The 56,918-nt window shown below is 42.3% G+C and overlaps 1 protein-coding gene across 2 annotated transcripts; it reads right to left on the reverse strand.

Annotated features, from left to right (window-relative positions):
* Positions 1 to 2,671: 2,671 nt before the first annotated feature.
* On the reverse strand, positions 2,672 to 48,412 carry cbfa2t2 (CBFA2/RUNX1 partner transcriptional co-repressor 2). Of its 2 annotated transcripts, none has more exons than XM_042505422.2 (11): positions 48,145 to 48,412; positions 15,474 to 15,632; positions 14,290 to 14,531; positions 14,095 to 14,184; positions 10,869 to 11,053; positions 10,528 to 10,781; positions 8,732 to 8,817; positions 8,252 to 8,444; positions 5,844 to 5,912; positions 5,490 to 5,680; positions 2,672 to 4,538 (listed from the first exon to the last, which is right to left on the reverse strand). In XM_042505422.2, exons 1-11 carry the CDS (start codon positions 48,170 to 48,172, stop codon positions 4,182 to 4,184), a joined length of 1,854 nt encoding a protein of 617 aa, XP_042361356.1. In that variant the 5' UTR covers positions 48,173 to 48,412; the 3' UTR covers positions 2,672 to 4,181. The 2 variants fall into 2 exon arrangements, with proteins under 2 accessions (XP_042361356.1, XP_042361363.1); XM_042505429.2 differs by lacking the exon at positions 48,145 to 48,412 and adding an exon at positions 30,117 to 30,546.
* Positions 48,413 to 56,918: the final 8,506 nt, after the last annotated feature.

Raw genomic sequence — 56,918 nt, forward strand, 5'->3', positions numbered from 1 at the left:
CAGAGTTTTTTATTGCTACAGGTAGTCGCCCTCCCTCTTTGTGAGACAAAAAGCTCTTAAGACTAAAACAAAGTCATGATTTTGGATTCTTCTGTAAAGATTTTATATAAATATTTCACATATGAGAAATTGTGAACTGTGATCTGAGTTACAATGATCACCTACTGCTTTTCATCATTTCTGCAACAGGTCACTCAAATATAGGATTTTATGACTCTGATGGGAGAGGCAAAGCAATGACGCTTCACCTCTTAAAACATATCTTATACTGCCACCTCGTGGTTATACACAATACTACAAATTTCCACTTGCCGTTGGCTCCTGTTTGAGTTAAAATTTAGCTTCTTTGGTGTAAAACACAATGATGACTGAAGTAACTGCTGAAGTGTATCATCTCCTGCTACCACTGTTCCTTTTAATACAGACCTTCAGAATGAAGTGACTTAAATATTAATTAACTTCAGAGGTTGAAAACAGTATACATTATACATGACAGAATTTCCACCCACCTCCAGAATAATTCAGTCTCAAGAAGAGCCTCCTCATTATTTCATACCTGAATTCAAAGATGCCTCTTGCATATTTCATCAGAAGTCACTGAATGATTCACAACATTAGGGAGACAAAGAGGATGCAAAAATAAGAAACTTGTGTGGCTTCCAAGTACCAGATTTGTGCAGGAAAACAAGTTTATTGAAGAAGTAGCTGTCTGTAATTTGATTTAATGTAAGGCATTTAAAGCATGCTTAATGAATTTATGTAGTGTAATATATTCATGATAAGAGATATCAGTGACTGCTTTTGACAAAAACTGATGTCAAGCTCTGTTATTCACTTCTTTTGGAGCAACCATATAGCGCTGGTGTGCAATAAAAAAGTGATTTCTTTTCTGCTCTGAACTCATTAAATCCAACAAAAGCCAAACCAAATATCTGAAATAAAGCATACAATGAAAGCAATGGTGCTCTTTATCTTGCAGGTGTCACAGTCTGTGTGCTGAGAACACTGGTCTTGTTTATGTTTCCTTTATTAGTAAGTCTTTGTCTTGTTTTCACTTGGTCAGATTATTATCGATATGAATTCCTTTTTCTTGGTTTTTGTGTTTCAGTTTTCTGTGTTTTTCCCCCCTATGTTCCTGTGCTGCCTTTTCCTCATTTACCCAGCTACACACCTATCCTGAATCAGCCTTGTTAGTCCTTCAGCTCCCTGCCTGTTATTCTGCCTCATTACTTTATTCCCCTCAGCTGAGCTTCTCTGCCCCTTTTTGCCACCTGCACCTCATCCCCTCATCAGTCTAGTTTGAATTTAAGTCCTGGTTTTCTGTTCATTCTTGTTTGGTCCTTGTTTTGGTTGTGTGATATTCATTTGCTGTTTGTCTGCATTAAAAAGTGATCTTTTTGAGTTCCTTTTGCCTATAATCTCCAGCTTTTAGTCCCACCTCCTTTGCATTACATAAAAGCAGGGTGTAATTAGGATATTCTCAGCTACGAAACTATATAGCCCCAACATGTTCTAACTAAACAACCATATGGCCCAGACCCACCAAACTCAGTTGTGGAGACAAAGCTGACTGATGTTGCTTCATATTGCCAATGTCTCAGCCAAAAAGTTGCACATCAGCACACCACAAAAACTGCAACAACAGCTAACAAGCATGTGTGTTCTGTGCCTGCGTGAGGGGAAGTAACACTTCATACCAGCAGACGGCGGTAGTCTGCTATTGTCATCCAAGAGGCGAAATCAGAAGAGCACACATTAACAACACAATCCAGTGTTTAAAAAAAATGACCGTTCACCAGTGAACACTGAGACAGTCATGAAATGCTTCTGCTAAAGAGCTTAATGTCTAATAAAAAACAAACTTCCCTTATTTAACAAGTTTGTTTCAATCTCACTCCCTCTCAACTTAAGCTCTTTGTTTTTCTTCTGTTTGACTGAACTGCCAATCAGTGATTTCATTCACAGATGGGCTCAACTTGGCTCTCGGAAGCCAATTTTACAAGCTGAATCAGCCAAAAAAAGTCAATGAGGGCCAGTGTTGCAGGATACACTGCAACGGCTACAGCAACAGATACCATCAGGTTGGTGTGTCAGGGCCTCTGCATCAGTGATGCTCGAACCGATGGCCTGCCAATCATTTTCCAATTCATGATAAAAATAAAATGATACACACTGGGATTTTTTTTGTACTTTGAATGCCAGTAATGTGACAGAGTGCCGAAAAAAAGCATCAAAATATGGTGTATATTAAAAAAAGAGGGGCCACCTGACCTGACCTTTGCGTGGCTGCTATGACTAGCTGCTGCATTTACATATTTAATTTATCAATCAGTAAATCAATTTACTTATTTGTCACGTGAACTCATAACATACAATTCCAGTGCTCTAAATTTATGGTTCTGTATTATTAAGTATATTTCATTTGTAAACTGATAAAAAGCCATATCAAGATTTTAGAGTTTGATACACTGACTATAAAAACAGATTATATTTTTGATCAACATTGATCAGGTACAGTTAGTTCTGAGATCTACAGACCTTTTGCAGTATATCAGACATTTTAATTTTGTGTCAGAGATGTTTTAATCTGACGCTGATTGATAATTGCAGAGTTGACCTTTATTTAATCAAATTTCCCAGTGAGGGGTCAGTCAGAGAAAAGAAAATATGATTTGAAGTAACTCTATTTCTTTATTTCATACTTCATGTCAAGATATCTTTTTTCCATATGAAGTTATGCCTCATAACAAAAGAATGTGTTAAAAGAACGAAGAAAAGCGTGGCTCACAAAATAAAGGCATTCTCTCATAATATTCTTTACAAAGTCTTACAACAAACAAAAAACCCCCAAAAAAACAAGAACAATGTCTCAGTTGTAACAGCAGAGTACGATGAATCAAAGTTTCTTGCTACAAACTTTTGACTTGAACCTAACTGTGACAAAAGGGAAAAAATGAACAGAATGATCTGTACATACAAATACAGTTTAGCTCCTGAGATTCTCTGTGGGACAGAGTCGCTGCTCGAAACCTGCACCGCGGCAACGTAAGCACCAGAGGGAATTTTCTCCCTTTTTATAATTTCAGAATGGATTTGTCATCCTTTATCTCCCTTTTTGTTAAAAACTACACTTGAAAAGCTGTATTACAAACCCCTGATGCAAATATTGCAATGGTAGAAGATTTGGAGCAACATCTGACCCCGCCATACACAACTGGTGACAACAAGTGCCAAAATGAAACTGCAACCAGAATAAAGCCCAGACTTCAAACTGCGCCAACACCTTTCTCTCTGTTCTTTTGATGATCAGAAATTAAAAATAGTGACCGGAGTTATAAAAGTAGATATGATGTGGAGGGTTAGTGTATAATTATCTCTTGTTCACAAGGACATTTACAAGCAATGACAACCACTCTCTCTTTAGCGACTGGAAACTTTGGTGATGCACAAACGGCTTGAGATACCTGAACACTTCACTTTAATATTGCTTTGACAGAAGTTATCATATGCTGTACAATATTCACTGACGGCACGACCGTTTGACACATTCACACATATGAAAACCTGACAAGAAGATGGCGAGCAAATATTTATGTATACAGGAGGAGCTGCAGAGACGACTCGTACGTGCTCTACTGTCAGATTTTTCCTACAGGACAAAGAGAGATGCTTTATGGCTGGTACTATTACACTGTTTACATTTTCCACCACCACCTCCCTATCTGAAATCTACACACAACAAAGTGAGAAAATTGGTTCGAGGGGGAGGCATCTTTATATCTCACTGCTTTTAATCTCCTCCGTCGTTTCTCATATGCCTCCCTTTCATGACTTCCTCCCTGCGGCCAGAGATAAACCGAGATCAATCGTCAGTTTTTTCCGACCCTCGCAGATCCAAGATTTGGGGTTTTTGGACGAAGAAAAACACGTTTCCATCTGTTAGGGAGATCTGTTCATCCAATAGATGCATTCGAGACGAGTCCTTCTGTTCATGCCAAAGCCAAAGTCCCAGTTGACATATCACTCAAACAGTCATCCATAATCTGTCCTTTTTTATCTGCCAAAGAGTATGATGAAAAATCTGTTATCCTAACTTAACCCACAAATAGTTCCCTCTTGCTGCTGATTCAATTCGTCCCCAGTAAGGAAGAGGAGAGGTGCCACGTTCACCATTTATGTCCTTAGTGTCCGTTGGTCTCAGGGGCCGAGGCGGGGGTGGAAGGGGTGGAGGAGCGAGAGGCAACCGAAGCCTTCTCTCCACCAGGACTTGAGACTGAAGGAACACTGTCAGGGGCCTTGACCCCGGCCAGACCGACAGGAGACACCCCGGCTGCTGCTGCTGCCGCCGCCGCTGTGGCCACGGCTGCTGCCCTGCTCGCAGTGAGGGCAGACACTGGTTTGGGTTGAGCCTGAAGTCCTGGGCTGCAGATGAGATGATGCCGCTCCCAGTCTTTGTGCTGGCAGAAGGAGCCGCAGTAACGAGCAGCGTTGCAGCCGCTGCACGTCTCGCTGGCTTTCCGGCCACAATTCCAGCAACACTGAGGAAGAAAAGAGACAACTAAGTTTTTACAGGAATGTGAGGGCAAAGAAGACTTGTCTCACATGCACATTTGTGTCTTTACATAGGCAAGCCTCTCCTAAAATAAAAGCAGAAACTAAACACTGACCCAGTTGATCATGTTCCTGGCTGCATGAAGTCCAGTATTTACTCTCCTTTGAGCTCTGTTCTGCTTTTTTCTGACTCCTGATGATAATATCTGGCTTTTAGCTGATAAATACTACACTATGTCTTTATCTGTCTGCGGTTTGATGCTGGACAAACAGCAGACAGTGGAGTTTTAAAGCTATTTTCACTGAAAGGAGCTGTCTGCATCACAACCAGAAAACAGACATACTTGATCTGAAATACTGGTTCCCGGGGGGAAATCAGGAATAATAAGAGTGAAGAGAGAGCAATGACAATGAACAAGAGGTTTTCATAGGTCTATGTAGACCTGTGGGCCTGAGACCTGATCCAGGACCCAACCCGGGACCCCCACATTTTCTTATGATCATAGTCCAAGTTGGCTACTATCTATCACTGCAGGTCCCGGGTATGTTTATCGTTATGTGTCATACTTGAGTGGATCCGTAAAGACCTCTTATTAGCGCTCATCACAAGAGAAAGCACTGTGGTTGTGACTTGCATGATAATTAGCCAGACTCAGGATCAGATAACAAGAGTGAAGGTAAAAAATAAAAATAAAAGCTGAGCCATAACTCCAGCAAATGGAGCGAAGGAAAGTTGGCTAATGAGCCCGACAGTATTCACAACTTGGATTTTATGTAAAACCATTATGAATTGTTTGATCTAATGTGGATATAAAAAAAATGTTGATTATAGCAGCTTTAAGAGACTGTGTTCATCTAATAATCTTAGATGCGTGTATGCAGAATCACTCTTTTTACTGCAGGACTTTGAAGAATCTCCACAGTATCTCTCCACTCACCTCACTGGAGTCCTCCTGTTCATTGATGACCATGATGGCGTCCTCTTGAGCCTTCCTCTTTGCATCAGCCAGAGTCTTTTCCATCTTAGCTCTCTCTGAAGCAATCATTTCAAACGCCTTCTGCTCAGCCTCTGCCACTGCCTTCTGCACCTCATCCATGGCCTGACGCTTCACCTCATTCACCGCTTCTTCTACAGGACAGACACATGCTTTAAGTTTAACTTCTGCACAACTGCCTCAGTAAAAACAGGCATTCATGTCATCAATTTCATCATTTTCCTCTGTAATTTTCATTTTTTTCAGTTGTATCTATCACATCTATGATTTAAATCTCAAATGTGATGGTGTTCTTACCAGCTTTCCTCCAGATCTCATCTGTAACGTATGCTGAGCCTGGCCGCGGAGCAAAGTCGCGCTGGGAGTCTGCGGGAAAGCAGAGACAGAAGGGATTAGCACCTGCCAGGGCTTATAAGGATATTAAGATGATTAATTGTTGAAATAATGGCTGACTTTGTGACTGACAGCTCAATCAAGGTAACAGGTGCTTACAAAGAAAAGGCCACAGAGGCAGGCAGCGATATTGTCTTTTATTTTATCCTCGACGCAAACAAGTCAGCATATCTAGGCCACACAACCGACGTAATTGTTGTTTATCAGAGTCTTGGACTGATCTGAGATCTGACAGCTTTAGAAAGGAATGTGTTTGGCTTGGAGGGAATTGCGGACCAACAAGCTGTGTCAACATTCTGTCTGTTCCCTCCAATCTCTCTCTTCCTGCATCTCAATTTATTTCTGTGTCGCTACTGGGCTCTGCCTCTCCAACACTGCCACCTGGCTCATCTCCTCTTTCCCCATCTCTTATATCCTCTGTTTTTCTCTCTTTTCCTTCACTTACATCGTCTCTCTTCAACCAAGGCTGCATACACCCTCCCTGCCACCATTTCCACCCCCACTAAAGTCTTCCTCAGCCCGAGCCCAGGCAGGCAGGCAGGCAGGCAGGCAGGCAGGCTTCCCGGCTGGGGGCCCAGATGGTGCTCAGGCAAGTCAGCCAGCTCTGGGTCTCTGAGCCTGCAGGACGGCAGGATGGCCCTTCTGTGGCCGATATGGCCGAGGCCGGTCCTGGCACCTGTCTGTGACTATGGACCAGCAGGGGGAAGGCAAGGCTGGCACTCAGAGAGAACCGTGCCAGTACACAGCAGACTGGGGGACTAACTGTGGAGGGACTCACTCACACACTGACATGTGACTGAGCTGCAGCTCTATTATTGACCACCAGGCGGTGTAAAGAGTATAAAATAGAAGAGCGGCTGTCTTGGCTGGTGTTTAGACATTTCAATATCATCTCCAGTATGCAACCTCAGGATGTTCAAGTCATTATATCTAATTATTAAGTATACACCTGGGCTCAGGTTGTGGAACAGACTTTAGACTTAATGTACCTCTGTATCCCTGAGTGAAGTGCCAATAGTTACACTTTCCTGGCAAAACACATCTTTTCTTCCAGGACCTGAGACTGATACTCATGTGTGATACTCATTCATATTTAACATTAAAGAATCAGTTCACTCAAATTAGCATCCAAATCACTGTTCAGCACACAAACAGTGCTGGACGTAGCACATTTGGCACTCTAGGCAAGCTTCCCCTGGTATTCTTTAACGTTCTACAGTAACAGCACTGTGCATTTTTCTATAATAGGGCTGCCCCTGAAAGTCAGAGATTCGAATCATCAGTCTGAGACCCTCAGTTGACTGAGACTGCTTCAAGTCCAGCTGCTGTTTTTTTGTGTGTGCACAAAAAAAACAGCACTGTACTTCTGGGGACGTTTGGGTTTGCAGATTTTGCTACAGAGTGAGCGCTCTTGACTTTCAAGCTAATGTTTGGTACAAGCAGTTGCGGGCATGCTGCAGTAGCAAAGAGGGTTGGTGAGGAGTGGTGCATTTTCAGCTCACAGCACCTTCATCTGACACAGTCTCTGGCTTTTGTTTGATATCTAGTGTCGGCAAACATTGCACATTTACAACTGGCTGTTAGCGCTGTTTACTATCTGATGTGAATGCCACTGTCACATTGGTCGTCCCATGAATTCCATTCAAACGTTTAAACTTTATATGGAAAACAAAACAAATCATTAAATATTTGTGTTGAACAGCCAAATTCAATTCCACTAGCTTAATTCTGAGTTGGGTACAGCCCTAATTTATAACAAACAAAAACAATAGCTTGTGATAAATCAACACAATTAAACAATTTGGCAAATAAACTGTGAGAATAAATAATAAAGAATAGGAGCAAACTAGAAAATATATATATATATTTTTTTTTACTGCAGATGGCTTTTGCTTTCTCATTCTCTCTTTCTACGAAGCTCTTCAATCATACCCATCAGTTCTCTAGCACAGAAGTTCCCAAGATTTTTCAAGTCAAGGACCCCTAAAGTGATACATTTTAGGAAATGGACCTCTCTCTAAACTCTAATAGTTGGGCACACTTTTAAATTCTCTTCACCACAATGCTTCTGTGTGGCAAAAGCTCTCAGAACAGAGAATAAAACTCTCAGCATGATAGATAGTTCCATCAGGTTCAATCATTTTCGTGTTTTTTGGATGAACTTATCCCTTAAGCAGAAAAACTAACTGGTTTCCTTAAGTTTGCCTTCATGAAGCAATCTTCCCTTGTGGAAAACAAAAGGCCCCAATCACAGAATTGACATCAGAATTACTGGTTTCTGTGGCATACCAACGTAATTGAATTGTACCCACCCGACTCTGTAGAGTGGGGACTGTGTGTTTTGGAGAAGGGAGCGGAGCCTGAGCCTCCTTTGCGCGGGTCTTCCTGCTCACTGGAACGCCGTCTCCAGTAGTTGAGCTCCTCGCGATCAGACTCCTGGCATCGTCTGAGCACGCTCACTGACCTCCGTGTCTTCTCCACCATGTCGACAATGCAGTTCAACACCTGGAGGACAAAGAAGGACGGACACAATTTATAATTAACTTACATTTGCTTTTAGCTTTTTATGAAATAAGTATATCCAAATTTTATGTACAGGGGTTATTATTTCAATTAGCAACAAACATGAATTCCTGGCTTAAATGTTTAGCATCTACATGTGCTGTAGATTGCTTTCATGCTGTGAAAAGTCAAAAACTCTTTGGCATAGGACCCCAGTAAAACAAATTACACTTTACATTCTTTCTGTATCACAAGTCATTAGCAGTAGTGGTGCCTGTCTGCAGACTTACATGGTCCAGATGTCTCCATTCATCAGCCCACTCTCTGTCTGTCAGTCTGTGGTCCACCGGTTCCTCGCGGTAGCCCCCGTTAGTGCCTGATTAAAACACACACAAGACAGACCACAGGCCAATGTGATTAACATTCTTTATAATATAAGAGAAGCCGCAAGCGACAGTAAGTGAGTGAAAGGTGCAGGTATGCCTGTGGCTAATCTGTGCTTTGTTAACATGACAAAAAAACACTTAATTTTACTTTCAGTTTTGAGATACGGTAGCTTTATTTCATCACAGGATAAAATAGGAATATTTTACCCACATAGCAGTAAAAAGGGCCTTTTTACATTCAATTAAGAGCAACAGCAATGAGGTGAAGTAAATAAGAAATGAAGAAATAAGAAACAAAGATGCAAGACGGACCGCTGAGATTGTGAGTGAGAAAGGTGGGGTGAAAGAGAAAAGGAGAAGGCTGTGATGCAAAACAGACTTCCACAACCCAGAGCCTGCACACATCTGGAAGTCAGCTGTCAACCGCGCGCGCACACACACACACACAAAACGGCACACACTCCCCAAATGTCTCCCTTAGCACCTCCCCTCCTGGAGCTCACAGCATTCCAGTAGGGAGACACTCAGGCTGAGTGGAGTGGCTCCACTTCTAAACACAACCAGCCGTTCTGACACTCACTGTGGACCATTACAACCATGAAAACACACACACACACACACACACACGCACGCACGCACGCACACACGCACACACACACACACACACACACACACACACACACACACACACACACACACACACACACACACAATAATTTACTCAACTATCTGCTTCCAATTCAGTCGTTACAAAACACTGTGACTTAAGCAATATTTAATTGAACATTTAACTGTAATAACAGTTTGCAAACACAAGCTTGTGCTCATGCAAAGCCCCAAAATGTCTTGATACATGTCCATACACAGAGACACACAGTGACTACAAAGGAAACCACTATCTCTTCAAATTGAGTAACAAACAGCCAACAAGAGGCCACATGCACATTGGGCCTGCTGAAAAGAATAATGATTCCCTCATGCACACACACACACACACACACACACCCGGTTGCTAGCCTTCCCCTCGACCTCTCCTCCACTCCTGGTTCTCATCAGTGTTCATCAGTTCAAAGTCACGAGTGTGTGGACTGATGTGTTTATGTGTGTGTGTGCCTCTGAGTTAAGTGGCGGCAGGCGGGCGGGAGGCTGTCAGACAAGGGACTAAGGCCTCGTAAACACAGCACCTCCACCATGAGCATATCAAGGTGTGTTTCTGTACGTGTGTGTGTGTGTCTGTGAGCTACTGCTGTTTCCACTGTGTGCTGACAAGCCCCAAATGGAGGGCAGATATACACCAGAGTAGATCTGACCCTCCATGCCTGGACAGTATGGCTCTGTTTATACACACATGTAGACTGCAGAGATATATACGGGGACGGCTATACAAACACACAGACCACCCGTTATGGCTCACAGGATATATATGTGTCCATGCAAGTGTGTGCATTTCTAAATTAATCAGCCAATAACATTAAATCTGCTGAGAAGAATCAGGATAAGGTAAAGGATTTGGGGGTTTAAGAGATCTGCATGAATGTGCTACCACAGAATCAGAGGAAAAACAGATAAAAGTCAGGTGTTTGTTTTAACTAACAGAACTTTTCCGCTACCAGCAGCCATGGCAGAAATAAAATGTTGGTGCTCACAAACTTGAAAAAATTGAGTCTGGCTGAAACAATAGTTTAATTAATATCCTGTACCGGGGAGTCTGGGCCTGTCTTTGAGCTCGCGGATCTCCAACATGCGCTGGCTGTGCTCGCGGTGGAGGATGTGCGGTGCTGCGATGTCATCCAGGGCGTAGTGCTGCAAGGGCGGAGGGGTCGGGTGAAGCTGGGCGCTGAGGGGCAGCGGGTGGGCGGGGCTGTGTCTGGGAGCAGGGCTGATGGTGCAGATTCGTTTTGCAGCGGGCTCCATGGCTGCAGGTGGACGCTCGTGGAAACCGTTTTCTTTAGCTCTGATGAAAAGAGCGCAGTGAGTAGTTGAGAAAAAGAAAAATGGTAGGAAGATGGAGGCTGTTTACATCCACTAACTTTTATCTAACCTGTTGGGGCTGTGCCTCTTGGTCACAGCTTCTGGAGGCTCCATCAGCAGCTCAGACGAGTCTGGAGAGGAGGCCATGGTGGTGCTTAGCAGGAGATGCTCATGCTGGGACAGGTACTGGGCCGGGGTCTGCTTGGCTGCTCGTGCACAGTGGAGTAGCTCCCTCTGCAGAAGGGGAAGGTTGGCCTGACAAGAGAGAAATAAATTAGTGAGGTTTCATTCTAATTTGCAGAAGAGTCTAACATTTGGATAGAGAAAAAACAAGAAATCTTCTGAGAAATCTTATATTGAGCGTTGTTGCAGCAGGTTGGAAAAATCTAATATCACTGTTGCTATTGTTATATATATATTGTTATATATATATATATATATATATATATATATATATGACAAAAATCAACCCAGTATATACAGTATATTCTATTAGTTTGCCATCACTTTTATGTTATTTCAATTTCTGTTTGTTAACATTTGTGTTTCATATACCACTGTGAAATTTTAGCCCCTTTTGGGTTAATAGTTCAAAAATAAAAAATCTAAAATCTAATCCTGCAGAGACAGCTATAAACCCCCTTAAACCTCCCATAAGGCATTATACACTACACTGCCGCTCCCCTTAAACCTCCCTAAGAAGAGCCCTTTTAGCTTCTGGATGTTCAAATACTCAGCTGTATGTGCATGCTTGTGCTAGTATTATTTTTTTTTAACAAATGATTATAACATTTGATCGAACACAATTGACTAAATGCATTTTTGTAGAGGCATGAGGAGTCTAGGATCACCACTGGTTGACTACCGATCAAATGTTAAATCACATGCAAGTCATACCAAAGAGGCAACCTCTCAAAAAAATCCATCGCAAAGTGCTAAAAACTGCAGCTCCTGAAAAGGCCAATTGAAGTTGGCTCCAAAAGCAAGTCAGTCCCCATAGACCCTGATGTTAAAATGCCCAACTTAAAAGCAGAAATAAACAAAACAGCCCGGTACAAAAAAGGTTTTGGTCTCTATAGATAATTTTGACATTCATTACAGCTTAACTGGGGTGAATTTATACTCACCTGTTTACATTTTATTAAAGCTTAAAGTTACACATATTTAAGGGTAAGGCTGCTTGACTGACAGGCTGTCTGCAAGGTGTCCCTGCAGTCTGAGTTATATCCATCTTCTCTTGCAAACATACTTTTGACTCCAAAAAAAAAAACAAGATGGTGATGGCCAAACTTGAGTCCACAAACCAATGGATGCTGTCACAATAGTTATGATCAGTACTTACAGTATAAGTCATGCCTCACATTTAAAGGCAGTTTGAGACTGGCAGAAAAAGAGACGCATCAATCAGCTTATCATTAAGTTAGTGGAGATCTAAAGCAAGTGGACCAGAACTGTCTCAAACAGACCACCAGCACACTGTTTCAGAGCTAAGAGACACAGTGTACATATTCCTCCCGAGGAAGACGCCGTAGTGCGAGTAATGGGGTATAAAGGAGGGGGGTAGTGACTCCTTGAGGTCTAGCTGTAAAGCTCAATTTGGGTCTGGTGTTGTTTTGTGGCTGCCTCCATGGTGGCTGTGGCTCAAACAAAAATGGCTGAGCTTTCTAAGCCGCTGCTGAAGCTGGTAACTAAGGTCACAGCATAGAAATGCACAATGATGAGGAGGCTTATAAACTCAGAAACATTTCAAACAAATGATACACAGACTCCACTTCACCCCTCATTCCTTACTTCTTTTTTTCACATATTTATCGGTGACTGTCTCCGTCCTATCTTTCCATCTCGCTTTTGTTCCCTGCATTTCCCTAATTAGGAACAGACTGTGGTGTGTTTGCAATTACACTGCTTCCTCACTCCCTCATTCTCCCTCTTCTTGGGCAACAAAATAAATAACCATATCGTTCTCATTTCGTGACCTCCTCTTTCACGTAGCACTTTGAGCCATAATCGGGCAGATTCTGTAAACCTAGACTCCTTCCTCCACTAATCTTTTCTGCTCCATCTGCGCTCGAGAATACTCCCAGCATCTCTCCCTGTTGGTGTGCCATCTTCACAAAGATGCTGATACCTCTCCGCTTTATGGTCTACTCTCCCCCAGTGCTCTCTTTTGACTCTTTCTCCCATGCTCCTCTGCCTCCCTTCTTCCCCTGGGGCCCCAGCTAGCGGACACATGTGTGCTGTGTGTCAGTTGAGCAGAGGGCTCTCTGGGGTTCAGCGGGGCGGATGCTAGATTGGCGGCGCCTTGGCAGCTGAATGCTCTTTTAACGGGACAGCGGCTCCATATGGCACACTGAAGCCCATAAAAAGGGAAGGGAACACTTTATAGGCATGTTTCACACTTCCGAGTTCCCACTTTTCCCTCTCTCCTCCTCACCCACCTCTCTCTCTCTTTTCCACTTCCTCACCCCCATGACTTTGTCCCATCTGTCTGTTTCTCCCCTGCTCTTTCTCTCTCTTTTTTAAGACTCTCAAGGAGTTGAAATTAAGTTGTGGGGTCCCCACCCCCTTGTAATAAATTAGTAGAAGGAGGGGAACAGAGGTTTCTTGTCTCGGTGCTCTTGGGCAGACAGATGGAGGGGCTCCAAAGGTGAGTAAGAGGTAAGTGTGGAAAAAGAGCAGATTTTGACTGCTTGAAGTTACAGCGGTACAACTGGCTGAAGATTTATGGGCTACTTTACCGAAGGGAGCTCCTAAAAAGTATACTCTTGCAGACTCCCCTGGTTACAAAGGGGCTCGAGAGGCTGTTTAACACACACACTCATCTGCTGCTTGTCAAGTCAACACGCAAATGTTGATAGTGACTTTGAACTGCAGAGAAGCCGTTTATTCTGTTTATTAGAAAACCTACACAGATGCTTATTTATAGAATACTGCAATGTATCCTGGAAACATGGTAATAAAATGTAATGACTCTTTTTACTTTTCCATCATGACTCATAAGCTCTGATGCCATTGCCCATAGATTATTCAGATAATACTGGATGAGAATGTCAAGGACTGTCTCTTTATCGCTTGTTATTCAGTGATTAATAAAGCCACACTGGTTTGCAACCACAGCCATGAGAAGTGAGAGTGGTGCTTTTGGCAGGGCCTCATTCTGATGGGTGTAACCATAAGGTCTAATGTTTTAAACTGAGAGGGGGGAAGAAAAACACTGCTGCAAAAAAGGAAGTAGTCCAACGAAATAATGCAAAGCAAATACAGGAACTTGGAGGGGAGGCTGAAGATGTGTTTACCTTTAGAAAAGGAATGACAAAGGGCCGTAAGGGGAAGTTGGTGGCCTCCTGGAGTCGCGAATGGAACTCCTCAATGGTAACTGTTGAATTCTAGGATATAAGGAAAGTGGAATTCAAAAAACCAGTCAACCCAAGTCATTAAGAGAAAATAAAATGAACATTTCTATAAGAATTTCTCTTTTTATAACAACTTACCACAAGGGCCAGGACCAGGCTTCGGACGCTGTCTCCGATCTCAGGAGATATGTCGTTGCCAAACTGCTGCAGCGTGGTCAGGAAACGTTTCAGCTTGCTCAGCTGGCGAGCCCCACAGGTGGCCGGCAGCTGCTGGTTAGCCAGCGATGAGGAAGAGGAAGAGGACGGTCCGTTGCTGTAACGTTGCGGTGGAGACGGCACTGCATTCAGGGTTGGTGGGGAATGATGATTCCCATTGGTCACTGGGGAGGAAAGGTGAGATGAAGAGGAGAAGAAATTAAGATGTTTCCTTGTGAGAATGAACATATGCCTTTAACCCATTTATGACACTGCCTACCATATACTAGACTATCGTAGTCACACTCTATAAGATTTTGCAAAGACTGGGAATCTTGCAGATCAGTTATTGTAAGACATTATCTCTGACTGGTGTGTGTGTGTGTGTGTGTGTGTGTGTGTGTGTGTGTGTTTTCCTCTCAGGTGGAGCTGCTTACCCTGATTGAGGGAAACCTTTAAAAAAGTGGGCAGGGAGTGGGCAGCAGCACTGCTGTCCACCACCACAAGCTTCATCTGTTCTTTCTGTTTGTTAGTTTGATTCATAATAAACTTTATTTAAACAGGTACGATTCGTTGACTCCTCTATATTGGTCCCTATGAGTCAGGGCGTAACATTATAGCTAGATTCCTTGTGAGAATGTCCTCCATCCTGCTCTTGGTGAAAAATATTACGCCAAACGTATTAATATCTTGTTATAAACTGTGTCATACTTCAACGGTATTCTTGTTAATTCGGCATCAATATTATGCATAAACATAAACTGTATATGGTACAAATGTTACATTTTGACCTTTGTTGCTTTAACTCACTGCCAGCTTTTTGGTTTGCTATGCTAAATTAGTGGCAGGAGACTGTGGGCATTAGAGATATACCATTTCAAAAATGAAGATTTCTAACTAAAATGAGTGCTAGTTGGTGGATCAGATACAAAAAGACACAAAAAAGAGTGACTTAAATGCTCAGACTGAGTTTAATTCAAAATGAGTTCAATTGCTAAAACAATTGAGATCACAGGAACGTGCACGAACTGAGGTAACATTTTCATGAATTTATCCCAACATTTCAAACTACTTGATAAGTCGTTTAGTGTATAAGGATACCAATCGCAAAAAAGAATGACCCTTACGTGCTGTGGTGGAAAAGGAGGCCGGGCGTGGGCCGCTGGGGTTGACAGAGGGCAGGGGTGGCATCGTGGAGCTGGCGCTGCTGCTGGGGGCTGATCTGGAATGAGTCTTAGCATCCACAGGAGAACCGGGCATGGCAGGGCTCTTCTTCTCTCTACTGTCTGCAGAGAAAGAGGACAAAGAGGTCAACTGTAGGTCAAAAAACAGAGCACTTGTCACAAATTGCCACATTCCCCATATTAAATGGACAGCACACACAAAAATGTCCAAAATAAGTTTAATAAGATAATTTTATTGAAAGCCATAAGAGAAATTAAGTAATTTAACTCCCACTACAAATAAGCGAGCAAATAAAAACACTGCTTTTACTTTCCCAATAAGCTCAGTGGTTTAAATCAATGCAAGAGCTTCAGGTCTATAGCCACAAAAGAAAACAAAAATGCCCACTCCCCCCAAACCCACTTCACATCACACAACACAAACTGCCACGGCATCAACCAGCCTGCCTTCCCCCCTTCAAAGAGCCAGATGTCTAAAGTTTAGCCCCTTACTCCCAACTATTCAGATCAATAACAGAAGAAATGCTGAAGAAGCCTATTGTGTGGGAGAAGAATGCCCCCTCATTGAGCGCCCCAACAAATGGAGGGGGGCAGAGAGAAAAAGGGACGGGGTTATTTCACGCTTTACTAACAAGATCGGCAAAGCTTTTGAATGTTAAACGCAACTTCTCAATATGCTATTGCCACTGAATGAGACCACCAGATAAGGGGTATGGGAGAAAGTGAAATGGGGGGTGTGGCGGAGGAGAGATGCAGGATCAGAAGCTGTCTTTGTCTCCTGGAGATCCATGAAGGCCGGGGTCCCGTCTCCATTTAGAGTGGATCAGACTTTTCTAACTGCTTCAAGAATGGACGATTAATAGACAAGCATGGTCCCACAGGTCATGGGTCAGCAGAGAGCAGCTTTTTAAATGTGGTTTCATGGTTTTAGGGCTTTGGCTTCAATGGCACCCTTTATATCTTTTTTCACAGCTATGAACTCTGCATGGCCTTGAGCCGCAGGGTCCCAGTTTATGAAGGCTTAAGTTGGAAGGTTTAAGCTGTCAGTAGGTAACTTGTGAGAACTCAAAAGGAGGAATTACACCCCTTGAATGAATAAAAAGCATTTTAGATTTTGTGAGTGCAAAGAAATATGTAAAAACATTCAGAATTCAATGCATTAAAGGTTCAGTATGTAAAATTTTGGGGGATTTAGTATCATAGATGAGGACTGCAGATTGCAAGCAGCTAAAATTCCTCCTGGTTAGAATTCCTTGAATGTTCATTGTTCAGAATTTTTTTTTTGTTTGTTTGCTTTTTTTTTTACCGGGAGCAAAATTATTCGCAGAGGTCTCTTCCTCTCCAAACAAACAAACCAGGTGATTAATATGGCTAAAAACACTGCAAAAGCTGTTTCAGTTACAAATGAGTGTTTTTCAGATGCTGTTTGGATCACTGGAGACAGACCATTAGCTCAGCACCTGCCAATGTGTACATCTTTTGCTGAATTGTCCTCAGAGGTCACTCCCTCTCCAAAACAAACAGACCTGGTGATTTAAACTGACAGACACTAAAAAATGCAGTTTCATGTAAAAAGTCCGTCTTTTCACGACACTGCTTATTGCGGTGGGGCTGCTAAGTGTCATGGCCCATGTGAAAATGCAAATGACCCTATCCAGAGCCAGTGTTTGCCAGTTGGTTTTCATTCTGGGGCTACCATAGACACATTGCAGTGCAATGGCAAACTCCAAAGATAAGAACCCACTCCATATGTCGATGAAAACGACATATTCTAAGGTAACGACAACACGACAATTCTTTTCTTTAGGCGATGATGATACACCAAAGAAAAAATACTCATTACATTATATTTCACTTCTGCCAAGAGATACCACTGAATCCAACACACCAGACCTCTCAGAATTCAGCGAAAAGTAAAATAACAAACGTATGAGTGAATATACGAGTATGAACACATAAAATAAACTCTGTCAATAAACTCAGCCCCGCTTGCCTTCCGGAGTCGATCTATCCGCACACTTTCTCAATCTGCCCCATGCAACTCATCTGTCATGTCTGCAATTCATTATATGGCTTTGACTGTTCTTCCTTCTGTTTTGCAGTCCTTTTCGCGCTCTCTTTCCCCCCTCTCCTCCTTCTCAGCCCTGTGGCTTGCCTGCCATCGCTCCACCTGTTCACCAACATAGGGGGCAGGAAGGAGGGATCTACGCAGACATTTGGACTGTCGTGCCCACCACACACGCGGTCTGCCAGTGCACCACAGGAAGCAGCCTGCAGCACGCACAAGCAGCAGCTCCAAAGCTCCGCACACTCCATCCGTATGGCCAGGAAATTAGACTGACATCTCAATAACAGAATCAACAGGGCATATGGCCTTAGTGTCAAGACCGTTACCATGTAAACAACTTCATATACACAAGAGCTCAGGCATTCAGCTTGTGCTTTTCAGTAAATGTATTCACAAGTTGACATGTTGATACACCATCAACAGTTCTCCGCTGGCAGTGAGCAGTAATTTTGTGTCCAAATTGACTGTCATCCTTGTAAAGCTTCTTGCAAGCCTATTGTGTTTGACTGACGGTTTGACACGAGAACACAGAACATAAACATGCACAACATATTGCACATATGTCTTATTGTGCATACATTTCAACTGAGAAATTAGGCTCCAGCTGCGTTCATACCATCTTAAGACGTGGCATGATCCGTCGTTAGCCGTGCCAGAGGTAATAGCCAAAACGGGAGACATCAGGTGTGTGTGCATGTAGTGCTGACAGCCCGCAGAGAATTGCCTCTGCTTGTCAATTAGACAGCGCACATAGCTGGATGACTTCATCTGGCTTGCGAGCACCTGAGTCCATCGTATAGTCACAGGGCCGTCAGGGGAGGCAGCTGTTACAGCAGCCACAAAATACACACACACACACACACACACACACACACACACACACACACACACACACACACACACACACATAGTGTACAAAGTGGTCTGATGTTAACTCAGGTGAATGTAGGCTTAGAGGAGGATGCGGGGTGTTTGTCTGGTCTAACTGCCACCTGTCATCTTTGCTCTAATGGAACAAGGTACACAAAGCTCCTCACTGCACATCAAGAGGATTACATGGAAATGCCACGATGCATAGGCAACACTTTGAAGCAAAGGAGATAACACTGTGAGCAGACCGATGCATACTGAATATAAAGCTGGAAACAAGACGACGTCATCTATTCTCTTTTTAAAAAAACAATTACAAATTCTTCTCACTGTTCCGTGCTGCTGTTCCTCACATTGTCTCATCTTATCATACAAACAAAGTTGTATAATGTTGTAAGTTGGGCCTCCTTGGGTTTACTTATTTGCTTTCTACAGCAGTTGTCATTGCAGGGATGGAAAACTAATGTGCATCTGTGGTGATGGCTGTCGTTGCTAGCCAGGTGTTCCCTGTTTGTTCAGCTTCAGGTGACGCTCGTCTGCATTAAAACATTCAATCGGCTTTAATTGCCTTTGCCTCTGCAGGTGATGATTCAAAATGAGGCTCAGGAAGAGAAAAGAGATGGACCAGAGAGAGAGAGAACAAGGTTATTCCCAGTGGGCCACTACTGTGACTGAAGCCAATCCATTAAATAATGAAATCGGAAACGACAAGACAAATAAAGTGCCGAGAACGTTCATTTACCTCCTTGCGTGAAGTGAGGATGGATAACCGAGTTTGAGTCAGTTCAAATAAATTACACTTGATGTAATGTATAAATAAATGTGTTCAGTGTTAAGCTTTATTAAGCTTGTGGTTTTGCTCTGAAGTTTATACTCTCTGGCGGCTCTGAGTCACAAGGCATGTGTGTGCAAGTGTATGCTGTAGGATTGTGTGTGTGCTTGTGCTGTCCTGCTATCTCTGTCCTGTCAGTGTAGATGAAGTGAGAGAAGATGTAACACAGGCCTGACTAATTTATCAGGGAGCAAAAAGACAATTGAGAGCATGTGCAATGCTACAACTATGCCGGCTCAGAAGATGTGTCAACACCCACAGACACCCACAGCTAACTGAATCAAACCTTAAAACAGCTATTAATTTTTTTTTTTACCAGGAGTTAGATGAAGAGGGCATGTTTAGTCAAGCTTAAAACATGTAGGGAAAAAGCTAGCTAACTAACCTGGACAGCCTCCAACTCCAAAGTGGTCCAAAGATACATCTAGGCCTTATGTTTTTATGTGTTAAAATTTTAGGTTTTACTGAGTTAGCTTACACACTGCAGCTTTCTAACCAACAACAATATTAGCAAGCAATTTAAAAGAAGGCCTGATGTCCTCCTCACTTAACTCTGAGCAAACAGTGCATGTTTTGGTGGGTATAGCTTGACAGCAAACACAATGCATGTGAGGTTGTTAGCTTTCACCATCCGCTATCTCATTTACAGCTGTAACTGCCATATGAGCCATATGAGTGCAGAGCAAAGTGGTGGCAAAAAGCTAGCCATTTGGGTTTTAACACATGCACTAACATGCACATGCGACTGTACCCACTCACCAAAACAAACCACAGAGAAGCTCAGATTATACCAGAGGAAGCGTGGCTTCATTCTCTGCTCAGGCAATTTCACTTTAGATTTACATAGCAGATAGTGGTTTGTTGCCTTAATGTTTTTGATTTTGTATATATAGAACCTTTAATCAACTTTTAAACCCTCTATAAAACAGCATGTATCAAAACATGCTGGTATATTCATCTTAGTATTAAAGCATCCTGACTTCTATCAACCCAACATTCATAATAAAAATTTTCAACTACTAATAGGCTATAACTACCACAGTATCACCATGGAAAATAACCAAAACAACAGAGAACAATTGATTTGAAAATGAACTAGGGAAAATAGCATAAAAACAAACCTCAGAGTAAACAGAAAAAATGGGGCGACACACAGGGAGTAGAAAAAAGTGATGAAGTGTGACAGATAGCAAACATTTATGAAACTGTCTCGAAGCTCAGGGCAAAAAAGGGACAAGCTAACAGCTCCCTTAGCACCCATGCAACTGATGATCACTTCTCTCTCCCCCTCCTCCTCCTCCTCCTGTACCATATGGATCTAATCGGCCAAGAGCTGGCCAGCTGGGACCTCCAACAGTCACCTGTGAGGGAGGAGGAGGGGGGTGTAGGAGGGACTGCTGGAGCCTCCTCTGCTAAGCCAAGGTGGCCCCTCCTCCACACACACACACACACACACACACACACACACACACATTTCTGCCTTCCCTCCAAGGAGTTGAGGAGGACATGGAGGGGAGGGGTGGGGAGGCACGAGGCGGCTGAATGCAAGCGAGTGGACTTAAATGCCGGGGAGACAAAGGCTGCACCTGGTCCCCGTCCGTCCACGCACACCACCACAATACAGCACACATCTGTTCCTCTATCCTGCGCTCCCTCCTGACCTCCACCCACACACACAAACACACACACACGCACACACACACACACACACACACACACACACACACACACACACTGCAAAGACAAGGGTGCATGCACCAACACCCACACAACCGCTTATAAAAACAAGATAATTCGACAGTACATGTTCTCTCTCAGTGTCAGGTTGTCGTTATAACCTCATAGCTAAACGGCAGGTTCAAGGACTTAAGTATTTGAGAGGCTTTCCGGTGGTGTCAAATGTCTGTAAATCAGGAGACACGTGTCCCCTCTGCTTATTTCAATCAACTTAATTTATAATATTGCTCTCCTGGGACTGACACCTCCTCAACTGTTGTCACGACACTGTTGTCTCACCTCCATGAAAGCGGTCAACAAATACTTTTTACAATGCACAATACACTGGTTTACAATGGTTTAATGTATGGTGACATGTTTAAAATGTTTAAATAGGTCCTTTAAAAATATAAAAAATATATCCATATGTCTCTTAAAATTACATTGTGTATTAAATCCCTACTGAAGACAAAAGTTGCCTATAAATGATGCAACAGTGTTTAACAAGAACCAACCTTTATTAGAAATTAGTCTGCAAATACGAGGCGCCAGAGGTGGAGAAGGAGGGATGCACGTAGTGAGAGAAGGATGGGAGGGAGGGAATAACAAGGACAGAAAATACTGTTTTCATTTGGTTTCATCAGAAAGACAAGCCTGGTTGTCAGACTCAGAGCCAGGCTGTTTTTCTTGGCTCTTATTACCACCTTCCAGCCCCGTAGACTACATATTTGGACAAAACCCAATATCAACACTCTGCTCCTCACTCTGCAAGGGAGGGGAGAGATGGGGAGGTGGCAAGGTTGACAGTAAGTGGGGGGAGAAAAAGAAAGATATATGCATGGACAGGGAGAGGACAGAGGGACACCATTGGAGGAGGAAAAATGTATAGGCGAAAGACGGGGCAATGTGACTTTCTTGCCCACATGTGAAGAGGCACACAGATGTGTTCCCGACGTGAACACGTCACGATTTAATGTGATGGTGAGAGAAGCCCTTGCACGACTCTGTCACTCAGTGAGATAATTACAATAACACTACTGTAATCCAGAATGCCACATAGTAAAAAAAACTGACCTGGGGATGGAAATATACTTAGTGGCAGAGCGAGAGAGAAAGAAGGGACAACGGCAAAGCAGACAGACGTCTTCCATAAAACTAAGAATGAGCAGTAAAAGAGGCGCAGTGATGTGATGCTGGAAGCAGAGGAGGTTTGGCAGAGGCTGGCCAGCAAGAACGGACAGCGTCCACGTGTACATGAGGTCAGACTGCAGGGAGAATGTCCTGGATAAGATTTGGAATTATTGGCTTTAAGGGCCGGAGTCAATTCAAGATGTCCTTCTTCTTGATAGTGTCTTTAAAAGGCTGCTTAATTCATAACACAGTGTTGTGTTTTTTTAACCTCAATGATGAGTTAATATCATCTGCCACGCTGAATTTGGCACCCTGTAAATCTGGATGGATTTAGATCGACTGTCAGTGTTTCTCGTTCAGCAAATCGCTCTGAAAGTGATTCCATTGTTCATCACTGTTATTGTCTTTGTTTTTGTTTGTGTGGACAGCCGTTTCCACTCACTCAAAAACACTAGTCATATTTTATTGCTGCTGCAATGTCAGAGTTGGGAACTTCTTCAAAGCCTATCACCGAATCAGCAAGAGCAACTTAAACTTGACAGATATCTGGTTCTTTAATTAAGGACTGTAACTATAACTTAAACCTGTTGTGTTGTTAAATTATCAAAGGGACTACCATGTCCCAATGTTGAAATAAAAGGATAAAAGGAAGATAACTTATCAACAGCAGTACCTTTCAGTTCTTCACTCTATTTCGGCTATTATTACTTCTAGATCCTTTATATGTCCCAGAAAAACAATATGCCTAAAAGTTGGATAGAAGGCCCACGTGAAGAGTAAATGTGGCTAATGAATTTGACAGAGCCCCCTCACACTGCCTGTTCAAGGCTGAAATGTCACACCGTTATTTTGCCTCGTTGTAGTGTGTAGAAAGTATGATTGGGGAATGGCGGGACAGAGTTGTCCTGCCTTTTCACTTGCTACAAAGGTAGTGACAGTGCCAAATCAACGTCTGAGTAAACAGAGCTGGATAGATGGGACGAGTATGACCTTTTGACGACGTGTTATGTGTAGGAACCCCTGCCAGGAGATGTAAAAAGCAGCTAGCAGCAGTTAGCTACTAACTCAGAGAAGAACAGAGGCTGAAAATGTCCCCAAATTGGGAAAATTGGGATTTTTGTTGCCATGTTCTCGATCGTTATCAAGAACCGATCGTTATTGTTTAGAAACCACAGTGAAATGTCACACTGTTGTGTTACATATCCCGCCACCCAACAGATTCCAGAATGCTGGCATGCTGTCTAAATTCACACACTGTGGCAGCAGTATGCCTCTCGTTTGGTTCTATATAAATAAAGAAAGCAAAATTTAATGTCTTTGTTGGGACCCCATCACTGGATCCCTGTAGACTCACACACATATGTGTAGCTGCATTCAGCTTCTGTCACTGAGTTAAATAATGTGTGTGATCTGAAGTGGCACAAACTTAAAACACAGACACACGCCTGCGTCATGCACAGCTGAGCCACGAGGGATATGGCTGGAAATGGATGTGTGTCATCGTGCGTGTGTGTGTGTTGGCCCCATTAACCAGGTGTTGGGTTTGTCATCGGCTTAGTGGAGAGAGGACAGTTATCCCTGAAGTAACACACACACACACCTTTGAAATGGCTCGCCTGAGGCACGTGTGCACATACACCACACAAATAACAACTGTGACATAACAGACAATTCAAATCTGTCAATCATGACCTCGAACCACAAAAGCTGTGAGACCAACACACACACATACGCAGAGTCTCTCACACCAGCTCGCCTTCTCCGAGGGCCAGTAGATTATCTGCCTATCTGGTTACAACCCTTCTCACCTCTCCGTAACTAATTGGTTAGCCTGCCCATCAATCACTGTGAGCCTGTTGAGTTTTTAAAGAGACCAAGACCGCAAAGAAAAAAACATTTAGGAAGTATGACAGCTTTAAAATCAAGTTGTGTTCTCCCAGCATGTTTATTCTCAGGGTGAAACAAAATTTGTATGATGTCAGAGCAGATTTATAGAGCTTCCCTGACACTCAGCAAAGATGTATATCATCATTTGTGTCTGGAGGATAAAGACTGGATGGCTCCTATACATTATAAACCCAGCCAATCAACTTAACCTGCAGCCAGGCAAAATACTGTTTTTCCTCGGCTCCATACTTCAGCAAACATACATATGAAGAAGTGCGCTCTGAACTAGCAAGTTACAGTAGTCCATAAAACAAAATACGAGCTCAAGACATGAGAAAACAAAGCATGCATTAAGAACGGCCCGTTTAAGACCAGGTGTCAGAGGCTTCAACAGCCAAACGGCCTGGGCTAGGCTCCAACCAGATGTTGGGCCATGCTGAAGACATTTGCTCAGTCTTTCTTGACCCAGAATGAGAGCAATGACTCAGTGGGCTCTGCATTTAGATTCATACCAATTTTACATTTTTGGCATTTCACTGACACTTCTCCAGAGAAATATGTGGGCAGAATGTCTTGACAGAGAATATGATGGTTGATGAAGGTACACAATTTGTTCTGGGGATTCAAAACACAGTATTTTACCATACACAACTTACAGTTTTCTGTCATGTCACAAGGTAGATCAGGGTGTGCAATGTTCATATTTCTCTAGTCAGGCTTTTATAAAATGTGCTGTCAGCATTGGTGTAGAATCCAAAGGATACACGTCCCCCTTAATATTTAGAGCGTGCATTTGTTCCCCCCAAATAAAAACACAAACGTAGTTTAGGCCCAAATTGGTGTACAAAAACTCACTAGAGTGCAGGTAAATAAGTCTTTGATGCTTACATTTTCTACAGAATAAGTCCTTCGCCCCACAGTCAAACTGCAAAAGAGTCAAAGAGTCAAAAATGCTGTGAAGCACACCAAAACTGAGTCATATGAGTCATATCACTGAGCAACATATCCTCATGCAAGGGTTTGTACAAAATTGCACAAGAAACAGTATGTGTTACAGGTGAAAGGTGGTTTTATCCATTTTCAGTTTCCTGTTTCTTTGTGTGTGTGTGTGTGTGTGTGTGTGTGTGTGTGTGTGTGTGCGCACTTCTCCAGGTGCCACCCTCCCCTCCTCCTCACTGCACACAGAGTGACTGAGCACACCTGTGCTCAATCTGCTCATAAGGAGCATGCGGTTTATAAGGACTGACGAAGCAAATACTTGGTGATCAGGTGGGTGCTGTGTGTTGGATTTGGGACAGAAATCATTAGTTTGAAAGCACCAGAATCAGTGATCTTTACCCCTGTCTTGTAGAGAGGGTGGTGAACTCTTGTGTGTTTACTGATGTAGTCATTTAACTGTAAATTAGTATCGCTCTTAAAACAGATTTTTGTTTCTTTTTTAAAGACTGTCTTGTATACTTTAATGGTCTTGTTTTTGTTTGTAAATAGATCACAACATTTATACACTCATTTCCACTTTCCTTTTCCCCGGTTCCATTTTTATTGTTAGTCTCCTCATCCCCTGAGCATGATTGGGTAACCTCACAGTATGATATCCCACAATTTAACGCCCCACACATGGCATTAGTAAAGTTACACACTCAATGTTAAGTAGCGAAGTCAGGTGGTGAGGGCGTACCTTACAATGGTCAAAGTTTACACAGTTCCAAACTCCGGTCTCCAAGGAAAAGTCCCGTCCCAACCTTTCACCTTACAGGATTGCTTTCTTTTTAGTCCCATCAGTGCATTAGTCATGTGATCAAAGCCTCCCCAAATTTTGGGTTATACACAGATTACTGGCTCATGATTTCATGGTATATGCATGAATTTTGGTGCATTACTTTTTGTGGAGAAACAGCCTGCAGAGCATAAGCAAGGCTGGTGAGAAACTTGAGACAATTCTACTTACTGCATTGTCTTAAAACAAAGACATTATCCTCTCCCCATGCATGGATGATGCAGATGACTAATCTGTCACCCTCAGGTGTTGGGGATGCAGTGAATCAAGGCTGAGCAGTATGGTCCATAGAGTCCATAAACAGAGCTCAGTGTAGAAGCTTAGCCCAGCTGTATAAAAGACCAGAGCTCAACAACCGCTGAGAGAGACAGATAAGTAAAACAAAGAGGCCAGCTGTGCTCAAAACAATGAGGAGAATGAGACAGAGATAGCTAGGGAGGATGAGTGTGTGTTTGTGAACGTGTGAGCAGAGGCGTGTTTTGATGAGTATTATTGTGTGTACTTGTTGTATGGGTTTGAGTGCACATGTGTTTAAGAACACAGTGTCTTTTCTAGTAGATGTACGTACACAATTGCACAATAGCACAATAGCATTATACAGTTGTACCGACATAAAACTGTCCATCTGTGTTTGTCTGCTTAAAGTTTTTAGTCTCAGCAGAGCAAATAAGTTATCTGTCTTTTGTTTATGAAAATACACCCATTTCTTTGTCCATACTTTCTCAGAAGGAGAGAGAGGGAAAATAATGACTATGACAGACAATTCATGGAGAGCCTGCACCACCCATTTTTTTCCACCCACACACACCTAACAACACAGGCACATACAATTTTCTTTTGCTCTTGCACGTCCTCTTGAGTATCAGCTCTTTGCCTTTTGGGTTTTGCATTGGAAAATAACACCGTCTTTCCAGGAAAAGTTACACATGTTTGAACGCATCCTGTTTTTCACAGAGGCTCAGCGAACGTCAGTGTTCCTTCTGCGTATCTGAGCCTCCTTAGTTAAATATTGGAAAATTTAGCTTGAAGGCATCCTTACATAATATTTGTGACATTAACAGTCAAACAAACCTGTCTAATGTTTTAAGACTGGCTAGTGCTGCTGAGAAATAACACAACCTTTGTGCAGACCTTAAATTACGTCTTTGCATCATCAACCCCAAATCTAAAAGTGAAGGCGGTCATTTCAAACCAAAAGCTCAGATAAACTAAGCACATGCTAATAATAATTCAACAAATGTCCAATGTGAGATGTTGAACTAGCTTGAAAGACAGATTCTTTTGGTGTATCCCACAGCATTAGCCCTTTTTGGCCCATGTTGGCCTTTGTTGGCTTTTTTGCCGCTGATTCAGCATATTGAGTCAATGCTGAAGCCGTCAGAACCTGTTGGCTAATGAAGAGAAATGGAAGTGAGGAAAGCAAACAAACGCCGAAAGTCAAGAGGGAATCGAGGGGATCGAAGAAAAACTTGTTATACCTGATTGAGCTCTTCAGCAGAAGGTTTTCTTATCGTCTTATTTTTTGCTGATGCATTGTAAATATAATTTGTTGTTTCCACATCTAGTTACATTGTTAACTGGCTAACTAGCATCTTGATTCTGTCCTGTTGGTCTCCCTGTTTACCTTTTTGAATAACAAATGCAGACTACAGCCGCCTGCTGATATGGAGCCATTTCCTCTTACACAGGCGCAGAACGTGTGTGCTAGCTGGCTGCCGGCTGTAGTCTTTGCAGTGGGCTCAGTTGCAACTTTTCAGCTAACACACAGGCCACGAGAGGCGACGCAACACCAGTTCTTCAATGTCAGTTTGGTTTGTCTGGACCATAACATGCTAGCAGCTTTGTTTTTGTGAGAATGTTTTAAATTTATTGTGTTCAAAAAATGTTTAATGCAGCTTTCAGAGCTCCTTTTAATCTTTTTATCTTTCTATATTTTTTGCTCTTTTAAAAAGTCCCTCGATTTAATATCACAGATACAAATTTTTGTATCAATTCAGTTCTATGTGATGTATTGTTCCTGTATTTACACAGACAATTAATTTTGACTACGAACTACAGACCTTGAATTGATTTGTCTGAGGAATTCAATTGAGGTCATTTTAGAGCCTTTTAAGCATGTGCTGATAGTCGTCCCTCTCAGACCACACCAGCCAGTAAATAGACTTCTTGTCTCGGGTCACTGAGCGGGTCTCTCCGGCCGGCAAAAGGGTCACTAGACCTCTAACTCATGCACTTAGCACAAGGAGAGGGGCTACCACACAATGTCAAAGAGGTAGCAGCAGTAGCGATGGGGGGGGGGGGGCAGGTGATTGGATGTCCATTGACACAGATACGCATCCACACACACACAGTTATTTACACTGTCAGGAGACGATGAAACAATCTTTCACGGCACCACTTGTAGCGACTGAGCTGTTTCTGTTGAGTATATGATCTAACCCTTTCATGTCCACACATGAGCCACAGCACACATTCAGACACACAACCTCTCATTGAACCCCCGGGGCCAGATATCACAGTCCTCGCCACTGGAACTAATAGAGCACTTCCTGCATCAAACTCTTGAAGCAGCTGCTCTATTCTCCGTGTGTGCATGTGTGTGTGTTGAGGAAAGGAGGGGGTATACTGTGGATGAATTCTTCAAGATAATAGTATGTTGAGCAAGTGTCATGGTGGTCTGTTTCTGCATTTATTACCACACTTTTAAGCAGATAACTACACAGCTGGAAAGGAAGGTCAATAAGAAAGGGGACAGGGTTACAGAAAGCAACCTTGTACTTGAGCAGACACTGTGTCTACAGGACACCTGGTGCACACATGCACACACACACTTCCTTGGACGATATCAAGCATGCGATCAAAAACTTCAACAGCCACATAAATCCTTGACAATAACAGCAACTGCATGTCAGGGATGAATGGCGGCTAAGTAAAATTTCTGAATAAAAATCCTTGATCTCCGTACACACACAGAGACGCAGAGCAGTGCCTGCTGTCATGGTGTGTGACAGTGTCCAGCAGACCAGACAGGGGTCTCTGCTTTGAGACTGTGCAGCCGACAGTTAGTCGCTCCTATCTCCCTGATGGACTGGTCTGGCCCCGGCATAACACTAGCCAGGTCTCTCTGCCTTTTCTCTGTCTGCTGCTCCCTCACACACCTCACTCCCTCCCTTTGTGCAGTTTCTCCTGCAAGGTGCTACCAATGGGTAAAACTCAAATTACTCCTACACAATATCCGCCGTGCAACAATGTGACATTTGCACTCAGTTGGGATCTGCTTTCCCACCGATGTCGGTGTTGTGTAACATGTAGGCACAGCATGAAAGACAGACGCAGCAGTTTCCCTCCTCTTCCCATATGTCTGGGATCCTGTACAACAGATGCACACGTCTTCTTTACCTATTTTCTTCTGCTCTACTTGCCATGTGGAAAAACTGATTACTATCAGAGTAAAATGACAGCTGAGCAAGATAAGCCCCTTTTACACATGGAGCCAATCACACTGCTGTGTTTGTTTATCCGTCTGGGAAAGCAGGTTTTGATATTTATGCGGAAGTTTTACTTATAGACGAGGGAATCTGTTCCCACATATCATTATAATTCCAGGTGGGTTTCACTTTGCTTTTACTTACAATAAGTGGAAGCAAATGTGGCGGGATAAGGGCCAAGTTGAAAAAATGAAGAAGCAACAGAAGGATCCATGTTTTGGCTGCTCACTAAAAGATGTGAGGATAGGTTTCTGGGAATAATACTAAGACCTCAGGTGTCAGATTGCGAAAGCATCCTTTTTCAAAAAAAAAAACAACTTCTACTGCTAGAGATAATGCCAAACACTAAAAGTTGCCAATGTGTTTATGAGTTGATTTAGGGGCTATATCAAGTGAGAGAAACAGAAAAAGAAAATCTTACTGTACTTCTATGCAGTTCCTTGGTGAAATCACCCCTAAAAACTGAGCAACATTTCAAGAAAATGATCGTATAAAAATTTCCACAAGATAACAAGTCTTTTCAGAATCAATATATTTTTTCACCATATGGCAGCAGAAGTTTTTTGCACTGCTGAAGGATGTGCACAGACAAATTCATCCTTCCTACCTCACAAGATAAGGATGAAGAGATAAGAGGAGAGGATGAGGCACCATCTGTACAGCACTACAGAGCAGCTCTGGGAATTACGATGGAACAGACACACACACAGACGCACACACAAATGCACTGTTTGCAAAAGCACACACTCACTTACAGATTGAGATAAATGAACATACACCCATAAAAAACACATATTCCACGTCGCTCCTCTCCTACCTCCACTCTAGTAGAGTCCACTCTTGAGTCCTTTGAGAAAGTCAGCTGCAGTGGCTGGGTTTCGCTCTCTTATCCTTTCCTTTTTGTCTCTTTCTGTGACTCCACGCCTTCATATGTCAGGCATGTGTTTGCATTCCCACATATGTGAGCTCCAGTGTGGCGAAGGCCAGAGCCAGAGACACAGATGGCACCCAGATGGAGACAGATAACCGAGTAGACCAGCGCAACGCTGCACAACACACACTCTCTCTTACTTTCTTTCTGTCTTTGTTGTTTCTCTCACATGAAGATCTCTGTTTCCTTCCCTCAATCTGCCTCCACAGTTGCGTTTATTTTCTTCAACTCTCTTTCTCTCTCTCTCTCTGTGTGAGTGTGGGTCCTCTCTTGCACTCGCCCTCTCAAGCTCTGAGCTTCCCACCCTCTGGTCTCTCTCTTTCGCCTCTAGCTCCTCCCCTGTTTTCCCACACACTGTCCTCTCCTCTGTTTTCATGGGCCGGGTGCTTCAGTGACGTCACAGCCCCCCCCCCACCACCTCTCTCGGGCCCCCTCCCTCCCCTCCTCCACCCATTCACCCGTGGATCCTGGCCAATCATCCACTGCTGACTGGCTCTATTCAACCTGCATTCACCGGCAATGGCCCTTGCAATTAACATAACTAATTGCTTTGGCACCTAAAGGCTAAACAAGAGGCCGTGCCAAGAGAGACAAAAGTGTGTGTGCTTGCATCTGCATGTGTGTGTGTGAGGGAGGGGGTCCTTTGCAAACCCCTCCACCCTCCTCTCTACCCCCTCCAAGAGAAGAGGGGATCTCCCTTTAAAATGTTTTTATACTAACTCCCCCCTCCTTCCCGGCTCTTTCATTGATGCCCTCTTTTGTCTCAGCTCCTTAATGCGCCGCTCGGCCTTGCCAGCCAACCCATTGGGGGACACTTGAGGATCATGAATGAGTTATTCTTCTCTCTTCTGCTACTCTCTCATCCTCGGCGCTCCATCTTCACTGAGTTAAACTTAAATCACTGTCTGATTAATGCCCGGCATAGCGCACAAGTGCTGCTATAGACACAATGCAGGTTAAGATAATAGAGCCTGACTGGGATCGGGCAGCCTGCGTGCTTCATTCACTCCTCCTGCCTATTATTCCCGCCACCAGTTTGCTTCTAGAAGGCACAGAGGATAGTGCTCAGTTCATTGTAAGCCTGGTGTAAATAAGGCATTAATCTGTTTTCGATTAGACAAGCGACAATTGAGAGAACACGATCAACGTGTGAGAATCCACAGGCACTTGGCTGTGTAAACAAATAAGCAGATGCTGTCAGATAAATACAAACAGTTCATTAGGAGAAAGTGGTCTCTCTTCACTTGGCCCTTATGTACAATATACACGTAAAGAGCACTGAATAACTGAAGGTGTAAGACTTCTTTGTTCTGCCTTTAAGAAACAGGTAAAAATCGGCATACCTAATTGCGTCTAAGCAATCGCCAAAAGGCTTATTATGGGTCACTATACTTGTACTGGTTGTCAAAAACTAGATATAGACTGAATAATCACCCATAATAACCTCTATCTCCCTCCTCTCTCCATGCAGGCCTGCTTTATTCAGGGTGCATCTGGTCAGCCAGCAGGCTCAGAGGCCAGGTGGCTGAGAGAGGGAGAGAGGGAGGGGGTGGAAAGATGGAGAAATGAGGAAGGCCTCTCATACTGTAACCCACATGCTATTGTAGCAAATAGTAGGTGGTGAGCTGCAACTGATACTACTGACAGACAAAGGCTCCCAGCAGATTTAAAGTAAAGCCCAGGTGCATTGGGCTAAGGCAGGTGGCTGATCTGTGAGCACACAGGCGAAAAACTGAGCTATGTCATGTCTGATTTTAACTTCATCACCTTGGCGCAAAATTGTACGTGAGCAATACAAAAAGAAAATATATGTTCAATCAATTCACCAACTGTTTTCTGACACAAATTTTGAGTTTAAAACCACCACTTTTCTGCATTCTGGTGAATGTTTATGCACCAATATGAGCCTTTTCTGCATAAATTAATGGTGTAGATGTCAAATTTTCTATAATCATGCACCATATTTCCACCTCGCACTGTTGAGAAAAGCTGTAAATCTCTTTAAAGGAAACGTGACAAGTGAGTTGTCACTGTGAAAGGGAGAAAAACAAAAGATCAATAAAGAGGCAATGGTACATAAAATATTGTACAGCACACAAGGAACCACTTCTCTTTCCTAATTTGTGATCAGAAAGGTATGGCCACTTTTACATTTTCAAAAGCCTCTCACAGCATTTTAAAGTGTATTGGCCTTAAGTCTAAGCACTCCTTTCAAATGATTCCCAAACAAGGAGAGTAAACTGTACTGTGCATACAATACTATGTATGCATTCTGTATGACTTCTTTTTGCTGTAGCTGCTCAAGCCTCACGCAGCTGTTTGCCATTGTGTGTGTGTGTGTGTGTGTGAGATAAAGAGAGAGAGAGAGCCCGTAGAGCAAGAGAGTATGCAGCATCTGTTTCTGTTCACACGCTCCCTCGCCAAACTTCCACTTTTAGAAAAAGTAAACAGCATTTTTTAGAGCGAGCAGAAAAAAAGAGAAGAGGAAAAGGAGGACAAGAGGGAATAGGGGATTATAAGACTTGGTGACTGCGTGAACGAGATCCGAATCACCAAAGTCAGAACATGAGTTTTGTACATTTGTGTCTTTGCTTCTATAACTCATCTATAAAGATTCAGTGTTTTGTGCCTTCATTTTTATGGATTTGCATTGCTTTTTTTCAGTTAAGTCACTTGTGTAAGATCTAGTTTAGAGACATTTTCAAAGTACTGCTCAATGTTATTCAGTGTTTGTTTTTTTCATGCAAGGAAATAAAAATTACAGTGGCCTTAGCCATATTTCACACACCAAGACAACTTATTTGTAATCGATCCATCCATTCACCTTTAACATCTTTACACCCCTGAATGACTGGATGCACATGCGCCTTGCGGAAACGGTGTTTTCTGAGGTTCCATTATCATGACAATAGATGCCGATGTAGCAAATTGCTGCGTGAATGGCACAAACGAGTGGTGCGTGTGCTGCAAATGGGAGGCTGCATCAGTAAAAGGGGATGTAATGGTTAACGTTCATTTTACAACGGTGCTAATTTACCGTAGATAGACGGGCTGTTCCAACAACAACATCAGTTTCCTTGAGCTGTGTTTAGATGCCTTTCAAACTTATTGAAACCTTTAAAACATTTTCAAATTGCTTTGATTTCTTTCAAAAACAAGGGAAATACATAGTGAGCAACTTAGCTTGTCCCACAAAGTGCAAAAAAGAAAAAGTAAAAGGTAATGAGGAAATAACCGGAAAATTAGCTGAGTGAGATTATTAGATCCGATCAAAAAATGAGGGCAAAAATGTCTAGTAAACTATATTTATAATTATCTTCATTTTTTTAAATTAAAAACAGAACACAAAAATAAAATAATTATCTTTTTTCTTGAAGTAATTTTCATGTTTTCTTTTTTTTCTTTTCCTTTTTTTGTTTGTTTTTTTTCAGGTAATTTTCTTATAACTTTTTACTAATTTCTTGCCAATTTTTTGTCCATTTCTTGTTTAGTTAAACCAATTTGCTCAGGTTCCAAGGGGTTAGGGCTTAAGAAATGCAAAAGTGAATCACAACAGCCAAAGAAAGCAGCATGCTAGCATAATGATAAAAGATGCATGCTGCAAGGTTTCTAGTATGCTATGTGTATATGCATTTGCATGTGAGAATGACTGCAAGGCTGCAGATTTTACTCTACCACCTGGTCCAAAAAAAGAACCCAGCATTTTACAGACAACAGGAGTGTCAAGTTTTCCCAATCTGCCCACATTGAAATGCATCCCCATGATCCTGGTCTCATATGGACATTCCAAATCCATGCTTAATATTTTCATCAGTAGTCCTCCAGTGTAGCTAACGTCAAGATGGAAATTGAGAAATGTGAGATATTTACTGACGAAACAAGGTCTCGTGGGCAACAGACCACACCGGCGCCGCTAGGTGTTGAAGAAAACAGAAACTCTGCCTCCAACACACATCATGCAACTGGAATCACATTGATTTTCAGACGGCAATACAACTCACACATGGTGAGAGCATTTTGTTCTCAGCATTCACTGAGGGCTTTGAAAAGGGTAATCTGGCTGATGGGATTTCACTGGGAGAGTCGCTGCCAAATCAGTGTGAAACGATAACAGAGATTTTCATAAGTTAAAAAAAAAAAAAAAAACCTGTGCTGCCGCTTTGTGTTCTTTTCCCAGCCACAGCTTCCTACAGGCAGAAGCTTTCCCATTTCACACTGTGTTTAGTCAATCTTTAGAAGATTTTGTGTGCATGTAGAGCATGTGTCTGGGATGTCAATGTTCAGCTATGAAGCTTGTCTATGTTCATATAATGTGGAAAGTGAGCCAGAAAAGCTAATTCTGTCCCAACTCCAACTGACCTTGATTTTACTTGATTTTATTGTCCACCAAGATCTGAGAACTACAAAATAAAGATAGACTTGCTTTGTATCGCCTCACTATGACTTATGCTTTATGATAAAGTTGAATACGTCAGAAAGGCAAATGGCAGACAAACAATTGCCAAAAGAATGCATGAAAATAAAATGAAGAGGGGACTGCACCAAATCTGTAAAATCACTGATTTGCCATAGGGTCAGAAAAGTAAAAATAAAAGTACCTAATACTTATATATTGCCCACTTCAGAGGATCCACCTTGTGGTATAACATGTCAATAAATCCTTATTTACACCTATTAAGCCCCTTTATCACCATAAAACCCCCACAAAACAAACAAAAAAATTAATGCCAGCATCTGGCTTTTGTATTTCATGGGAAAGGCTACAAACTGCATTCACTGCCTGAAGAAATGACTCTGCAGACCTTTGCTGGCCCATGCAATGACTGGCCATCCAAGCAGCACTTAAACACCATTCAAAATGTGGTTGTCACCAAGTTTGAAAAAGAGAGTGAATAAGTAAGAATTATGTATAAAAGAAGTAACCACCAAAATATTTTTGCTGGGCTCTTTGCTGCTTCATACACTTGACTAACCTGTTTCCCAGCCTGTCCATGACGCTGAATGTGACACACCAGACTAAAAAAAAAAAAGAGGAAAAAGCATACTCCTCTACTACTTCCAATGGGAAAGCAATCTGTTGCCTATTTTCGGCAGGTTTTCCAACAGTTACAAAATCTAATTTCTAGGTAAAAGGGGTACTATAAATGTTGATAGGCTAATTTATACTAAATAGGCTTTGTAACCTTCATTATAAGGCTCAAGTATGTTTGGCAGCTTCAGGCAGATGGCTCTTGTGATAATAAAGGTTGCCGGCGTGTGCTTTAGTGTGTCAGGGCCCTTTATAAAACTGTCAAATACCCTGATGTCTCTGCCTCTGTCTCCTCTCTCTTTTGGGCTATCTGATAAAAATGTCACTTTTGGTTCATTATCCATGTCGCGATTTTTCCCACCAATCCTCATCCCCCCCCCTTCTTCTTTAACCATGTTACCAGCATGCCTCCCCTCCCTCTTCTTCCCCTCTTTCTCCCCATCTCATCATTGTTCAGACTCCTGATATTCTCTAATCTGATGCAGTCACAGATTTCCCTGTCTGATCTTGCATGGCCACATTTTCCATTACATCTTCTACAGCAAATTTATCTAATAGGGACACGTCATTTTCCAGGGCCATGTCTGTCTGGAGGACCATTTACTGTAAAAAAAAAAAAAAGACAACAAAAAAAACAACACAGTTAGCGATCAAAATAAGATGCTTCTCGGTAGTAATGAAGGCTAAAGCGAGGGCTGTTTTCTCTCTGTCTGCAGGGTCAGATGAATGATAGGATTTTACTGTATGTGTTGGTTCTGGACACTGAACTTTAAGTAGTGTTTGAGGATGGCGAGTGGAAGCAAGAGGTTCCCAGAACATCACCCACCCACACACACACTTTTCACTTCTGTTCACACTGCTACTTCAAGGGTCTCAAATACCAAAGGGGAAAAAAAACATTTAAATCTACTCCTCTTCCACTTTTACTCAAAGGACCCTTGTGGAGTTTGCGTGTAAACAAACAGAACAGTGCTTACATTCAGTGTTACTCACCAAAACAAAGTGTGTGTATCCTTGAGTTCTAACAAACTTTCTCATACGAAACATGTATTTAATGTCCAGCATTGTTTAGATCTATGTTTAGAGCGAAGTATTCTTCTTTCTTGTCTTTTCTGGACCACTTCTTCATAATCGGCATGTGATGCCACTTTGACTGGTGGAAAAGTGTAACACGATTGGTAAAACGGTGTGTTTCTTATTTATGCATATTTCTTCGTGGGCAGGCACAAGATAATGAAAACAGGGACCGTCACATTTTACTTTGCCTGTTCAAGGCAGGTATATCACACTGTTATATTGCCAAGCTGTTCTGTATAAAAGGTACAATTGCTGAATGGGATGACAGGGTTGTCTCGCCTTTAAGCCACCACAGGAGGTAACAGCACCAAAACGGTATCTGTGTAAACAGAACAGCTGGCAGGACAGGACCATGGGCAGGATGGATGTGATGTTTTGATGACATGTTGTGTGCAACTGATTGGGGGAGATTTAAAAAGCAGCATGTAGCAATTAGCAGCTAATTCAGGAGCTCCTTACCCTCAGAGCAGAGGATGAGATCAGCTGCCATTTAACGGGGAGGGTGAATTATTATCTTTGCCATTATGCCATTATTGTCGTTTAGAAAGCGCTGCCGACGAGTATTTTATATGTCACACTGGAGGCAGACGCTGTTGTGTTAAACATCACGCCTCTTTTGTTTCCACGATGCCAGCATGCTATCTAAAATCACTTGAGTGCCACTACGCCACCATTGTTTGGCTCTGTGTAAAGAAGGGACTATGTTGCAGCCCTATAGCACAATCTCTGTGTCTATTTTTTCCTTTTCTGCATCAATTTATAGAGCATAAATAGGCTTTTGTCACAGCCACAGTTGTGAAAGGTGTATCATATTCATATGACATCACACTTTCTTCAATGTTTTCTCAAATGTATTCACTTTCTAGGGAATTTCTTATGTTGGTGTAGTTTGAAAGGAAAGCCAAAAGAGGGGAAAACATTTATAAGATCTGCTCTGGTTTGGACATTGCCTCAATTCAAAACTTTATTGATTCCCTCAAGACTCATTCACAGCTCATCCCAAGGACATTAAAAACAAATGGGTGGCTGGTCGGGTGGGTCCCATGGTGCTCTGACACAAAACAACCACTGGCTGGTACTTTACCCCCTCCTGACATCCCACTAGCCCAAACACGCCTCACCCCTCCCGTCTGTCCCCACAGTCCCCTGACCCGCCCTTTCCCCCCCCCCCACACACACACACACTCAGTCCGTCCATTCCACTGCTATTGTGCCCTCCTTTTCAGGCATCCTCATATCACCCAAAACAAATGGGTCCCGTATTTTCTCTTCTCCCCTCCTCCTCCTCCCCCTCCTTTCTCTTATTTTCTCTCTCTCTTTCTCCCCTTCACTCGGTGCCGATGAAAGGCAGGCATTGAGCCGGCAGTGGCATTCCAAAACCTCAGGCCTCGGCTCCAGTGTGTCTGGCTATTCAACACTGCTGGGAGCCATTAGTTTAAGTAAGGTCTGACCCGCCTACTCACCCACGGAAAACCCTCAGATCTCCTATTACACTCGGCGCACAGAGGGGAGACACACGGCTGCTCTTGGGGTGCAACGGGTATGTGTATGCATGTAAACACGAGATGGGAGCAAATAGAGATGAGTAAATATCATAAGTGTGGGTATGAGGCAGAGAGAGGCATGCATGTATGAGTGTGTTTATGAGCGAGAGGGAAAGTGAGTGAGAAAGTGTTTGTGTGTCGGTATGAGCAAGAGACAGAATGAGAGAGTGGCTGCATGTGTGCTTAAAATTTATGAGCGGTGGGTCTCATGCTCACTTGGCTGCATCTTCCCCAAGTTTCCACGCAGGGAGGCCAAGTGCGTAGCCAGACGCCAAACCCTTCTCACCAATAACTCCCCTTAAACGATATTCAACAACCAACGCACTTTTCAAAGTCTCTCCAGCCGCTTTCTTGTTTAACTAATGTACCAGATACGCTGTCGGGGATATCCATCTATGGCACTCACAGTTAAAACCTTAAATGCAGCAATTTTGTTAATTGGAAAATGATACCGCGGATCAGAACTTGCCAGCCTCACCCAATTGTTGGCACATAAAAATGAATAGTGCTCATAAACAACTCCATGTTTGGGAGAAGTTGGGTGTTAAAGAGCGGGCGCTCGCTAAGAAGTGGACGAGCCCACACACAAACGTGACACATACAGCAAATAACTAGTGCTGGACATTCCTCTTTGTACAACAAATTTTATTTTAGTGACAGTATGTGTATTGTTCACAGCTGCCGGCCAGTAAAAGATTTGTTACTTTGCCTCCTTTTTTATAGGGGATTAATCATGGTCTAAAACTAAAAATTCAATTACGTCATTTATAAGTTAATATAAGTCTTTAATGAGAGTGCCACCCTATAAAGACAAGCTAAAACCTTCTTGTTCCCCATCACTAAACTCACTAGTACAACACATACCGTTTACCCCAGAGTTCAGAAATTAAATAATTAGATCATATAAAAGGTACAACTAAATACTAATACATTAATGATTCTGAGTGTTAAAATGACTCAAAAGCTATGTGGAAAACTGCTCAGATTTAGCAGCTTGCCTTGAAAGTGTCTTGCATTTGTGAACGGCAAAGTCTAGCCTTAAAAGAGAGAAGCAACAGATAATTTATAGAACACAACAGCATGACTATCTTCTTATTTTCAGTGTTCTGACAATAAATGAACTTCTGTGCTATGTCAAGGTTCACATCAACTCCCACTCTTGTCAAAGCCATGAGCGGCTTTAATTAAAAGCACATCACCAGCAGAGTGAGGATACATTCTTCCAAATATGTTTTAAAACACTTCTTTTTTTTTTTAAATGAAATGATCTCCATACACGTAAGCCTTTTACAGCACAACTTTAAGATAATTTCTGTCAATACTAACATGCCTGAAAGCACATCACAATCACATGACCATTCATGTACACTGGGCAAATGTGTGCCGGTTTAAACAGAAAGCAGATCATCTGCAGTTGGCTGCTTAGTTACAGAAAATTCTACAGAGGATAGTAAGACCAGATATTTCTTTGCTTGTACTGAAAACGAGGGAGTACTGCAACCGAAAGTAACATGAGTTTAAGGCAGTCAAGGCGGCGCTAAGTCGATGCTAAGCAAATACAGTGACATAATATTTGAGTCTTCCCAGAGGCATGACCCATCGCATCAAATAAAAAAAAGAAATGACAAAAGGTATGTAAGTATAGCTATAACTTTTTGGCTTGACACATTGTGATTGATAAGATCCAATTGGGAACCAAGTGTGGGTGTATGTTTCATCATCTTAAAAAGTCCCTCTCTGGGACCGCCCATTGCTCTGATGGCCCAAAAGTTCGACGACCTGTTTGGACAAATGTCCACTTCTCCAACACACATTATCCCCAAAACAAATGTCGATTGCTTCAAAGTCCTGTTTCTCTGAAAATACACAATTCCTTCCAATTTTTATTATTTTGTTTTTGCATTGTACATTTCTATACACCACAAATAAAGTGCATTTGATAACAACACTGAGGTGTATGTGTAGTTAAGTTTAAGCACAAAAAATATTTGGCTAGATAGAAGATTATGTTTTGGCAGTGTCAGACTGGTGAAAAATGCCCAGCTTTGGTGGCTCAAACGCCATTGAGAAATGCCGAAAAGGGTTGTTAAAAACACCTGCGATTAGTGGCTCAACCGGCACTGGCAAACTGAAACTAACTGCTGAGTGTTTATTTCAAAGAAACAGGACCTCATAGTGATAGTCCCATTTTTTGGGGGGAGCTAACAGACTGATGGAGAAACTGGCTTTCGGCCCATTGGGACATTATGCAGACTAATGAGGCTTCAAAATTTTGGGCCGTTGGGACAATGACATAGCAACCCTATCATCAGGACTAAAATGCAACCCTGGAGTTTGCAAACTAAAACAAGATCAGCAGCATTTTAGAAACTTGATTTTTGTTCTCTTTTGTTCAAACACACCACAGTAGAGTGGGTGCTGGGCGCCAATGCAACAATAGTTTCATGTTATAAAACAAAAACATAAGTGAGGTTGTAGCTTTAAAAAGTGAAAGCTGTCTTTACTGAACAGCGAGCAATGACAACACCTATGATGTAATGTTACTCAGTACCTGTGGTGGCAGAAGTATGTAGCTCCTTTACTTAAGTGAAATCAGGGACATATACTTAAAAGTATTAAAAGTAAAACACACAACACGCCAAAACCTTAAAATGATTAGAAGAAAAAGTGGAAGAAAAAAAAACCACCCAAAAAACCTAAAGTTATTATAAAATAATTTTAAAAAACTCTCTATTAGATAAAATAAAAAACACCCCAAAACACAAAATTATGAAAAAAAAGCCCAACAAAAATATTATTAAAAAAATAGAAAAAAAACACCCCAGAAACTTTAAATGATCAAAAAAAGATAACGATTAAAAAAAAATTCTGTCAACTTATTGATTAATCAACTAAAAGTTGCAGTTGTGGTTGTATAATCTCTTTGATAATTTCATTTATTACAAATCATCATCTTGTTATGTTTTGATGTAAATATCTTAGTTTTTAAAGTAACTAAAGCATTCAGGTAAATATAGTGAATTTAAATAAGTACCAAATTTCCCCCTAGAATATAGTGGGGTAAAAGTATAAACTGGCATGGAAAGAAAATACTCGAGTAAAGTTCAAGTACCTAAAATTAGTTCTTTAGCACAGCACCTGAGTAAATGTACTTAGTTACATTCCAACACTGCTCTATACTATGTATTTGTGCCTGATGTGTGTGTAAGTGTGAAGCTTCCTGCTACCAGCAGTTGATTCTATATAAACCTTCCACCTCTCTCCCTGAGGCTGTTGAAGCAGCTGTGTTGTTCTCTTCCCTGGCGATGGCCACACCTGTGATCTGCAGGTGGTTCATCTGGCAGTGGAGCCGGGAACACCTGGCCAGGCCGAGATAGAGCCTCCAGGCTTAACTCTGTGTGTGTGTGTGTGTCTGTGTGTCTGTGTCTGTGTCTGTGTCTGTGTGTGTGTGTGTGTGTGTGTGTGTGTGTGTGTGTGTAATAGTTTTTTGGGATTTCTGAAGGGCTCAATTAAAGCTGAGGGAAGATAATGGCTGGCTTTGCTCACACACACACACCCTCACACACGGTCACAGGCATGTGCTGGCATTTCCCAAGGTTAAACCTCAGTGATGTTTAGGCTTGTCAATGTTGCAATACAATCCTTAATCTGTGTGTGTCATGGAGATGGGGTGTATTTACAGTTTTACTTGTTCTAGTTATTTTTCACTTCAAGACATAATAAATCAAACTCAACCTACTCTTGCCTTTTCAGTTTTTCCATCTTTTGTTTGAGGACAAAATCGTTCAAATATCTCCAGCCGGAACAACGGGAGACTGGCAGCACCTGCTTTGTTGTTGCTTTGCAGACCCACCAGGGGTATGACATCGCACAACAGTACTTTGCTAGAACAAACAAGCAAAGACGACATGCAGAGACACCAGCTGAGGACAAGACACATAAACAACAGCACCCAGAACACATTCCACCCTGGGAGCAAGAGCAGACAAAGTGGAACAAGAGTTTATGTGTGTAGCAGGAGAGCAGGTTTCTGTTCTCTGACAGCACGAGGCCCAGCAGGAGTGCAATCAGAGAAGGGACAGATGAGGTGAACTTGACAAAAGTCATAAAACTCACAACTGACACTCTGGAGCTCGGGAGTGATGTTGGCTTATAGGCTGAGATCCTGTCACATTCCCTGTCAGTGTGTGTGTTTGATAAAGCGACACTAGGCCAAGGCCACACATCTTGTTCATCGTTATCTGTCAGGATGTGAAACAGTCACTATCTGGGTCAGACTTTGCTGGATGTGCTTGTTGCATATGCTTTACATAAACATTACATGTGTTACAGCTGATAATGAATCATTTTGAAGGGGAAGTACGCCCAATTTCAAAATCCATCTTTGTAATTCCTACTGTCTAAGACAGTTCAAAAATATAAGTAAACATGAAAAAAATTGTGATGTCATAGGGTACGAAGTCTAGAAACGCTTCATAGACAATAAATTGGGAAATATGCTCTAGATGACACTGAGCGCACACAGGGGAATTTTAATGAGTTTAGTCTTGTGCGTTATGTGTTTGTTCAAAGCTAATCTACTACTGGACTTATTAGCCCTATATTTTTGTGCACATTTAAGACTGTGTGCAGGGTTTTCCCTCCATCATAGTGGTGATTCCCAACTGGTGGGTTGTGGTCCAAAAGTGGGTCACAGGTCCATTCCGAAAGGACCGTGAGTGACTCTTGAATGTGAAGTTTGTGTTAAAAGAAAAAAAAAACAACTATATTATATTATACATTTTTAAATACAGTGAATTTCTGGCACAGAACCTTTATTTTGAAGTGCAGTTTATGTTTATTTTTGCAATATACTTTACTTCTTCATGTTCTTAGCCATCGACAATAGAGTAAAGCTCAATTGGGTATAAAAAAGGCACAAATTTTCTGTGGGTCCACATATAAGACCCCCCTCTATTGTCTTGAGCAGCTTCATACTTTATACTTGATAACATCAAAAGTTTGAGACTTACTTCTGTGTTTTTCGGCCTTGAGAGAGAATACTTCACAAATATTGATTAAACTTATCTTGCTAATTGAAATAACATATTGGTATTCGCAATTTAGATGGTCCCCTTGAAATAAAAAAAACACCTATTTCTTTAATATACAGGGATATTACTGACATTTTATTGGACTTTCTGTAAAAAAAAATGGAAAAATGACAAATGCAAAAAAGAAAAAAACAAATGAGTAGGTTATTTTTTTTTAAAATTTGATATGACTTATATCTTGTCAAAGCGTGAACTGAGACTTCTCTTACAGTCTTTGATAAGAGCTCATATGCAGCTGGATGTCAGCTTTCCTCTGGGCGACGACAGGCCAGCTGCATTTGGACTCTGCGTGGCCAAGACAGACGAGCAGGGATGGAGGGAGGGTAAACAGAAGTGGAGATAAACAGAGATGGAAAAGTAATGGGGACAGAAAGACGGGGAACAAAGAGGAATGGATGGAGGGAGGCCGAACGTCGGAGAGGAACAGGAGGTGAGAAAGACGCGCAGGGGTAACCTTGGAAGGCGTGGAGAAAAGGGGGAACCAGTGCTAACTCCTCTTTGTCTGAGCCAAGTGGGAAATGATAGAAGGGGGGTGAAAGGCAGGGGGCATTAAAAAAGCATAATGTGGTGATACGTTTCTTTCAATTGCAGTTTTTTTTCTCTCTCTGACCACTCCAGTTCACTCTGAAGTGACTGGGCCCTTTTGTTCCACTTAAGAGTAGAAGACCGAATAAATGCCTGCACACTATCCTGGGACCTGCATGCCGCCATCCTGATAAAGGATACATGATTTTTTTTTCTCTGTGATGATTTAAATGAAACAGAGGAACACACAAAAGAGGCTTTTATCCCTTTTTTAGTTGCATGTTTCAAAAGCCACATAACAAATATGCAAAACCGCTCTCAAACCGTGCGAGACGCCTTTTTGGGATAGTCAAATGTGTCAAGGCGATGTTTACGCTTCCAAGTGACACCTGAATACAGAGGCCATGGTGGTGGCTGGCAGTATAACAAAATGACAGTGTTAACAACGCTCGGGAGCCGAGCTGAGACCTGCAATCACAGTTTAGAGCCAGGTTATCTTTCAGAGGCGGAGAAGTGATGTTTTGTCAGGAGGTGGGCGAGCGTGGACACCTTAATAGCCCTCGTCTCCTGTACGGCTGGTATTTCGGAGGATTGTTATTGGCGGGTGATCCTTGGCGCAAGATCACATCTGGATCCTATCTTCGCAGCCGCTCTGCGCAGTGCCGCACAGCAACAAGAAACAGCTGTGCAAAACTGGCTTCAATTAGCCTCACATTCTCCCTGACAGTTAATCCCTTTCTACTCCCCTTCTCTCACTGTTTTTTTTTCTTCCTTTAACTGTTTGGTCATTCCTCTCTTTTTTTAAGCTTTGCTTCAGGTTGCCACACTGTCTGAAGGAATAGACAGGAACACAGTGTGCTGAATTGGAAACAGACAATGGGACGGAAAGCTCAGAGGTCTCACGAAACACGGAACATGACAAATCCTATCTGTTTGAAAAGCCTGATGATGCAGACTGCAGTGGTTTAGGATTCAACACAAGGGAACTTGATAATCGGATGCAGAGATGATATATTTTCCCTTCCTTTCATTGGGTAGTAAAGATTTCATTACAATTAGGGTCCATTTAAATCTTCAATTTTGTGATCCGTAACCGTAAATATGTGACACATGCGATTATAGTCTATTTAAATTTGGTCACGTATTATAGGCCAAACAGAAGATGTCAGATTCTTTGTTGTGGTTCTCACATGTGGAGCAACTGGGCAACAAAGTGACCCCATAAATCCAGCCTTTATACATCTCTTTTCCCACTGAAACCACACTTTGAAAACACTTAAGCGTGATCCAGCATTTGCCGCACTGAATCAAATGTTGTCACTCATGAGTCATTAATCAAACTCAAGCCAGTTCAACTGCACATCTTGACTCAGCTTAACTGCACCGGGGAATCCAGCTCAGATTGGTCCCCGCGATAGGAAATGGGAGCCAGGTTTGAGGTAAGGGCGCCGATCTGATGGGCTTGATGAGCAAATCTGGAAGGTTGTGCAGTCATTGTAGCCCTGGGGCCTGAGTAAAACACTAACAGGTGGTAGTGCTGGTGGAAAAGACCCACGCAGAGACCAGAGGGAGTGAGAAGGATACTGGGCTAGCAGCCTGACACACACAAACACACACAATAGCACACGCATATAACAGAAACACAGCCAGCATGCATGACACATAGTAACAAACAGAAACAAGTATAAGCAGAAAAACTGAAAAAAAACCCCTCCACAATTCAATGCATTTGCGCACATTTTCAACATATATACCTGAAATGATACATGCATGCAAACACATTCACACACACGTGCGTACAAGCAGCCCACAAAGACGAGAAACAGCGCAGGGATGACTCAGAGAAGATCTGCAGGCACCTCTTCTCTCTACCTCCAGCACAGGCAAATTCTCCCACATGGCAAAACACAAAGGGCCCACGTCTGGCAACGCTAACAGCCCACTCAAGCCAAAACCAATTAGGTCTCTAATGCAAACCTGCAGGGCCCCTTTGTCGTTTATTTCCCCTTTTAATGTCAGAGGATTGGAATCTGACTCTATAACCCACCCCAAAGAAAAGAAAGGGGAAAAAAGGCAAAAGGGAAAATTATCGGGGGGTTCCAAATTATCCACATGTTTTTGACTAGAGCTAATTTAATCAGCAGTGAATGGAAATGATTGACTAGTGTGAGCAATGTTGAGCCTACATGCTCCTTAACACATTTTCTCCCAGTGTACACACAGCATCCCAGCTTCCCAGAGGGCTATTTAGCTTTCTGCAAAACATCAAATTACTCCCAGCTAAACAACGATTACGGTAAAACAGAAGAACACACATTTTTGATCTTTTGTGGGTTAGAGCTGGAACCAAATTTTCCAAAACAAGGATTGCTTTCAAACCCAGAATCCATCATGTTTATAGTTTTAAATTACAGTGCACACTCTGCTGCTCCCTGGTGGCAACTGTAGCCCCCCATCATCATCATCATCATCATCATCATCATCATCATCATAACTATCATCATCACCACAACATCAGCCATTACAGTCATGTCTTTGTCATGCGATTATTTGTTTCTCTGTGGGGAAAAGGGGAGTCCTGAGGGGTGGCTGCGGCGACACATGGGGGCCCTACAGTCAAGCCCTCGGGCCCTGCTGACCCTGCTTGCATTGCAGGACTGTACTATTGACCCCTGATGTAAAGCAGGCAGAAACCGCAGGCAAAAAAAGGGAAAAACCTCCTCCTGGCATCAAGCAGCAGCTCCAGCCTGGTTTCACACCGCCTGGTGTTTTTGTCTTAAAAAGCTGTAAAGTCCAGATGGTGGAAAGAGAGAGAGAAAAAACTTTGCCTGGTGGATTAAGGGCTCCAAATCCTCCGCTGAATAGACACATAGACCGAAAGCTGCTATTCAATCAAATGGGAGCATAATAGCTGTCTTGTGGGGGCTATATAAGGGATAATGCATCCAATAGAGTGTGTGTTATGCATAGTTTATTCGCACTCTTTAATGGATCCTAATGAGCGTAAGATCTCAGCGAACAAAGGGATGACTGGGTTTTTGTTTGGTCATTATAATGATTTGATATGATCTGAAGTAACACATTTAAAGGTCTTCTCTGAAGACTTTAGCGCGCTCTGGGAGACGAATCTGAAAATAATAGAGTAGACTTTTTTTCTGTCCACATTGTGCAGCCTTGATATCTGCTCATTACGAGGCAAAGAGAGGTTTAGCCGAGTTTATGGTCCTTAATTATGTAAAACATAGAAATGAGATCAGGGACATATGGGCCCCATAGGTGTAGATTTTGGGGGTGATGCAGGGGGCAGGTCCCCCTTAATACTTAGAGCATTTGTGTCCCTAATAAAAACATGGAAGCAGAAGAGGACTTTTATTTTGACAACATCAAAGACAAAAGGCAAAAATTGGTGCATAAAAATTCACCAGAATGCAGGAAATTTAAGCCCTTTACTATGTAGAGGTCACACTATCAGGCCACTACAGAGTCCCTTCTTCATGCCACCTTTGTATTTTTACACCAAACTAAACGAAGGTAGCATCATGGATCAGTGTGTGATTGTAGACAGCATGCTGTATCAAAGAAGCAAAAGAGGCTGATGAGCGTAACGTTAAACACAACAGCGTCTGCTTCTTGTGAAATATAACATACACATCAGCAGGACTTTCTAAATAACAACAATGGCATAACATGTCAATAACAATCATGTGCCCTATCTGTTATACGGCGGCTGATCTCTGCTCGAGGGCAAGTAGCTCCCGGATCTCATTGTTTTCCCAATTTACGGATAGTTGTGACTCCTGTGTGAAAGCGAGAGATTCAACCACCGAACCTGAAAATGAAGCCAATGTGGAAGTGCCAAAAACTGCAGTTCATCGACTGGCCACTTGAGACTGACTCCAAAACAGAGTAAACCCCCATAGACCCTCATGTTAAAATGCCAAACCTTACAGCAGCAATAAACATGGTTACAGCCTTTTACAAAAACAAAAAACGTTTTTGGTCTCTATATCTAATGTCAACATCCATGACAACTAAATGGGGGGAGGGGGTGTTTGATTTTTTAACTCACCCATTTATATTTGCATATCTAAGCACATTTAAGTAATAGTATGTCTGCAAGGCTTCCACAAAAGTTGTTGCAGTCTGTGAGTCAGATCCTCCCCTTTCTCCACCACAGCTCCAGCTTTTCATCCAAATATCACCTATGTCTCAAAAAAAATAAAAACCATCATGGCAGTGGCCGAAATGTAGAACTCGAGGTTTCAAAAACGAGACTCCACAAATCAATCTGTGAAGTCACGGTATAGCTACGTCTAGTTTTTAGTCTATGAGTAAACTGCACACTGGCTGACATAACAAAAAAAAAAGACTGATTATTCAAATTTTCAGACATTCACATGATAAATTGATGAAAAAAAGGCAAAAATTGGTGCAGCACCCCCCCCCCAACCACCACCACCATCATCACCAATTTTGAAATGAAACCTACGCCCCTGTATACCATATGTAATGACTCAGCATAGTGTATTACAGTGTGCAGGTGCAAATACATATACCTGTGGATAAATGAAGTCAGGTAATAGTAACGCATTTACAATAGTCACAGTGATACACAGCATGTTAAGCATAATTTAAAGTGCACTTACAGTTTAAAGCACTCGGCATTCCGACCATGCTCCTCGTATTTTGGAGTTTTCTTCCTCTTTGCAGAATGATGGCTGACACGATCAAACACAGTTTCGCTTCTTCGACAGGGTCTCTACTGGATTAAAACACTTTCAAAACACTTCTGAATGAAACACGGATGAACGGAACCTGCAGGAGACGATCGATCCGGTTCACCAGCAGGCATCAGGTATCTCTTCACTCGCGCCTAACAGAGAATATTTGGGTGGGCGGTACTAATTGTCAGCATTTAAGCAGAAAACCAATAACGCTCCGTTTACAGCAGAGAAACGGTGTCTGTGTAATGATTACCTCCGAGCGGCAACAATAGGACACCAGAGCTCAGCTCACATAATCCTCACAGCAGACACACTTCCATTGCCTTGAGCAAAGTCGTTTATGACCTCGACTTGTTGGTGTATTGATTTTGTTTTTCATAGCCTGGGATGCCTCCACAAATTGTCATTGGAATAAGCAAGGATAGGGAGAGCCAGATGGAGCTAAAAATGATGGATTGTACTTGATGATATGTAGCCCTGAGGGATGAATTAAAATGTTGTACAATATGCATAAAGGTAAAAACAAAAGTTGAATATTTGGTGCACAGGTGTAGATTATGGGTGGATGCAGGGGACATGTCTCCCACAATGGTTAAGGCATGCATTATCTCTCTCAATAAGAACATTAAAGTAACAGACATTGACAAAATAAAATGCATTTACAGCATAAATCATTGCAGAAAATTCACACATCAGTGCAATGTCCTGGCTGAGGACCTCATAAGCCACTGTTTCATATATCCCTACTCTCCCAAAATGATGAAACAAAACCTACACTCTTGATTAAGTGTGTATTATCTGTTGAGCCAGAACACAAAATCCTACACATTCTGGACTCAATCCAGAGTCTCGCGTATTATTCTTCTTTACAAGCATAATATGTGGTTTCTGGCTGAGAAGATTGTGAGCAATACCACCCCAAACACACACATAAACATACAGCATCATCTTTCCATCCTCCTCCCCCCCTACAGCCACCCACATATGCCACACGCTCCGGTCCTCCCTCCCTCCCTCCCTCCCCCAGCCCCCCATCCTCCACTCCTGCCAGGCTGCCACCTGCTCTCTGCAGCATGCTGCACAGCTGCTCTGCTACAATAACAAATTAAGGTCCACCGTGGCAAGCAGGAGTCATTACCTACTGCTTCTGCTATGGAAGAGCCAAGGAGCCGTCAGCTACTGCCTCTCTCTCTCTGTGCGGGGGGTAACACAGGTCCCCCCCCCCTTTGTGTGTGAAGCTAGGAGCCAAGGGCCACTAATTGTTTTGATGTGGAGCACAGGATCAGGAGGTGCCACAGTTTGGGGACACAGAAGCTAAGAGTCACCACTTGCTGTGTCAGTGTCAGAAGCGAGTCACATGCTGCTGACTGAGCTGAAATCAATGAATAAAAGGATGACTCAGATCCCTTCTTAAAAAATACTTTTTTTATTTAATTTGATAAACAATAGAATAATTAATTTTCTTTTTTGTTTGTTTTACAAATGCTAACTCTTCAAATTCAGATTCAGTCTTCCTCTTGGTTAATTCTATACTCAAATAGAGTGCATACATTAAAATAAAATAATGCAGCAAATAAGGAGCTTGTTTTGAATAGTTTATCACTGATCATTATAATCTTGCAATAAATAAAGTCCTCTTACTTGTCAAATGTAGTGAAAACACCAACTCAAATGCAGAGCTACATCAGAAAAAGATTTTTCTTTATAAATCAATGATCAGACAGTGGTGTTGAAGGTACAATCCACAAATGATGCATCAAAGTTTATGAAAAGTACTGACAGAAGAAAGAAAGAAAAACGTTAGTTTGCTTTGTAAACTCAAAGTTACTGACATTTTAACAATGTTGTCAATGCAGCCCAGGCACCAAAAGAAAATGTCACCATTGTACATTTTTTCAAACCACAGATGATCAACTTATGCCTACATTCGTATCATAACTGTGTTTCTAAAGTGATGTAATATATGAGCTGACTGTCGTTGTGAGGTGGAGAGGATGGACATGAGATGCCTGTCATGCTGAAGACAACAGTTTTAACCCAACAAACAACAAAACTGGTAGTGTTTCTAGCAAGTCATCGCAGTGTTTCTAGTGGCTTTTTAGCCTCCAAACTAACACAGAACATGTGTTTTAGGGACCCATCGCTTTATTTCCACTAGAGATAATGCCCTGATTAGCGGCTGTTTATTAACTGGACATTGCAGTGCTTGTAGTGGGAATAGTGGAAAAACGTCTGTATTTACAGAGATATCAATGCCTTTCCAGCAGGGATTTTGCAACCAAAACCAGGTATTTTAAGCCAAACATTTCCTCCAAGTTGTTTTTTGTGCACAAACCTAACCATGTGTTAACCACAGCATTACTGAAATGTGAGATCTTAACATGTTCGCTACGTAATGACGGAAAAATTTAATGTATTCGTTGTTTGCCTACAATGCCTACATTTATTCTGGCGATTGGGTTGTCCAGTGACACTAAGGCCAATGTCTTGTTGAAAAGAGGAGACTCTGTAGTTCTGCAGATTAACCACCCACATAGACTCCAGCAGGTGTAGGCAGTAAATGTTCTGCCTGCACCTGCCTGAGAACACAAGACACAACAGACTGAAGATACTGTTACTGTGCTATCTCACAGAAACTTTAACGACAGCTCAATCTTGGTAAAATACATGATATGACACTTTAATTCGTCAAGGTTTTAAACATTTATTTCATCAATAACTTTTACCTGTTGTGGCTCCACTTGTGTTTTTGGAACAAATCTGTACAAGAAAGCCAAAGGTTGGTCTCTGAGTAGACAAGACTTCCTTCAGAGCTCTGAGTGCAGAAAAGTTAACTAAACAGATTTTACACTCTGGAAAACAAAGGGTTGTAGAGGTCGGGGGATTTAAGGTACTAGGATGCATGCAGCAAAGAATCAGCAGGGGTGTACGAATAAAGAATGAACACCAAACCTTTATACAAGGCTCGCTCAGCTGTTTGAATAACATTGTGGCTGTATATGATTAAACAGCAAGTCTCCACTGTGGACAGATTCTCTTTTTCAAATAACCAGTTTCTTTATCGAAGCATGATATTTTATTATTTAATTTAAGTCCATCAATTGGGATAATTTATATCTACATGTATGCAGTGAATTACTCACACAATGAATCAATCCAGACTAAACCTTTGATTGTGACAACAATGTTCTAACTCATCTTGTCAACAAGCTCAGTGACAGGTTAACAAAGAGATGACTAGTCAGTTAGCAGGAGGCTGAAGTCAAAGAAGAAACGGGCTCAGACGGTGGTGGGATTTGCCGTGGCCATTATGGTGCCTCTGTGTGACAGCTGGCCATTGCCCCCCCTCCCCCCAACACACCCCATCCCCTTTCAGCGTCTTTGTCATAGCTCCTTTAATCACACCAGCAGGACTGTTACATAGCAAATCAGCTGACCTGACCTTACTGGCTGGCTGAGCGACTGTCTGAACGTACAACACACTGAGCTGTCACAAAGTTTTTACAAGATGTGCAACTCTCACATAATCTCATAACCCACCATGCAAACAAATGTGCAAGTATTTTGACATTGTCAAGTAAAAGTTCCAGTCAAGACAATGGAAGATGCCCTGTATATATGGACAGTCTTTGCCGGTCACTGGGTAGCAGTATATTTATTTATCGGGGCAAATTAAAGCAGCTATAATTGATATTTTTATATTTCAACTTATTGTTTCGGTTAACTCTCATCGCTCTCATAGTGGTGAAGCAGATGGCTGTTTGAAGCCCATTGTAAGCTAACTGCCCAGGACCAAACAGAGGTTAGGAAGACACAGTTAACAATTTATAGTTGGTGAACCTAAGCATTTAGAGTTTATTATTCCCCTCAGAAGTTAGCAAGGTAAAAAAACAGAGCTAATACCAGAAAAGTGCACTCACTTGAGAGCAGATCTCTGTCAGGCAGAGGGCCGCTAATCACAGCCACTATAGACAACGCAATGCTCGGTGGAATTGTCTCTCCTGGCTACATTACAGATTAAAAATCTTTTAATTTTTCATTATACCTAACTTTAGTGGATCATAACACATCAGGTATGGAATTAATCTTCAGATGCTATTTTTCAGATGGGACCAAAATGTAAGTTTTTGGGCCACAACAAAAGCCAAAATGTGGCCTGGAACAGACAGCCAGGCTCCATGCTTTCCAGAAATGCCTTTCACTATGATTTTGCGACATAATTTTGTTAATCACTTGTGGCCCCCACTGGTTGGTTAAAAGGAGTGAGGAGTTATAAGTCTATAACAATATAAAATAGTTAATAAAACAGGTTTCTCAACAATTGTGAATCACTGCAAATTCGAGAGGTCCTTGAGCATACAGTCATAAATGTGCACAAAAAATATTAAGCTGATTGGTCCAGTAGTATGTGAGATTAGCTGTGGACGAAGAGATATACACACACACTTACACATACACTCATGCAACAGAACAAATGATCCCCCCCAGGTGTACATAAAATGATTATTGGATGTAATGGGTATCCAGAAACACAACTCCAAATGAATGCTAATGTTGCAGTTATCACATGGAGTTCAACTTTGATCAAGTATGACCAATTGCAAACTGTCATGAGAGTGCTAACCTTTGAGGGAACAAAGAAGAGAGTTGAAAATGCAGGGAGCATTCTGACATACTCTGCAAGTGATCTACATCACCAAGCTTCAAGTACCCCTTATTCTGAGAGAAAAGATTTTGCTGTGCTCATTTCTGGACACTGAAAGAAGAAATTCACACTTCTCATTGTGAGCAAGATCATCATGAAATCCTCTTGTGTTTTTCCTCGCTGTATACAATTATTTTCATAAGGCAAGCTGTGGAGGACCTGCAGGGCCACACATGTACTCCTCAGCCTCAAGAGGAACTGGCTGCCCCCTCCTCTCTGCTCAGTCTGCTGTGTTAAGTAATCGCTGCCTTGGAGTGATCTGACAGTGCCAACAACACTGTGAAAAGATGCCATGAATATATGAGCCCACACATTTACCCTTTGCAGCCCTGCTCACTTACCCTCTCCAGTGTACAGTGGTTGACCTGACAGATTCTTAATCCCCTTGAGGGAATGTTTTCTCCAATTTATTTGCTCTTTCACTTCACTGTATCAAGTCAAAAGGGGGCAAGTCATTAGCAGGGACTGTTTACCCTACTTTCTCAGCAGTCGTGCCATCTGCGTGAGCTCTGTAGGTTGCATAAGGCCTGGCAGATATGACACCTCCACAAAACCTGTTCCCTTTTATTCATTGTTTCAGTCTGCTCCTTCCAATATTATCTTTTCTCTCCCCCGTGCCTTCCTTCTTGTTCCCTCTGTTGTGATTTTACTCTCCTTACCAATGATCTTTTCATGTTTTTTATCTACTCACCTATTGTACATCCCTTTCACCCACTATTACATACATCTCTTCTCTTCTCTCCCCTCCTGTCATACCCAACAGCTGACAGACCAGACCCTGCCTGGTGGTGACACTTCACCCACGCCGACTCAAGCCAGATCACTAGTCCATGTGGAAGCCAGAGCCAGGGCCAAGGCCAGGATTTCTGCTGGGGTGGGGGGAGGCTGAGGCCAGCAAGATGGCCCTAGTCATCATAATCATTCATTGCCTGCTGGTCCTTCTGTCCTCAGCCTCCTCCCACTCCTCCTGCCTTTTTGTCCTCCTAATGTCAGGGCCACACGGCACGCGTATCAGCTGAGCCCAGGATGGTCGGAGTCAACGGGGTCAGGTGGCAGACGCCTGGTTAATTCTCATGAGGCTGCAAAGTGCTCGCGTCAGCTCGTACAAACGGACACTGAAATTCACAGATAGACCCACATGCATCCTCGCTGATACACATGCACAGTGTTTGTTGCTCAAAAAAAGCCAGATTGTGCAGACTGTAGATAGAGCATGATGTTACTAGCCAGAGCTGAATTGTTTTGGGGGGTTTGATGAGGATGATGGGACATTGGGTCTGTCAGACAAACAGATAGATAAGCATTAAGAAGGAGGAGGGGAAGATTACAAACACATGACCAGATGGAGAGAGAGATAGCCCTATTATGTAGATCCTTCCATCCCTCTGCCCTGTATCCTCTCCTCCGCTTGGATCCCTCATGCATATATACCTTTACATTATTCAGTAGGTTATAATGAGAGTAACTGAACAAGGCAGGGGTTAAAAAAAAAGGTCGCTGGGCGGTTTAGAAAGCAGAAGGTGGGCCACAGGTGTACAAGTCTGGGACTTATTCTTCTGTTTGACCTCTAATTATCACCCCCAAGTTCTCATTCATTATCGTCCTGTGTCCTCGGGTGTTTAGGGAGCAGCGTAGTGTGTCTGTCTACCGCAGTCTGTTCACTGCGCAGTCTGTCATTCATATTTTGAGAATAAATTACTCCATATTTTTTCAATCTATTATCGTCTGTTCATCTGTTTGTCTTTTTTTGTGGTCCAGCCATCTGTGTTTCTGTCTTTTGACTCATTTCTGATCTGAACATTTCTGGTGACTTTTTCAACTCAGTTCAATTTTATTTATAAACCCCAATATCTCTGTTCACAATTTGCCTTAGAGGGCTTTACAACGTATGACACCCCTCTGTATTTGGACTCTCACAGCAGATAAAGAAAAAAGGAGGGAAACCTCTCCCAGAAAGACAGACATTTAAAAGATTTTGTGTGTACAGACCAGATCAACACAATAAAATTCTGGTAATTCATATTACAAAATGATACATGGAGAGAGAGATGCACAGCAGCAACAATAATAGAACATCCCAGGAATGAGTCCTAAAATCTGGAAATCTCTTAACATTTCAGCATGTCCCGTTCCCTCGTCTCAAAGTCAGTGGGTTTTTTGAATGGGTTTTTGGTTAGATGCCTTAAATAAGGTGTGTGGTTCACACAGGTTTCAGAGAGAGACATTCTTGTTTTGTTCTATGACATAAAACTCATCACTAAATACTGCACTCGTGAACATTGAAGATCTTATGTGTCTTTAAAAAAAGCGGTGGCTAATAAGTAGCTAAATGGGACAACATGACCCTAAACATGGCTTTACAGCCTAGTTGTGGAGGTGACAGTAAGTCATGTGAACATAGTGTAGGCTATTTGTAGTCTGAGGTTAGCTTTTTACTTATGGCGATTTAATTTGGGGTTCAAAAATCATAAATGTGGTGTTCATTTGTGAACACCACATTTTGCGAACATTTGAAGATTATTTTGCTGAATAAAACGTGTAAGTACTGTAAACTTTTGTTTACCAAAGACCTTATTTTCTGCAGTAATTCAAGATTCAAATGAAAAATCCCATAGTCTTTTTGACAAGGGAACCAGGGCAACGCTAACTTGACCCGTGGCCACTCTATAACAGTAGCAACTAAAATAATAAAAGAAATATGATTAGAAATTGTGGTATATGATAGTACACATGTAAATATTAATATATGATACTATATGTATGTGATAATAATAATCATATGTGTATAATAATAGTAGAAGTAATAATAACTTATATAAAAATAGCAGTTGTAGTAGGCATCAGGGAGAACCACGACCCATGATCCATGCGCAGCCTCGATCCTTGGGAACTTGTGGGACGAGGAAGCACAAAGGCTGCAAGCTTAGTTAGTATCATGCATTAATGACACAAGAAAGTTTGCAAATGGGGAGAGAGAGAGAGGAAGAGAGGAGCTCAAAGTCCCCCCAGCAGACACAGCCTATATCAGCCCAACTAGGGGCCGGTTCAAGTCAAGCCTGAGCCAGCCCCAACTATATGCTTTAGCATAGAGAAAACTAAGTCTACCTTTAAATGTGTTAATTATTTCTACCTCCCGGATCGAAACTGGAAGATAGTCTGATAGCTGAAGGCTCAGTGTTGGAGCGCAGTGTTCTGGTCGGATTGTTAGTTCTCTAAGATATAATGGAGTCTGACCATTTAGAGGTTTGTAAGTAAGGTTTTCTACTAGATCTCTAATGGTTTGGCAGGTGCTCATCAGTAATATAATTTACAGCAGCTCATCTAACCGTCACTTTTGATTTAAATCTTTTAAAAACTCCACCGTTACATCTGCATATCTCTCATCATCTCCCTCCTAATCCATTTATCTTTTTGTGTGTGATCAGTTCATCTATCTATTTCATCACCAGCCTGCCCCGGATGGCCTGTCGTGGAGAGGTCTGGTCTGTTGTTACAGAAGAACAGGTGGGCCAGGCTAACAGTCAGAGCAGGCTTGAACACACACACACACACACACACACACACGCAAGCTGCAGGGAGGCAGGCAGTCAGCCGCTCAGACATTGGCCCATATGGTAGACCTCTGGAGCTGTTGCCCTTTGCAGGGTAGGGGAGGGATAGATGGAGGGATGCAGATATGGTTGGAGGATGGCAGGAGGAGGCAGAGGGAAGTGGGGGAAGGTTGAAATTAATCAGCAGGACACCCCAACTGTCCACTGTCTTGGGGGAGTTGAGACATGCATATATGTGGCAGATTGAACTGGGATTGATGATGGCAAGCGGGGGGTTGTAGTATGTTGTGTGTATGTTTTATTTTTAAACTAATTCACTAATTATAATTGCCTGATTAAAATCAGAGCTGATGATTATTTTCAACTAATGGTTATTTTCATTATAGTTTTATCTGCCAAAAATATTCCCAATTAATTGATTGGTTTGGCCTATCAAATGT

This window comes from Plectropomus leopardus, chromosome 2 (assembly GCF_026936395.1).
Source record: "Plectropomus leopardus strain MGB_pleo_1.0 chromosome 2, ASM2693639v1, whole genome shotgun sequence".
Lineage (NCBI taxonomy): Eukaryota > Metazoa > Chordata > Actinopteri > Perciformes > Serranidae > Plectropomus > Plectropomus leopardus.

Excerpts from the sequence above, each read along its gene's own strand:
- cbfa2t2 (XM_042505422.2), bottom strand. The coding sequence starts at position 48,172 with ATGGTCGGAATGCCGAGTGCTTTAAACT. Across the intron at positions 14,185-14,289 it reads GCCTGGTCCTGGCCCTTGTG|AATTCAACAGTTACCATTGA; the intron begins GTAAGTTGTTAT and ends CTTATATCCTAG. Across the intron at positions 10,782-10,868 it reads AAGAGGCACAGCCCCAACAG|AGCTAAAGAAAACGGTTTCC; the intron begins GTTAGATAAAAG and ends TCTTTTCATCAG.